This window comes from Hakea prostrata, chromosome 8 (genome assembly GCF_041222555.1).
Source record: "Hakea prostrata isolate BN-2017 chromosome 8, UWA_Hpros_2, whole genome shotgun sequence".
In the NCBI taxonomy this organism is placed as follows: Eukaryota; Viridiplantae; Streptophyta; class Magnoliopsida; order Proteales; family Proteaceae; genus Hakea; species Hakea prostrata.
Genome location: NC_142607.1, coordinates 32,676,225 through 32,748,313, shown reverse-complemented (window position 1 = coordinate 32,748,313; position 72,089 = coordinate 32,676,225). Strand labels below are relative to the sequence as shown.

Here is a 72,089-nt window from a genome sequence, read left to right as displayed (position 1 = left end):
TTCATAGTATAATAATTTATAAGATGAAATAGTAGATAGTTATCTTACTTGGATCCAACCCAATCAAACCACTCTTGGGATGCAAACATGGATCTGAGGCCTAACTTCTTCTCTTGCATGCTGCTCAAGGCGATGAAATTCGTTGCGAATCTTGTCGGACTAGGTCTCACCAACTCACCTCCACATGATCTCCTCATCATGGCCAAAGTAGTGTTATGATTGTAAATGAAGTTGGTTACCTGTCTTGCCCTTTCAACTGCGCTGTGGACAATGTTGATTTTTCCAATGTCCTTCAGCATTAAGTCAATATAATGAGCTGCACAAGGTGTCCAAAAAAGATGATAATCAGGTGAACCCATCACACTTCACCGGCCTTCTTGAAGTTGGAGCCATTGTCAGTGACAATTTGCACCACATTTGTCCTACTAACCTCATCTATCACATCCTATAGGAGACCCATGATATATCTATTGTCTTTTATAAGACCAGTAGCATCCGGTAATTTCAAGAAAATGGTTCTCCTATCACAGTATACCATAAAGTTGATGATGGACTTTCTCGTCTGACTGATCCATCCATCATACATGACGGTGCATTCATATGTATCCCAGAAGGGTTTCATACTGTCAATATACTGCTGCAACTCTTCCTTTTCCTCTTGAAGGAGGGTGGGCATCAACTCTGTAGGGTTGAGACCCTCATATCCAAGGCCTGCCTCTACAATAGTATCAATCATGTGAATGTAGTATGGACCTTGTGTTGTGTTTGCTGGGATGTGACTGTAATATATCCACTTTGATATTGCTTTTTTTACCTTCTTGCCCATACCTTTCCATGCACCAAAAATCTTGGCTACTTGGACCCCTTCTTCCTGAACATATCAGGATCCTGCTCCATGATCAGGTCCCCAGGGCGTGGATAATCAGATGGTGGCGCTGAACTTGATGTATGAGGGGGCCGCAGACTCTGTGATTTGCCAAACATGCCAAATACACCACCCCTCCCCCCAGATTCAGAAGGTCTAGCCCTAAAGGGACCGGCTCCTGAAGCTCTAGCTCTTGACATATCTTGCCTCTAATGGTGGAATCGTCTGCTCTCTGCCATGGCCTGCTGCATGTCCTTCTCTTCCTGATCTCTTGCTACATCAACAGGATCAACATCCCTATCATCATTTGAATCATCTACATATGATGACGGTCCTCGCACTGCATCATCTAATGCTTTGTTGACTCTCCTCCGATCATCTTTCCTCTTCCCCTTCGCTTTTTGTAAATCCCTAACTGCCTTCACTATATCTAGATGGGCCTCTATGCATGCCGTCACATCCTTTGAACTCCCAGTGATGTGACCCTTGAACTTGTTGATGCCACCTAAGTAGATTCTCTTCCCACAAAAATTACACTGTGTTTTATTTTTATCTCCATCAATAGCCACACAGTATTGCCATGCTGGGTTAGTCCTCCCTCCTACTGTTAGTCTATCAGGCTGTCCCTGTGTTTGTCCCCATCCCTATGACTATCCCCGTCCACCTTGGGAAGACCCAGTTCCCCTCTGACTCCCACTAGCAGACATGATGGTTGTTGCATTCAAGGCATAGTCGCATAAATCACTTAACAACACCAAAATAATTTTCTCAACACAAATAAACAATCATGTATGAATATTGCATGTATGATGTAAATATGTAATCATGCACTGATGTACCTAAGCATAACTGCATAAGTATATAATTATTAAGTATTAAATACTAACTATTAAGTATTAACTAGCAATTCTTCATCTTATTTTTAAATATAAAATGAATTTTTACAATTTTCTCGGCAAAAAAAATAGGCTGCCCATATCAAAACCGGTGATGAAGCCACATGGGCAACACAAACAACAGTTGAAAAATACTAACATAATTATTCCATAATTTTCAAAACATTTCCCCCCATTTTCCCCTTATTTTTTCCCATTTTTTCATAATTACTTATATTTTTATTAATATTTAATATTTTTTGAAAAATAAAATAATTATTTATTGGCTGAAAAAAATATACCAATTCTGTGAGTCAGTAGATCGGCTCACAAAGTTCCACATATGTTTTTTCTATCATCATTCAACATTTATATCACTTAAAAAGTAATCATTTTCAGTGTTCAAAATATAATTTTTTACTCAACAAAAATAAAAAAATAAATTACTTTGCGAAAAAAAATTTCAATCTACAAAGGTATTCAACATACTTTAATTTCATAATCATCCAACATCATTATAGTATGTGTTTTGTCAAAAATTAGTTGGAGAATAATGATTACCTGTTTGATGAAAAAAACTCCCAGATCTGTGCGAAACGCCTCCTGATCAACAGAAATAACGTGATATCCGGCAATAACGAAACAAGATGCACTCGTAGATGTTGAAGATCAGACCAAAATATGGTGAAAAGTGCAAAAAAAAAGAGAGAAGCTCTGGAGAAGTTGGACAGGAGAGAGAAATTTTTTAAAAAAATCAAAGGGAAATTGGGTCGAAAATTTGACCGACTTTCCCTCATATAACCGATTCTCAACGGTCGAAAAAATTCGATATAAATAATATTTTAATTTATCCCCTACACACAGTACCATGATTAGAAAGCTGTTTGGCCACATCCCTTACTACATTGCTAACCACTCTACTGTATAGGGCATGTGACCACAAGTAACTCTCAGGATCGAAAAGAGAACTCCCTAGTTAAACCAAACTTATGGTTGCGTATGGGTGGGTGAGAAATGATCATCCAGTTCCCAGATTGGATGTTGCCCGTGTGCGCTGTGTGTTCTATTTGATCTCCATTTTCTTTTATGAACCATGCAACCGAGTCGCATTCTCTCTCCCTAACTTTTAACTGCTTTTCAAATCGAAAGCATCTCCATACACTGTAAAGTATTACTCTCGGTTTTCTTTATGTACAAGTAAAATCCAAAAGATTATTAACCAAAAAAGAAAAATCCAAAGATCATTATGATCTTCTTTTTTTGGTAAGAAAAGGATCATTATGATCATATGCACGGTAAATAAATATTTAATCTTCAATACAAGATTTATTTGCCAAAAATAGTCCAGAGTATCTGCATGCAAAGTAAATTAATTCGTAAGTTATTTTGGTGCTTTCTTCCTGAAATTCTCGACGGGTAAATGTCAAAAGATATGGACGTGCTAGAAGGTTTCTTCTAAGACTTGAAAGACCCATGCTTACCTCATTTTAAGTATAAATACACGATATAAACATGAAGGGAAGGCAACATCCACAGAGACAGAGAGCGGTGAGAAAGAAGAGAGAGAGAGAGAGAGAGAGAGAGAGAGATGGCTTGGTGTTGGTCTAAGTTATGGGTTATAGGAATGGCTTTCGTTGCTATTACTGTGGGTTCCAATGCGTCCATGACCCAAGGTGGCGACTTTGAAGCTGCACATGCGACGTGCTACGGCGATATGTCCGGAAATGAAACTATGGGTAATTATCTCCCCAAGCTCCTGTTTATCTTTTCATGACTTTGTGATTGGTGTAATGAAATTATGGGATTCAGTTCCTCACTGTCTCTATCCATTTAAAAGTTTGGAGAAGAGACAGAGACAGACACAATCAGGTAGTCTGAGAAGTTCTTTCTTTCTTTGATTTTAGGGAAACAGATGTTAGCCACCCTAGCGCTGTAGCGCATACCGTGGCATGCAAAATGAACAGCAAGTCCCCAAGGCATTAGCCTTTCCATGGTGATGCTGTGAACATTTTACATGTTGCACGACTGCAGGATGCAGGGTAGCTAAGGTTCTCTTAATATTCTTCAAGAGTTAGGGGAAAGAGATTCTCAGCCACCCTTGCAACAGAGCTTGGCATGCAAAATTATTATCGACCCCCCACCAAAAAAAAAGAAAAAGGGAAAAAGATATAAGCTTTTACATGGTGATGACATGATGATTTTGCAGCATGCAGGTTCTAGTTTTCTAGGGTAGCAAGTTAACATTTACTCGATCCAGATCCTCTCAGTTCCAGGTTGCCCTTCATCTTGTCCATCTAACCATCGGATGGACAACATGTGGACTAGTTTAATTGTAACGATTGGACCAGAAGGAGAGGCTGAAACGGAATCAATCAGTTTCTAAAAAGTGTGATTCCTTATCCACCCGACGATTATAATTAAACTAGTCCACGTGTCACCTATCCGAAGGTTGGATAGACGGGACGAAAAGTAATGTGGGATGGAGAAGATTAGGATCCACATTCTCTTCCCCTTTGACAGTTCCTAGAAAGTAATTGATATGATATGATATGATATGATATATTCACTTTTGCTTTTGACAACAGGAGGAGCTTGTGGGTATGGCAATCTGTTTGATCAAGGATACGGCCTAGAGACAACGGCTCTAAGCACAGCGCTCTTTAACAATGGCTCCACTTGTGGTGCTTGTTTTGAAATCATGTGTGACAAGGCCTCATCACAATGGTGCATTGATGGCTCTGTACATGTAACTGCCACTAATTTCTGCCCTCCCAACTATAGCAAGCCTGATGGGAACTGGTGCAACCCTCCATTGAAGCATTTCGATCTCTCCATGCCCATGTTTGTCAAGATAGCTCAATACAAGGCTGGCATTGTTCCAGTTCTCTACCGACGTGTAGCTTGCATTAAACATGGAGGTATAAAGTTTGAAATGAATGCGAAGGGGAGTCAATACTGGATACTGGTATTGGTGTACAATGTTGGTGGCGTTGGCGATGTTTCAGATATGAAGATTAAAGGTTCCGATACAGATTGGATACAAATGACAAGAAATTGGGGTCAAAACTGGCAAACTTTTGTAAATTTGATAGGGCAACCCTTGTCATTCCAAGTGACTACTAGTGATGGTAAGATGGTGCAATCTGATGATGTCGCACCAAAAGACTGGCACTTTGGGCAAACCTTTTTGGTAAGCAGTTTGAAATGAAATAAGGGGCTTTTGAATTTGTGAAGCTAGAGCATAAAATTAATTCCTTTTCCTCTAAATCTTTTTGAACCTGAGAATCCAGTTTCAGTGACGAATAGATTGGATTTTGTTGGTTTTTTTTTTTTTTTGGGGGGGGGGGGGGGTGGAAAGAGAAATATATTAATTATACTTCACAAGTACATAAATCATGTATATTCACAATGGAGTATTGGACCACTCCTTCCTATCACTGCCATTGGATGAGATTATAGCCATATTAGGGAACCATTTCAAGAGAAAGAGACAGTTAAAAGCAAGAAAACCTAACATGAGTAGTTCCATTAGAGATATCCACCAAAAAACCAATTAAGCTAAAAGGCCAAGCATGATTCTTTAGTCTAGGTAGATCAAGGGTGGCTTTCACATTGCACCAAATCTCCTAGATCTGTCATTGAATAAGTTGTACATGATCTTATATGCAGTGAATCATAGCTTCCAAAAAATTATTAGACCCTATCCACCCCAAACTAGTTACTTGGAAGGAGTCTTCCTAAAAAGTCCACATCCACCTAGATCTTTTCAGTTGTGGATTAAGAAACCCTGCACACATTAAAATAGGATACGGAATAATATTTAAATCAGATGAAGAAGCATAAATACATTGTTCAAATGGTTTCGATCTAAGATTTGTTCGGTCCAAAGTGCATTTATCCACTGGTCTAATGCCTAATTTGGCAACCCATTTAGATACACTAATCAAAACTCTACTTGGGTGCTTAAGGAAAACTACAGTTTGCACAAAGAACAAATATAGTAGCAAGTAACGATGAAAACAGAATAAAGCCATCAAAAAGAAGTCCTACCCAAGAGTAATCATAGAGAAAAGATTTCCAGAGTTGAAGCATAGATTTCTAAGTGAGAAACTCAGTTATCAGTCCCAAAGGCCCCACCACCCAATTTTGCTTAGTCCATTCACAAGTAATAAAAACATGTCATATATTTTGTTTCATCAAAAGATAGAAAACAAAAATATGCCATATGGACTCTACACTATCGCTACACAATATACAAGTAAAGTCCACTAAGACAAAACAGCCTTAATTGGGAGTCCTGCATTCAAGGCATGTAAAAAAAAAAAATACTTAAATTTAGGGTGAATATGTAAAAGCCAAAAAAAAAAATTCTACCATGCTGAAAATTCATACTAAGAGTAGACAATCTTAATTTTGACAAAGCTTGGCCAGCCAGTTTGACAAAGAATTTGCCATTAACAGAAAGTTAAGAGATCCAAGAGTCACATGAATTAGAACTTACAGTTTATAAGAAAACTGGATTTTGAGTGAAAAGAGTAGATTATTGCTCTTGGTCAAGGTGTTGGTGGTTGTTCACCACCTGAACAACAGTCGCACATCTTGGGAAAAGGTCAACAATCAAAGAAGTATCAACCTAATTATTATTTTGCATTTGACCCATAGGTCAAACCAAAATGAGGTATCGACTTCATTGTCCACTTCTCTAAGGACCATCCCTACAAGAATGGGCAATATACTCTGCAAACTGTTCCAAGTCCAAGATCCACTCTTGGACAAGACTGTGGAGTCAAACATTGAATGAAGTATTTGGCTTTTGTATCTTACCCACAGGGACTCAAAATGGTCTAATAATCTCCACAGTAAAGCCATATTATAATCCTCAATCCATCCAAAACCAAGTCCTCCCAATTTTGATAGACGGCATGGATCCCAAGAGATAAGAGTTAATTTCTTATTACTCAAAGGGTTCCCAACCAAAACCTTTGACATAAGGAATCCAACTTATGGGGGCGGGGGGAATTTTGAGAAACAAAAAATATTGCATGTGGTACATGGGAAGTGATTGAAGAACAGACTATACCAATACTCTTTTGCTAGCAAAGGATAGGTCTGAGGCTTTCCAGGAAGCTGATTTGATCCCTTATTGTTTAGAAGAAATCGGAAACTTTTAGATTTTGCTTTTCAATGAAATAAATTGGTCCCCAGGTACACAACATCAATCTTCATCTCAGAAATACCAAGTAGAGATAAAAGATAAGACTTTCCCATACTAGACACATTTCTACGAAAGAAATCACCACTTTTTTCTAAATCAATTCTTGCCTAGTGATGCCAGAATATAAATCAAGAGTGGCTTTCATAGCCAGAATATCATCAAAATTAGCTCTAAAGAGGAAAAAAAATGTAACATTTACAAAGAGTAAATGTAAAATTTTATGGGCATCTCTGGAAATTTTAATACCATGGAATAGATCAAGAACTCTGTATTTATCAAGAAGCCTAGAGAGAAGTTCCATCACCCCAAAGCGATGATGGTTAGATTTCTTTTTTTTGTAAAACTATTATTGCATTAGGAATGAAACATTTTGTATTGGAATGGTGATGCCCAGATGTTATTTGCAAGAGATGATATTTGCTTCATAATTAATGCTTATGTTGTAGATAATGACTGCATAATACTCTTGTTTTTTTTTTTTTTTTGGTCCAAAGTGCATTTATCCACTGGTCTAATGCCTAATTTGACAACCCATTTAGATACACTGATTAAAACTCTACTTGGGTACTCAGAGGGCTGCGTAAGGAAAACTACAATTTGAAGCTTGATTCAATAAAGAGTGGTGAGACAGGGATGTTTTGGTCTTCAACACTTGGCAATGGTGGGACTGAAGAGGAACTAAACAATCGTGCGAGCTTCTGAACATGCCTAATTTCAATTTCAGTACCCTTGATGATAAAAAAATGTGAGCAAATTGTATTGGCACCCCAAAATGAAGGCCTTAACACCCCACTTTATATTTAAAAAGCACGACACCTCAAAATTGGATTTTCATTGGATATATTTGTCCAATTTTTCACTGAAAACAGTTAAATTACTGTTTATTTTTAAAATATCCATATAATAAATAGTGTCTGAAAGGTTTTCAGTGAAAAATTGGACAAATATATCCAATAAAAACTCAATTTTGGGGTCTCTATGCTTTTTAAACATAAAGTGGGGTGTCAGTGCTTTAAAGCAGGGAAAGAAAGTTCGGCGAATTTCGCCGAAATATAGGCGAAATTCGCCAGTTTCGCCCCCTGGCGAAACGATACCAGGGGGCGAAACGAGAATTACAAAATATCGCCGAGATTTCGCCGAAATCTCGGCGATTTCTCGGCGATATGGCGAGATATCGCCATATCGGCGATTAATACCGAGATTTCGCCGATTTCTCGGCGAAATTCGGCGATAAAATGCGGGTTCGCTGGGATTTTTTCATTAATTATCTGATGAATTTCGTTTGATTTTCTCTCTCCTCACCCACACCATCCAGAGCTTCTCTCTCCTAGTTCTAGGTGTTTTGGCCATATTTTCGTCCGATCTTCGACATAAAATCGCAGTACTCACTTCATTCTTGACGGATATAGCCTTATTCGCGACGATCAAGCGAGATTTCACACAAATCTGGGTGTTTTTCATCTGAGAGGTAAACTGTTCTTCACTAAACTATTTTTTTTGAAAATGCATGCCATAATATTGTTGGATGGGTATGAAATTAATATATGTTGAATACAATAGGCTGATCTACAAACTCACGGAGTCGAATTTTTTTTTCACTAAGTAATTTATTTATGGGTAAATATCACTTACCTCCCCTCTTAGCTGGACAAATAGCACTTACACCCCCTCTTAGCTGGATAATATCACTTACCTCCCCTCTTACCTAGCAAATATATCAAACACCTCCCCTCTGTTAACTTTCTCGGTTAAATTTAACTTTTACCGTTAAATATTTTTCTAAAACCCCAAACTACCCTTGGATTAAAAATATTTTTGTATTTTAAACCCTAAATTACGTAATCACTCTAGCAATTAAATACTAAATTACTCTCAATTAAAATAATTTTTAAAAATCAAAATACCATAGTTAAAACCCAAATTATCTTTAATTATTAAAAGCCCAATATATCAAAAAATTTATCAAACAATTTAAAAAAACCCAAAATAGTAGTAAGTGTTTTTAATTTTACTTGATAGTAATATGTGTTTAAAAAAAAAAAAAAGATATGTTGGGCTTTTAATAATTTAAGTTTTAATTATGGTATTTTGGTTTTTAATTGAGGAAATTTTAGTAGTTTAATTGTTAGCGTAATTAAGGTAATTTAGGGTTTAAAATAAAAAATATATGTATTTAGCCAAGGACAGTTTAGGATTTTAGAAAATTATTTAACGGTAAAAGTTAAATTTAACCGAGAAAGTTAACAAAGGGGAGGTGTTTGATATATTTGCTAGGTAAGAGGGGAGGTAAGTGATATTATCCAGCTAAGAGGGGGTATAAGTGCTATTTGTCCAGTTAAGAGGGGAGGTAATTGATATTTACCCTTTATTTATTTATTTTCGGGCGTCAAAAATTGTATTTTTATACATTTTAAATGCTTGCTTTTTGCATGATATATGTGTTGCATTGTGATTGAAAAAATATATGTGGATCCCCATGGGTCAATCTACAAACTCACGGAGTCGGAATAATTTTCGACCCAATAAATAATTTTTTGATTTTTTGAAATTTATTAAAATATGAATATAAAATATAAATAATTATGAAAAAAGAGAAACAATTAGGAATAAATAAGGAAAATGATTTTGAAAATTATAGAAAATTATAGAATACCTATATAATTATTTTTAAGTGCTTCTTGTATGGTTTCATTGTCAGTTTTGATATGGTAGCGTTTTCTTTTGTCGGAAAAAATTTATATATTGTTTAAAATATTATATTGGTATTGTTTAATTGTTTGTGAAATCATTTTTGTTGCAACAGACCAACAGTTATCATGTCTAGCAGTGGGAGAGGAGCAGGTTCACAGGGCCAGGGACAGGGACAGACACAGGGAGCGGCGTCTGCAGGGAAGGGGAGGGCTGATCCTGCATGGCAATACTGTGTTGCAATCGATGGAAATAAAAGTAAAACAAGATGCAACTTCTGTGGTAAGGAGTTGAATTCTGGTGGCATTAGTAGGTTTAAGGCTCACATTACTGGTAGTTCAAAAGATGTGGCCACCTGCACTGAGGTGAATGCGGATATCAGAAAGGCAGTTAGGGAGATGGAGAAAGACAAGGGGAAGAAGAAACAAGAGAGGAGAAGGGTAAATGAAGCATTGGATGAGGCGGTGCGGGCACCATCATCTTATAGAGTTGATTCAAATTCTGATCAGGAGGTTGATCCCGTTGATTTGAGAGAGCGGGAGGAGAGGGATGTTAGACGGGCGATGGCTGAGAGTAGGGCAATGCAGTACCAGGAGGAGGAGAGGGCCAGAGCTAGATTTACAGGAGCTGGTACCTCTAGGCCTGTAGGGGCTGGAGCATCTGGATCAGGGGCTGGAGCATCTGGATCTAGGGACAGGGGTGGTATACGTGGTATGTTCAGCAGATCACAGAGTCAGAGGGTCCCTTCTACGGCTGATGTACGGGGATCACGTCCACGTGACTATCCACAGAGGTCGGATCCTATCCTAGAGCAAGATCCTGATATTTTCAGAAATAAGGGGGCCAAGCAGCCCAAGATCACAGGTGCATGGAAAGGGATGGCGAAGAAAGTGAAGAAGGCAGTGTCGAAGTGGATGTACTACAATGCGGTTCTAGCACATACAGCACAGGGTCCTTATTATAGTAATATGGTTGACACTATTGCAAAGGCAGGTCCTGGACATCCTGGGTCCTACCCCTAAGGAGGTGTTGACCACTTTCCTGACTGAGGAGAAGGAGGAGCTGCAAGAGTACATCAGTAATTTGAGAATATTTTGGGAGACATATGGATGCACCATTATGTGTGATGGCTGGACCGGTCCGACAAGAAAATCCATCATCAACTTTATGGTGTATTGTGATCGAAAGACTGTCTTTCTAAAATCAGGGATGCTATCAAGTGCACAAAAGACCACAGTATATTCTTGGACTTTTGCAGATGTGATTGATGAAGTTGGGAAGGAGAATGTGGTGCAGATTGTCACCGACAATGGCGCCAACTTCAAGAAAGCCGGTGAGGTACCGATGAATACAACTGGATATAACCTATATTGGACACCTTGCGCAGCTCATTGTATCGACCTCATGTTAAAGGACATCGGCAAGATCAATATTATCCAGAGCACAGTGGAGAGGGCCAAGCAGGTAACAAATTTCATCTACAATCATACTGTTGCTCTGAATATGATGAGGCAGGCATGCAATGGTGAGCTAGTGCGACCCGGTCCTACGAGATTTGCCACGAATTTCATCGCCCTCAACAGTATTCAGGAACGGAAGTCGGGCTTGAGATCCATGTTTTCATCAGAGGAGTGGTTCTCATGGGTTGGATCAAAGTAAGTATTTTTATTTATTTTTTATCTATAGTCTCTACTATTTGATTTAACAAGTTGTTAACTTCTTATACATTTATACTATGAAATATGAATATCTAGTATGTAGTATTTAATTATTTATTACTAACTTAATGTGTTTGTGATAATTCAAGACTAGTAGTGGGCGCACCGCACGTACGACAATCTCGTCTCGATGACTTTTGGAGGAATGTGAAAATTGTGTTGGAGACCTTAGATCCTATAATAAAGGTCTTACGTATGGTTGATTCCTCCCTCGGGGGCCCACTATGCCGCACATATATGCAGCCCTGGAGAGAATGAAAACAACGAATCCAAAGAGCTAACCCCGCAGGTTTTGCTGCATACTTGAACATTGTTGATAGTAGATGGACCGCTCATCTGATGCATCCGATGCATAGGGCGGGTAAGTAGTTAGTCTGTGTTACTACTTATTATTATAATTTGTAACTTGTAGTAAATATTAATTCTTTGACTGTGAGTTTGTGAATTATGCAGCCTATTATCTCAATCCAAAATATCAAGCACACCGAAAATTTGGGATTGCGGTCGACCTACTCGGTGCCGTTATGGAGGTTATTGGGAAATTAGAGCCAAACGTAACGGTCCAATCAAATTGCCATATGGAGGTAAGAACTTAAAAACTTAGAACTTAGTACTTGCTTTTTATTTGTGAAAGAATTTAGCTAACCATCAATACAAATTATTGCAGATAAAATACTTTAGAGATGCACTGGGGGACCTTTGGTTCAGTTCTCGCTATTCAAAACCGACAAAATTATGATCCAAAGTTAGATGCATGATTACATTTACATTACATTTTACATATAAGTGATACAAGTAGGATTTTTGTTAAGAATTAAAGTATTAACTTGCATTATTTGTGATAATGTAGCTGAGTGGTGGATTCTATATGGGGGCGATGCAGAGAACCTCCGAAGAGTGGCAGTGCGGATCCTCTCCCAGACTTGCTCTGCCTCTGGGTGTGAGAGGAATTGGAGTACTTTTGGGATGATTCACTCGCAGAGGAGGAATAGGCCGGGAAGTCAACGCCTGAATGACCTTGTGTTTTGTCACTACAACATGAGGCTAAAATTAGAGAACACCCGTTTAAATACTAACAATGGGCAAGACAAGGACATCCAGCTCGATGATATCTTCGAGCTCACTGCAGATGACCAACATCCACTCACGGATTGGTTGTTGGATAGGGGCGAGCCAGTTGTTAGATCAGCCCGGAGGTAGGCCGACCCAATCATTGCTCAAGCTGCGGGAGTTAATATAAATGAGTACATGGCTTCTCAAGAGGGGCAGGTACATCAGGGGCGGCCGCCACCGCGGATGAGGATTGGATGGTGCTGCCTGGCACGCAAGATGATGATTCAGATGACACCCTTGCTCCCAGTCCCAGTCATACTCGGAGGGATGATGATGACGACGGTGGTGGTGGTGGTGGTGGTGGTAGTGGTGGTGGAGGAGTACAGGAACGATATCATGTTCCATTATCAGAGGCACAGGATCCCCCCCAGAGATACACTGGAGAGACTCAATACACACATGCCACCCAGGATGACGATCATGGTGGTGAGCTTCATCGAGGTCGTCCTACGAGTTACAATCGGCCAGGGAGGGGGGAGTTTCAGGGGGGGAGCAGCAACATATGCATGGCCACCATGGGTATGGGTCGTATGGCTATGGTTATAGTGATGATACTCGATCATATGGCTCATACGGCCATTTTGATCCGATGGACAAAGTTGTCAGGAGTGATGGGGTCCATGACCTTGGAGGAGTCTGTAGGCTCCACACCTGCTTATGGCTATGGTGTCCCTTCTGCTTATGGACACGATGATATGTCGTCTAGGAGTTCGCACTATGGATATAATGATGGATCTTCCATGAGCTTGGCATCGCAGGAAGGCAGTACATATGGTGGTTGGGGTAATGATGTTTGGGGTTATCAAGCATCGTGGTGTCCCGCTTATGCCTCCATTTGGCTCACAGAGAACTCGCTATGTTGGAGGCAACATACAGATATCCTTTCGATGCTACGATGTCAATTGAAGACCTCCGTTCACGTTACCCCCCTGAGGGGAGTAGTTTTACCGTCATGGATGATGAAAACTACAGAGGCCTGGTTTCCTTGTATGTCAACAACCATCAGCATGACATGTCTTGGAATGACTTCAAGAAAATAATGGAGCGGAAGTTTAATGTTGTAGCCTATGGGCCTTGTACCCAACTATCAACGGAGACAGAGCTGGAAGACATGGATCCACCAAGGCATAGTACTTGGTATTGAGTAGTTGTATTTGTATTATTATATACTTGTATTTTTCTTACTAATATAATAGTTTTGTGCTTATTTATGTTAGTTTAATTGTTTAAAATAAGGTTGTAAAATTACAGTTTTACCGGTATATACAATCGATTATATGCCGATCCATAACACCAATTTAAGTGAGTTTTTAAGCAAAACCAACCATTCCATTGTGTTTATTGGCATCAAATTAGGCTACCCACCAAATTTCAACTCATTTGGACCAAAAAAACCCCATCGAGGGGGGGAAAAAACGAACAGTGCGATTCCCCTTTTCCCCCCTTGCCCCCCCCCGGCGAAACTGGGCGAAACTTCCGAAAAATCGTTCCCTGCTTTAAAGCCTCTATTTTGGGGTGCTAGTGCAATTTGTTCAAAAAAATTTAAAATTAATTACATAATTAGCTACTATTAGGCTTCTTTTACAAAAGTAATCATTTCATGTTTCAATTAACAAACTAACTAAAACTCACTTTGAGCTTACAAGATTAACAAAATAGTGACTATACATGCCCTTTGGATATTTTTACCTTTAAAACTATCAGCCAGGAGCAATGAACTATTTCAAGCAAACTGAACCTCTCACTGGATCAACGTTATCACATCCACCGGTACCCCATCGGGCATACCCGGGTATGCGATCCACAGTCCCGAAGATCAAGTATCGAGCAACCATGCCTCCCACATACGCGAGAACACAATCATGAACAATAATAATCAAGGTAAAAGCATATAATAAAGATTCATGGATAAAATAAACAAATATTCAGAGTGCAGAATAAAATGAAACCAAAATATATATAATCCAAAAAGGAGAGAGAGAATGGGCGAAAAGTCACTCCCTCAATTGCAGCGGAAAGCAGATCATTCAAGTTAAGGTTACAAGTCCAAAATTTAAAGAGTAAATCCATGAAAGTTAATTACAAATCCAAGTCTTAAAAGAAGAATTTAAAAGATTGATAACTAAACAAAAGATTCCTCTGTCACATAAAGTATGTCCTCATAACTATAAATATCAAAAGTCTAGCACAACTGCTCCCACACCAATGTCGGGCTAGTCCTGATGTGAAGCAAAATTCTTTTCAGTACCCTCACAGTGATCTTCATAGTAGCCACTACCCTGAGGGTAGTATGGCTCATCATAGGGTGCTTCAAAGGACGTGCCATCGGTCTCTTCAAAACCTACAGGATAGTCTAACAAAACAATTGCACAAAAGGAATGAATTCAAAAGAACTTAGCAAGGCAGTTAATCCATAATACATAAACCATATGATTCAAGTCATAACATGATGCGAAATGATATGAGGCAAATGATGCAAACATGATTCTAACTCTACATATGCTAGTCTCTATGGTAGACATGCTTTAAGTCATAGCATCATACTTCTCTGGGTAGGTCTCAAATCACTCTTCTCTCAACCATCCAGGTATCTTGGGTTCTCCAGTGGGAATTAGGTCCTACATCCTTCAAGCCAATCCATGGCTGGGGTTTAGGTCACCGCTCTCTCACCTCACCATTGGTATAAGTATTGGCTCATGTCACGGTAAATCCTAACCCAATGTAAGTCATCTATTTAGTCATATCATGTCAGATCCAGATACGTCCATTCCTCGCCCCGTGCGATCCTTTCTGGTATCCTTCTAGAGTTACGAATATTACTTACTGGACTCATCAACCCCATTGGTCATCCACAAATAGTAGACAGGAAGCTCTCACGTCCTCTCACGGATATGACTCACCGATCTTCGAGCGCCTATGATCCCAAGTCTGACTATTTGCAACCCTACCAACAATGGCCCCTTTCAAATATCTGTAGTATGATCTATGTCCTCTCACGGGTTGGTTACCGATCTAGAGCGCCCATCAAACCATACCACTACCACGGGTCATTCGGTCTCAATACCCTTGCGATTCGGGTCTGATATGACAAGGACATCTTAGCCATACATCTAGACAAGTCCTATGTATGTCATCCAATAATCCGGGAAAGCGTCAATGGACACCTTCGGAGAACATCCCATACTATTCCCTCTGATGTCCAAGGACAGAAATGTCAGTAGGACATTCCTCAATCCCAAATTATACTTATCCAATCACATTCTCAGTTCATCATATCACAAATACATGATACATCATCATATTGAAAGACATATCATAACATTGCATGATTCAAGTGTATATGTAAATAACAATAATTAAATAGACATGATATACAAGAGTGATTAAGCATGTTACTACTGTTATAAGGCAACTACAATAGTCATATGAGGTCTAAATACAATTGATAAGCTAGGCCTACCAAGTTGTTAATCATCATTGTAATAAAGACATAGTCTACGTCATATGGGTATAACTGTCCTTACCTTAATCGAATTGGAAATAATAGCAAGTACCACTTAGAATAGTCCCCAACTTAGTGCTTGAACCCTAGACAACATATATGCAACATTAGAGAAGGAAACAATCAAATCGGAGATCAAACCGAGCGAAACGAGCAAGTATAGAGTTGCTGTCCTCATCTGGTCAATTGACTGGTCAACTGACTCAGTCGACCAAGGTTGACAGTAACAGGCTGAATAGTGAATTTAGCCCGAAACTGATCTTCCGAGGCTCGGATCGATCCGAGACTTGGAAGGATTGATCATAGCAGTATAAGAACACTATATAATGAATATTATTATGATCCAATGGTCCAATTAGGAATACCCAAATAGAAACCCTATGTTCTATATGCTAAACATCAAGATTGAAATGGAAATTGTTGCAATGGCAAGGAATGATGGGGAATCAGCTAAGGAAGTGATAACAACTATACTAGAATCATAAACCAATAGTAAATCAGACCTAGCATACATCTATACATCAGTTTAGATCAATAAGACAAGTTGAAATGACAAGAATCATAGAAATGCAATGCTAGTGATTGTAATGGAAGCATAGCATAGCATAGCAAGAATGGAAGGAAAAGAATGGAAATGAAAAAGGAAACACATGACCAAGTGTTTGCAAGGTTGCAACACTTTAGCCATGGTCTCAATAGCAAGAAAGAATAGAGGAATGAGTAGAATAGAGAATGAGAGAGAGAAATCATACCTTGAGGAAGCAATGGAGATGAGATGCAAGGAGGGAGGCAAGGAATCTTCACCAACTTCAAGGAATGACCTAGGGAAGCTCACTCCTTGTTCTCTAGAGTCCCAATAATTAGAATAGGGTTCTATTCACGAGGTCCCAATAAGTGGGCTTAAAATAATCAAGGAATTTGTGATTTTCGGATTTAGTAATCTGTTGGTCGACTGACTAGTCGACTGGGCCAGTTGACCAAGCCTGAACAACAACTTCAAATAGGGAATTGGAAGGCTAGACTAATCCAAATCGAGTTGGGTTTTCTCCTACAAGTCAATCAACAAGTCTAGATTAGAGAAATACCTTCAGAACGAGATCGGAAGTGCATCACATACTTCAACTAAGCTTCTGCCTTTCTAGGTGCAGTTTCTCACTAAACACTGATAGTGTATCCAAGTAAGGGGCATCACTGTCAATATCCATAGGCTCTGAGTCATACACCGAATCTTCAACTATGAGGGCCCACAAGTTTCTTCTACCACTACTCCGGGTCTTCGGACCTACAAACTGTAAAACCCAGCCCTAACCTTAACCCGGAAACCTTTTTATTTGTAGGTCCGATGACCCGAAGTAAAGTAAGAAGTCAGCTTTGGGCCATCCCAGTGGAGGACTTGGTGTCTGGCTTTGAATCCATGAGAGTTGATGATGAAGTTCTATTTATGGAAACTGAATCTTGATGAAAATCGGATTAGTTGATGGACTTGGAGTGCTCTCTATCTTGGTTTGAAGGCATTTCTACCTATTAGGTAAGTCACTTGACATGTGTGCAAAACCCCTTTAGGATTGGATTTGATCTGGGTCTTCAATTCCCTGTTTTGGAATTGTCATGTCGGCATGTGGTCGACTGATTGGTCGACTGGACCAGTCGACCAATCCACTCGACCAATGAGTGCTGTCTTTGGCAATTAGGTTTTTCTTGCTCTATTTAAGTCCAATCTTGAGTCTACTTCGTATTTGCTGCCTCCAAACTCTTTGGAACGAACCAAAGACCTCTGCAAGTCATCTCCCTTGCATCCTTGGTGAATTTCTTGACGGATCTTCGTCAAAACTCTTCCTTTTCATCAAAAGGTATGTCTACACTCTCTTCTTCTCCTCTATCTCTTATTTTCTTTCCTTTTTGAGTTGAGATAGTAGAGGAGATGCTGCATTCTCTGTTGCAAACATCTCTGGACTTGTCTCTAATGATCATCCTAAGGATTAAAGGCTAGAACAATGATCTTAACCATGATCATTGCAAGCTTTTAAAAGGAATCATGATCAAACCATTATCTAATCTTTGTTAAACTTCTGATTTGAATTCTGATCTCCTTGGATCTTCTATATTGATCATGTTAGTAGTTAATTGCTGTGTTTTCTTTTCATGATCCATGATCTATCAATCTCTAGTTGTTTTCTTCTACCATACTATGTGTTCTTCATGAATCATGATAGTTACATATATGGTAGGTTTTGTTTCCTTACTTAGATTTATGCTTTTAAGCCTATTTCCTTGAGGATCTAAGTATGCTTTTCATGATACCTTTACCTGAAGCAATGATCCATCCTCCTATTGTTCTTGTCTTTGATTTCTATTTTGAATTCATCAAGATCCATGGTTGATCTAATTATGGTAACTTTTTGTTTCCTAATTTGGATCTTGATGTCTTGTTTGGATTAATGTTTTGAGGTCCCCTATATGCTAGGATACTACTGATGTAGTTTACCCCTTGATTAGTACCCTTTTGAACCACCAAATTCGGATTTCATATCTTAAAACTCTGTTTTTTAGGCTACTGTCTGCATTGGTCGACTGGACCAGTCGACCAATCCACTCGACCAATGAGTACGGCAACTCCAGAATTGGTCTGTGTTGGATGTTTTGGTATCTTTTCTGTTAGGGATCTTTCCTAATATGTTGTATACACTTGTTTAGGACCTTCTTCTCAAGTTTGCCAAGATCTTACTTGATTCCTTAGGATTCCTTTGTGAGTTATAAAAGGTAAGGATGGTTATTTCCTTAATTACATAGATAGCATGAATCTAGTTTCTATATTTGAATATCATTGATATGTTTTCCTTAATTAGATTCTTACAATGATATACTACTGTTGCATAACCTTGATTACAGTAGCATTGCTTAGATTGATTCATGTATGATTTACTTACCAATTATATACAAAGTGATTGTAATTATTGATTTCTTTCCATATATGAAGTTACCATATATGTGGTGATATGAATTGATGCATGTGTATGCTTAAGTATGGTTTGGAAAGGAGAGGTGTCCTTTTGACACTTCTGTCCTTGGACTACTACGGGAATATTATGGGATGTTTCCGGAGATGCCCTCTGGACACCTTCCTAAACTGTTGGATGACATATCTAGGATTGTCTAGTAGTGTTTGGCTAGGATGTCCTGTTATGTCGGACCCTAATCGGAGGGGGTATTGAGACCGAACGACCCGTGGTAGCAATGGGGATTCATGGGCGCTCAAGACCGGTAACCAACCCGTGAGAGGACAGGAATCACATTGTGGGGGCCATTTATTGGTAGGGTTGCATATGGTTAGACTTGGGCTCACGGGCGCTTAAGACCGGTAACCAACCCGTGAGAGGACGTGAGAGCTTCCCGTTTACCATATGTGGATGATCAATAGGGTTGATGAGTCCGTAGTCAGGGACTATGAGGACTCTAGTGTGAAGGATACCGGAAAGGATCGTCAGGGACGAGGAATGGACGTATCTGGATATGACTTGATGTAACTAAGTAGAAGACTTGCATTTGGCTAGGTTTTACCCTGACATGCGCCGGTACTTAGACCAATGGTGATGTGAGAGAGTGGTGACTTAACCCCCAGCCATGGAATGTCCCGAGGGATGCCGGACCCATTACCAACTGATGATGAGTGATTGAGACCTTCCTAAAGAAGTACGGTGCTATGACTTAAAGCATGTCTGCCAATAGAGACCAGCATACATAGAGTTAGATTCATTCATTCATTGCTTGTCTCATATCATATTGCATTTATGTTTGTTCTGAAATCCAGCCATTTATGTTATTATGGATTTAACTGCCTTACTGAGTTTCTTTGAAACTCATTCCTTTATTGTACAATGTTTGTTAGACTATTCTGCAGTCTTGAATATTATGACGGTCCCTATGAAGAAGCGCAAGGCGAAGAGGCATATCTCCAGGAAGGTGATTGCGGTTACCACAATTACACTGAAGATCCCGCGAGTGGTTATGCTCCGTACGATGCTTAGTCCGACCATTGAGTGGAAGCGTCCTTGTGCCATTTATGAGATTTACACTTATAAGGATGTTGTCTATAAAGTGGAGAACAATTTAGTTACCCATTGTACTTGCTACTGGGATTAGATTTTGTCTAGTTTATTCTCTTTTAGAGCTACTTTTCCGCTAGTTGTAGAGTGGGATTTTTGCCTCACTTTACTTATCTGTTTTGACACTCTGATTATATCTGGTATTCTGATTTATTTATGATTCATTCTTTCCTTATTGGATCTATGGTTTATCTTCCGCACTTTTATTATGATTGTTCATGATTATGTTATTGTTTATGTGGGAGGTTGATTACTCGATACCTGATCTTTGGGCTGTGGATCACACTCTCGGGTATGCCGGATAGGGTACCGGCTGGGGAGGACGTGGATGATTGGTATCAGAGCCCAAGGTTCGAGGAGATCCTAACCACAAAAGACAATAACTGAACATTTCTAAGTCATTGATCTGAAATGACTCTTCTACTCTTAGAAGTGAATAATAGAACACTGAATTAGAAACTTAACCTTTGAGGCATAACAGAACATTTCCGAATAACATACCATAATTATACTTGAACAAATGTCACTAATGCAAGGAAAAGAAAGGTGCATAATATACAATAATTAAGTGAAACAAAATGAACTTTATTAATTTCAAAAGCTTTTACAATGATTACATCTGAAATGCATAAATGGAAATCCTAGGGTACAGTCTATCTAGGTGATCTTCTCTGATCTCTGTATGCTCGAACTCCTCCGCTAGCTGAGTCTCCCGATGCTCTATCCTATCCCGTCGTGACTCCATCCTCTCATACATATGCTCTGTCCGACCTCCATCCTCTCTAGCATGGAAGTCATCGATCTCATCTGTGCCCCAAGATCCGAAGTCTCTGGAACCGCATGTGAAGGGCCACCGCCTCGAAGTGTGATGAAGGAAACTCGTGATGCACGCTCGGCCTCGTGCATATCTGCATCATCTCCGGCCTGATCATCACTATCGGGACCGATATCCTCTCCTCCATCCTCCGACTCCCGATCCTCATCCTCCGATTCCTCATCATCCTCACCCTCCGGACCGGGAGATCTCTCCCGCTAGCTGCAGTCTCATCCGACGAATGGTCCGAGTCCCAATAGAGTATCCACGTGAACCGGTGTCCCTTGGTGTATCCTCGAAGCTCACCCCGAAATGCCTGAAGATCAAGGTCAATAGCCTCCCGTAGCAAAGGTTCTGCATGCTAGGCCGCAGAACTAAGTCCAGCATGACCTGCTGAATGATGTAGGAGAGATCGATCTCGAAGCCCATGCAGATGCGGTAGATGACTAAGGCCTCCATCACTGTGACCCGATGGTGATGTCCGGCTTTCGGCATAATGTTTCGGCCGACTATGCGACCGATAATCCGTGCGAATCCGTCATCCGTCCGCTGGTCCACGGAGTGAAGCATCGACGGCTATCCCATAGCGTAGAGCATATCTCGCGAAGCTCGTACGGCATCGGATGGCTGTCCGGATCTTCTCCTGCAGGTATCCACACACACTGCTGTGGATAGTAAGGAACCTGCAAGATCTCAGCCAGAGCTCGAGTGGAGAAGCGAATCTGAGTTCGGAAGACCCTGCTCCTGAGGACAAGTCTAAGTGGATGTCCTTGGCCTCGAGCCTCCTCTGTGTAGGTAAGGTTGCTGAAGAACAACCTCACTAGCTCCGGGTATACCGGCGGATCCTCGGTGAAGAGATGAGTCCACCGCAATGTGTCGAATCTCTGCCGAATCCTAAAGACTACGAGCTGGCGTAAGTGAAGTAGACGTCCCATCTCGATATTGCGATGGCTGAAGTAGGCCTCGTACAGGGAACTCGGCCCGAGGTGTGTCAAACATGTCTGGTCTCCTAACCTCCTGTCTAGGCTCTGAAGGAACCTGACCTCTGCCCCTAAGAGCACCTACAATGCAACCACGACCTCAACCTCGTCCTCGCCCTCCCCTCTGCATAGTGTGTATCTGTGAAAGAGACAAGAGACAATTCCAGTTAGTGCTACCTTAAGATTTGAGCCAAAAGGGTATTTTCGTAATTTTTTGGAAAATTTCAAATTTGGGGGAAATTTGATTTGAACATACTAGCATGTGCGCAATACTTAGAATTTCATGTCTATGAAGTTTGTTTGAAGAAAATCGATCGAAAACTTGAATTAAAGCGAAAAATTCAGCAAGAAGGAAATTTGGGGATTTTGCAATTTAGGTCAAAATTGGATTTTTGAAAAGTTGAAATTGGTTAAATCAAATTGTATGGACCTATCTACAATATCATCTTGAGCATGTAGCATTTGATCTCGTGCGAAAATTTCAAGCGGTTTGAGAGAAAACGAAATTTTTCTAAAGATAACGATTTCGGTATGAAAACGTTGCGAGATGAACATCAATATGTTCAAACTTGTTGTCTATGCATGGCATTGTGTTTAAAACCTAGGGAATATGTTTCTAAGCATTCCTAAGCATGATTTCTAGCATTGGATACAAGCAAAGCATGGTTTTGATTGAAATGCAAGCATGAGAAGATGAAAATGGAAGAAAGAATAAGAGATTTACCTTGTTTGTGATGATTGTGTGTTGTTGTGTTGTTGTTGAAGCACCTAAACACCTCAAGAACACTTGTGAGAACTTTTGGAGACTTTCCCTAGAGCTCTCTCACCTTTGGAAGAAGTTAGAATGAGGTTGGAATGTGGAAATGAGGCTTATAATGCGAATTTTCGCATTCTGTCTTGATTGGTCGACTCATTGGTCGGTTGGGTCGATCGACCAATCACTCGACCAATGGTCACGAGAGACCTCTTTTGCTGTTGAATTTTTGGAAAATGTGATTTTTGCCTTATGGATTATTGTTTGATGACTATATGGATATATTTAAGCATGATTTAAGTTTTCAAATCATTTGGACTTGTGGTTTATGTTGAAACTTCGAAATTCGGTATTTTGATGTTCTCGGTTTTGCAGAATGGTTACTCTGAGAAGTGGGCGTGGTGAATCCAGTGGTCAAGGAGGTGGTGAAATACCTCAAGGAGGTGGTGAAATACCTCATGGAAGTGGTGAGATACCTAACGTTGATCGGGGTACCCATGAGATACACAGTGCCCCGAATGTTGGAAGTTTCCGAGATATTGCCAATATTATGGGCAATATGATGCGGCGACAAGCGGCTCGGTTCAACCGGATGTTGGTGGGTTTCATGACTCTGCATAATGAGACTCAAGCTAGTGCTAATGTGAATCCTCATGCCGCGATCCTGAATGCGGGAGGTTTAGCTGGAACTCCTCATACTACTTTGATGGAGAGTTTTACGAAGATGCAAGTACCCACTTTCCTTTGGAGTTACCAAGGACCCCTTGTTTCCTAATAAGTGGCTTCGTGAGTTGGAGAAGGCTTTCCGAGCATCCGCAATGCTCGGAAGCTCGAGAAGATTCTGTTCTTTGAGCAGAAGTTGCAACAAGAAGGCGATGCATGGTGGATCTCCACTCGGCTTTGTTTTGGAAGGTTTGCATGCGGGAGTTGTAACTTGGGAGTTGTTCAAAGAGGCTTTTCGTATGAATTACTTTCCCAAGGCGGTAAAAGATGCGAAGGAAGCTGAGTTCATGATTCTTACACAAGGATCTCTGTCGTGTTGGAGTACCAACGAAGTTCGAGGAGCTTCATTTCTTTGCTCCAGATTCTCGAAGGATGACCTCGCCAAAGCAAAGAAGTTCTTCAAAGGACTGCGCCACTGCCATTAAAGCTTACCTCACGATCCCGGCCTATAGTGAGCTATGCTCAAGTGGTGCGAGAACTCGAAAAAGTTGGAAGAAACGAGAGAAGGAAAGTGCTCGTGTGCAAAAGCCACGGCGATCAAGGAATTCTGGTTTGGTGGATCGTAATGACCGTCGTTTTATGAGACCTACACCCTACCCCCACTCCTACCTTTCAGCCTAAGAGTGTAGGTCGGAACACGGGTTTTCAGCAGCCGGCCGGTTTAGGACGGTATGGCGGAAACCGACCACCAACAAGTGCAAGTGCAAGTGCAAGTGCAAGTGCAAGGCCTTTTGTTCGAAGCCCTCTGTTGCAGCCACCCCTGTTGGATCCGGTAATCCTGTTTGCTTCTCTTGCAAGCAAGTTGGTCATGTCGCTCGTGCTGTCCAGAAGCGGCACGCCCGACAGCTGCTCCGGTGGTGAAGAGTGCTCCTGCTCCTCCCTCTGGTAGAGTTTTCGGTATTTCCGGTGCTTAAGCGGGATCCAAGCCATGAAGTGATTACGGGTACATTGTTAGTTGCTTCTATTTCTGCATTTGTCTTATTTGATATGGGTGCATCTCATTCGTTCATGTCATCTGCATTCATCAAGAAGACTAACCTAATCCACGAGAAGTTGTCTAGTTGTTTATTGATTAGTACACCTCTTGGTCTGTTGTGAAACTAGATAAGGGGTTATCTAAATGTCCTGTGTTGATTGGTGAGAAGAACTTGGAAGCCAATTTTGTAATTCTTGACATGAAGGACTTCGATATTATTTTGGGAATCGATTGGTTAACAGCCCACAAAGCTGTGTTTCCTTTGTTCCTCAAAGAAGATTCGGTTCCATATTTGTGGAAGTCCGGTCTTGGAATTTCAAGGGGAAAAGAGAAGGGTTTGTAAGAAGGTGCTTGTCCGCATGATGCAAGTCTATGCCCTAGTGGATGATGCTTCATCTGAAGGCAAGGGTATAGTGGAGAAAAGAGTCGATGAAGTCGGGGTTGTCTGCGACTTTGTTGATGTCTTCCCTGATGATCTATCGGGAGTGCCTCCAGACAGGGATGTCGAGTTTTCTATTGATCTCGTCCCTGGTGCCGCTCCGGTATCTAAAGCTCCGTATAGGATGGCTCCTACTGAGTTGAAAGAGTTGCAAAATCAGTTGAATGAGCTCATTGATAGAGGTTTCGTACAGCCTAGTGTGTCACCTTGGGGAGCTCCGGTCTTGTTTGTCAAGAAGAAAGACGGTAGTATGCGCTTGTGCATCGACTACCGTGAGTTGAATAAGCTGACTATCAAGAATAGATACCCGCTGCCCAGAATTGATGATCTCTTCGATCAGTTGAAGGGTGCAGTTGTGTTCTCAAAGATTGACTTAAGGTCCGGATATCACCAATTGAAAGTGAAGTCTAGTGATATCTTCAAGACAGCTTTCCGAATGCGGTATGGTCACTACGAGTTTAGAGTCATGCCCTTCGGATTGACCAATGCTCATGCGGTGTTCATGGACCTCATGAACCGAGTATTTCACGATGTGCTTGATAAGTTTGTAATTGTTTTCATTGATGACATCTTGATCTATTCGAAGAGCGAAGAAGAGCATGCGAGTCATCTAAGTTTCACTTTGCAAAGGTTGCGAGAAAAGAAGTTGTTTGCTAAGTTTAGCAAGTGTGATTTCTGGCTTAAGAGAGTGGTATTCCTTGGTCATGTAGTTTCAGCCGAAGGTATTCGTGTCGATCCTGGAAAGGTTCAAGCTGTGGCTGATTGGGAAAGACCGAAGTCGATAACGGAAATAAGAAGTTTTCTTGGATTGGCGGGTTACTACGAAGGTTTATTGAGAACTTTTCTCGGTTGGCTGCTCCTATGACTAAGTTGACCAGGAAAGAAGAAAAGTTTGTTTGGTGCGGCGCTTGCGAGAAGAATTTCCAAGAGTTGAAAGATAGATTGACAAGTGCCCCGGTTTTGACTATACCGATAGTTCCGGTGGTATGACGGTTTATACCGATGTGTCAAAGATTGGATTGGGTTGCGTCTTGATGCAACATGGCAAGGTCGTAGCCTATGCTTCTCGGCAATTGAAAGATTATGAGCGGAATTACCCCACTCATGATCTAGAACTTGCCGCTGTTGTCTTCGCTTTGAAGATTTGGAGACATTACCTCTACGGTGAGAAGATTGCCATTTTCACGGATCATAAGAGTTTGAAATACTTCTTTACCCAAAAGGAGTTGAACATGAGACAAAGGAGATGGTTGGAACTAGTCTCCGATTATGATTGTGATATTCGGTATCACCACGGGAAAGCAAACGTTGTTCTTGATGCTCTTAGTAGGAAGAACCAGGAAGAAGACTTTGGATTTGAATGCTTTGAGTTTACCATTGTGGTCTTCTATTGAGAGTTTTGATTTGGAAATCGTCCACGAGAATTCTGATTTTATTCTTTACGCCATGACGGCAAGATCTGGTCTTAGAGATAAGATTGTTGCTCTGCCGGAGTTCGATCAAGAGCTTTTGATCAAAGTTGAGAAAATTTCTTCGAATCCTAAGTCGGACCCCGACTTTGGTATATCCATGGATGGTGCTTTGTTGTTTAGAGGAAGGCTGTGTGTGCACAAATGCACGAAGAAATTAAGAAAGAAATATTGAAGGAAGCACACCAGATCGGTCCTTACTATACACCGGGAAGCACCAAGATGTACAAGGACTTGAAGGAACATTTTTGGTGGATTGGTCTGAAGGCTGATGTTGATGATTTTGTTGCCAAGTGTGAGACTTGCCAACGTGTGAAAGCCGTTCGACAACCTCCATCTGGATTACTTCAACCTCTTCCTATTCCTAGTTGGAAGTGGGAGGATATCTCCATGGACTTTGTGACTAGCTTGCCTCGGACAAGTAAAGGCAATGACACTTTGTGTGGGTGATTGTTGATAGGTTGACCAAATCAGCCCACTTCATTCCTATGAAGATCACTCATACTCTGGATAAGCTAGCAAGGCTTTACGTGGATAATGTGGTTCGTCTGCATGGTGTGCCATTGAGTATTGTTTCGGATCGTGATCCTAGGTTCACCTCAAGGTTTTGGAATAGTTTGCGGAAGGCCTTGGGAACCCAATTGAACTTGAGTACAGCTCATCATCCACGGTCGATGGACAATGCGAGCGGACAATTCGGACATTGGAAGACATGCTCGGATCTTGTGTGGTGGATATGGGTGGTAATTGGGATGAACACCTAGCTTTGGTTGAGTTTGCCTATAGCAACGGTTATCAAGCAACAATAGGCATGGCTCCATTCAAGGCTTTGTATGGCAGTACTTGTAGGACACCTTTGTCTTGGGTGAGGCAATTGAAAGAAAAGTCTTAGGTCTGAAATGATTGAAGCTACGAGTGCTATGGTAGATATGATAAGAGAAAGGATTAAGTCTGCCCGAGTCAAGACAGAAATCTTATCTTGATAAGAGAAGGACCGATTTGGAATTTCAAGTTGGAGAGAATGTATTTTTGAAGGTTTCACCAATGAAGGGTGTGATGAGATTCAATGTTAAGGGAAAGCTTAGCCCTCGTTACATTGGACCCTTCGAGATTTTGGAAAAGGTTGGACTGTTGCGTATCGATTAGCATTACCTCCGCCTCTTCCTTGGTGTTCACAATGTGTTTCATATTTCGATGCTCCGAAAATACATAGAGAATCCGGAACACATTTTGCAGCAAGCACACGAAGGACTTAGTGCTGATTTGACCTACGATGAAGAACCGGCCGAAATCTTGGATAGGAAGGACAAGCAGCTGCGGAATCGCACCATCCCTTTGGTGAAGATTCGGTGGAAGAACCATACCCCTGAAGAAGCTTCTTGGGAGAAGGAAGAAGACATGAAGGAGAAGTTTCCTTACCTCTTTGGAAGCACGAGTACGCTTTCAATTTCGAGGACGAAATTTCTTTAAGGGGGGAGAATGTAAAACCCAGCCCTAACCTTGACCGGAAACCTTGTTATTTGTAGGTCCGATGACCCAAAGTAAAGTAAGAAGTCAGCTTTGGGCCATCCCGGTGGAGGACTTGGTGTCGGCTTTGAATCCATGAGAGTTGATGATGAAGTTCTATTTATGGAAACTGAATCTTGATGAAGATCGGATTAGTTGATGGACTTGGAGTGCTCTCTATCTTGGTTTGAAGGCATTTCTACCTATTAGGTAAGTCACTTGACATGTGTGCAAAACCCCTTTAGGATTGGATTTGATCTGGGTCTTCAATTCCCTGTTTTGGAATTGTTGTCAACATTGGTCGGCTGATTGGTCGGCTGGACCAGATCGACCAATCCACTCGACCAATGAGTCTTTGTCTTTGGCAATTAGGTTTTTCTTGCTCTATTTAAGTCCAATCTCGAGTCTACTTCGTATTTGCTGCCTCCAAACTCTTTGGAGCAGACCAAAGACCTCTGCAAGTCATCTCCCTTGCATCCTTGGTGATTTTCTTGACGGATCTTCGTCAAAACTCTTCCTTTTCATCAAAAGGTATGTCTACACTCTCTTCTTCTCCTCTATCTCTTATTTTCTTTCCTTTTTGAGTTGAGACAGTAGAGGAGATGCTGCATTCTCTGTTGCAAACATCTCTGGACTTGTCTCTCATGATCATCCTAAGGATTAAAGGCTAGAACAATGATCTTAACCATGATCATTGCAAGCTTTTGAAGGAATCATGATCAAACCATGATCTAATCTTTGTTAAACTTCTGATTTGAATTCTGATCTCCTTGGATCTTCTATATTGATCATGTTAGTAGTTAATTGCTGTGTTTTCTTTTCATGATCCATGATCTATCAATCTCTAGTTGTTTTCTTCTACCATACTATGTGTTCTTCATGAATCATGATAGTTACATATATGGTAGGTTTTGTTTCCTTACTTAGATTTATGCTTTTAAGCCTATTTCCTTGAGGATCTAAGTATGCTTTTCATGATACCTTTACCTGAAGCAATGATCCATCCTCCTATTGTTCTTGTCTTTGATTTCTATTTTGAATTCATCAAGATCCATGGTTGATCTAATTATGGTAACTTTTTGTTTCCTAATTTGGATCTTGATGTCTTGTTTGGATTAATGTTTTGAGGTCCCCTATATGCTAGGATACTACTGATGTAGTTTACCCCTTGATTAGTACCCTTTTGAACCACCAAATTCGGATTTCATATCTTAAAACTCTGTTTTTTTAGGCTCTCTATCTGCATTGGTCGATTGATTGGACCGGTCGACCAATCCACTCGACCAATGAGTACGGCAACTCCAGGGTGGTCCGTGTTGGATGTTTTGGTATCTTTTCTGTTAGGGATCTTTCCTAATATGTTGTATACACTTGTTTAGGACCTTCTTCTCAAGTTTGCCAAGATCTTACTTGATTCCTTAGGATTCCTTTGTGAGTTATAAAAGGTAAGGATGGTTATTTCCTTAATTACATAGATAGCATGAATCTAGTTTCTATATTTGAATATCATTGATATGTTTTCCTTAATTAGATTCTTACAATGATATACTACTATTGCATAACCTTGATTACAGTAGCATTGCTTAGATTGATTCATGTATGATTTACTTACCAATTATATACAAAGTGATTGTAATTATTGATTTCTTTCCATATATGAAGTTACCATATATGTGGTGATATGAATTGATGCATGTGTATGCTTAAGTATGGTTTGGAAAGGAGAGGTGTCCTTTTGACACTTCTGTCCTTGGACTACTACGGGAATATTATGGGATGTTTCCGGAGATGCCCTCTGGACACCTTCCTAAACTGTTGGATGACATATCTAGGATTGTCTAGTAGTATTTGGCTAGGATGTCCTGTTATGTCAGACCCTAATCGGAGGGGTATTGAGACCGAACGACCCGTGGTAGCAATGGGGATTCATGGGCGCTCAAGACCGGTAACCAACCCATGAGAGGACAGGAATCACATTGTGGGGGCCATTTATTGGTAGGGTTGCATATGGTTAGACTTGGGCTCACGGGCGCTTAAGACCGGTAACCAACCCGTGAGAGGACGTGAGAGCTTCCCGTTTACCATATGTGGATGATCAATAGGTTTGATGAGTCCGTAGTCAGGGACTATGAGGACTCTAGTGTGAAGGATACCGGAAAGGATCGTCAGGGACGAGGAATGGACGTATCTGGATCTGACTTGATGTAACTAAGTAGAAGACTTGCATTTGGCTAGGTTTTACCACTGACATGCGCCGGTACTTAGACCAATGGTGATGTGAGAGAGTGGTGACTTAACCCCCAGCCATGGAATGTCCCGAGGGATGCCGGACCCATTACCAACTGATGATGAGTGATTGAGACCTTCCTAAAGAAGTACGGTGCTATGACTTAAAGCATGTTTGCCAATAGAGACCAGCATACATAGAGTTAGATTCATTCATTCATTGCTTGTCTCATATCATATTGCATTTATGTTTGTTCTGAAATCCAGCCATTTATGTTATTATGGATTTAAGCGCCTTCTTGAGTTTCTTTGAAACTCATTCCTTTATTGTACAATGTTTGTTAGACTATTCTGCAGTGCTTGAATATTATGACGGTCCCTATGAAGAAGCGCAAGGCGAAGCGGCATATCTCCAGGAAGGTGATTGCGGTTACCACAATTACACTGAAGATCCCGCGAGTGGTTATGCTCCGTACGATGCTTAGTCCGACCATTGAGTGGAAGCGTCCTTGTGCCATTTATGAGATTTACACTTATAAGGATGTTGTCTATAAAGTGGAGAACAATTTAGTTACCCATTGTACTTGCTACTGGGATTAGATTTTGTCTAGTTTATTCTCTTTTAGAGCTACTTTTCCGCTGGTTGTAGAGTGGGATTTTTGCCTCACTTTACTTATCTCTGTTTTGACACTCTGATTATATCTGGTATTCTGATTTATTTATGATTCATTCTTTCCTTATTGGATCTATGGTTTATCTTCCGCACTTTTATTATGATTGTTCATGATTATGTTATTGTTTATGTGGGAGGTTGATTACTCGATACCTGATCTTCGGGCTGTGGATCACACTCTCGGGTATGCCAGATAGGGTACCGGCTGGGAGGACGTGACACAAACACCAAGGGATCCGAGTCAGGGTTAAGGTTAGGACAGGGCTAGATTTCACAAACGTACCCGGGTGGTTCGCCGGAAGCAAATGTAGTTCTGAACCAAGTATTGAGTAAACTTCAAAACTGGTTTATTTCCTTAACATCACTTCTCTATCACAACTGAGAAAGGATGGACATCCAAGCAGTTATAATGGCTTTAAGCGTATGGACTGTAATCACTGGTGTGTTGCTGGAGTTCCTGATACCTGGAACCAGCTTCTATATGTAACTCTCATCACTTAGTGGAGAAGAAACAATGATAGATTAATTCCCAAAGCCTTGGAATAAGGTTAGGGTTTTGCAAGATGTATAAGGTTGATAAAATTGACTTTTTGATGCCTTGTTCTTAAGAAGAAAAAAATTCTCTGTATTAGTAATTTATTTTGTATTTATGACCTGTAAGACAATTATATTGAGTAGAACAGATCAAGATTTAAAGTATTGGCTCGTATCGGTATCGCAGGCTTGCGATATGATACAGGCCGATATGTCTCTAATTTTTTATTTTTCCATATCATCTCTCGTGTCTCTCGTTGTATCGGCCAATGCGTGACCATATGATACTATATGAAGAGACGTTTAGGTATAAAAATTTATTTTAAAATAAGCGATACATAGCGTGCGATACATAGCGATACTAACCAATACATATCGATACTAACCGATACATATCAATACACTCAATGCATATCAAACCAATCTCATAAACAGAGTACCAAGTTTGTGGCTTCACGAGTTTTCTCAAAGTTCCAAAGTAGTGAGGTTCGAAGTAGCAGCAGAGAAGCTCAAGTGTCAATCCTACTGCCGGAGTTGCAATTTACAATCCCAAATTATATGAATTCCTTGTCTCTGATGCTACCAACTCTCTCATTTATGCTCTTGATGTTTGGACTAGAAGATGCCTCATAAAATAGGGAAGAAAGGGCGAAGGGTTCTGTGAGTCCGTGACGAGTTGCAGGGTTTCGAAATAAGGTTTTTGGGTTTTCTTGTTCGAGTCCATGGTGACTTTCATTTGTTCTCCTTTTCGATTCGTCTTCATTGTGCAGTGATTAGGTATGTTATGCTGATTTTGGTGTTCTTCTCTCTTTTTCATTAGACAATTAGAGTTACTCTTATCTTGAATGTGGTTCCTTGCTCCTCTAAGCTTTTGTTATCAATTCAGTGTTATGGAATATGAGATGTTCCTTGGTTTGAACTTTGAAGTATCTCTCTTTCCTTTTAGATTCTCATGAATTACAAATGGGTTGATTAATTAGTTGGATATTTGAGTTTCTTTGGATGAAATTATTTGAGCTATATTGGTAGAGATAATTTTCAATTGTAATCGTTCACATGCATCCACTGGTTTCTACTTTCACATTCTCTTCCATTGTTTTTCTGCTTTGAAATTTGGCATCTGTGTTTTAAAACTGCAGACATACGGTTAAATGTTTCCATTGCTCCATAAGAGTGAACATGACCACAACTTTGTAGATATAATTATTCATACATATTTCTTTTTAAAGTTGAATGTGTGAGATTTGAAAAAAGATCAATATAGGAGCCAAACTAAACTTGTCAATCTGCTTCTAAAATGGGCAACATGTGTTTCGGACCCTGAAGCACCTTGAATCTCTCTTTGGGGGTTGTGTTGTGAAGTTTATAAGGATATTTTTCATATAAGCCCACTTCACACTGAACCTATCCATGTGATTAGTTATTCACCCCCTTTTCCCCTTTATTCTTGTTGGGTTCTTTGGTTTGTCGGATGTTTTTGTTTTGTTAAACATCGGTTACTTCCTACTCTTCACCATTTGGATCATGCAAAATGAAGTAATTTAAGATTGAACAATTTTGAGCTAATTTTTATTGATGCATTTAATGCCCACTATGCAATATGAAGTTACTAATGTATTCCAAATAGAGCACTTTGAAGATGCATAGTGCTGGAGTTGAACCTACCAAGGCGACACTTATCTCTGTGCTCTCATCTGCAGCCCACCTTGGTGCTCTTGAGGAATGGCAGTGGGTGCATGGTTATATTGACTACATGGGATTTATTTGATCACAAGTCTTGGCACTGCACTCCTTAACATGTATGTCAAACGCGGTTCTATTGATGATGCAATGAAATTTTTTGCGGCAATGGCTTTTCAGGATAATCTTGCTTGGACTACAATGATATCTTCACTTGCCACGCATGGACAAGGAGAGAAAGCACTTGGTCTCTTTCATGAAATGCTCCCCCTAAGATTACAACCCGACAGCATCACTTTCGTAGGGGTTCTTAGTGCATGTAGTCATGCTGGGTTGATTGTAGAGGGTCTTTATCATTTTAAGCATATGAAGAAAGTGTTCAGGATTTCCCCACAGCTGGAGCACTATGGATGCATGGTAGACATTCTTGCGCGAGGTGGGCACATCGAGGAGGCATGGCATTTAGTTCAAACCATGCCCATGGAGCCTGACAACTTGGTTCTCAAAAGTCTTCTTAGTGCTTGTGCTAGCTGTTTGCAAAATAAAATAACCGCAAGCGCACAGTATCTTGTAGCTAACGGGTCGATCTCAAGGAGATATGCCACCTAGAATTCAACTTCTTAATGGTAATGCAAGAGTGGAATGATTAAGTTTTTGTTAACTAATTAACTTAACTAAACGATCCTAATCCATACATCTAATGCAATCGAATTAAGACGAAAAATAAAACAAACATAACCAACGCATAAATAAAAGACAGGAAAAAAAATGCGAACAATAAAAATAAAAGGGAAGTGATCCGAGTGTCAGCTCTGGATCGAGGGAAGGGGAGTATAATAATAATGACTTTGACTGTGGACCCTTTGCCATAGCTTACAATCCACCGATCGGGGGAAAGGATATTAAAGAAAAAGAAATTGCAGAAAGGAAATAACAGAAAGTAAATAACAAAGCAATAAACGCAAAAGGGAAACCTTAACCAAAGAGAGGCACGACTGTAGGCATCTTTGATCAAGGACCCAAGGGAAGTGAGAACAATAAGTAGATGCTGAAAGTAAATCCTAAATTAAGAATATGGAGGGGTAGATAGAAGCGGGAATGGAGGGGGGAGAGAAGATTATTGAAGAATCTTACTTGCATCTTCCAAACAAAACTTGAATAAATGATTTGAATCTCAACCAACCCTAACAACCAGATCTAGATTATCAATTGCTAGACCCAGAGAGAAAGCGAATCCTCAAACTTGAAACTTGAACTTGAACTTGAAATTGCATTGATAAAAATAAAAGAAATACACTTGCATCAAATAAATTACACAACTTCAATCTTCCTTGCAAAACTTAAAACCTAAACATTCAATCTAGTATTAGAACCCACAAAGTAATCAAAGAACTAGATAAAACCTAGAGCAAGTTAAAGAGAATAAAAAGGTCAAGACTAAAATAAACTAAAGAGAAAATTAAAAAAAAAAAGTGTTTAAACCTAAGAGGGAGGTAATATGTATAGAAGAAGGAGAATAATTTACAAACAAAGAAATATAATAATAATAATAATAATAATAATAATAATAATAATAATAATAATAATAATAATAATAATAATAATAATAATAATAATAATAATAATAATAATAATAATAATAATAATAATAATAATAATAATAATAATAATAATAATAATAATAATAATAATAGTAATAATAATAATAATAATAATAATAATAATAATAATAATAATAATAATAATAATAAAAAAAAAAAATAATAATAATAATAAATATTAAAATAAAAAAAAAAAAAAAAAAAAAAAAAAAAAAAATAAAAAAAAAAAAAAAAAAGAGGGAGGGGGGGGGGGGGGGGGGGGGGGAGGGGGGGGGGAAAAAAAAATAAAAAAAAAAAAAGGAAAAAAAGGGAAGAAAAAAATAAAAAAAATGGGGTTTTTTTTTTTCGGGCCCCTTGAGGTTTGGTCTATGTCATTTTTAGTCCAAAATAATTGAGACTTTGCATCTACCTCCCCTATACTTTAGAAAAAATCAATTTAAGGACAAATTATCATTTTATGAACAATTTGCCCCTTTTTTTTAATTTAAATTTTTTACCTAAATAATCTCCATGGCCATGTTTATTTTCTTCTTTTTTCTGCGTTCTACCGTCACTAACGTTTATTACGGGAAAACACACAATTTGTAAACGCTGAAAATTCTTGATCTTTCCCTCCGTGTAGCGACCGGCGTTTGCAAGCCAAAGACAAGTTTTGCAGTTGCGATTGGTTAGAAAAATTCATGGTTTCCCCTTATTCTGCATCTCTGATTCTCTTCTTCTCCATCGATGGCGAAGAAGCGAAAGGTTCTATAGCAAATTGCCCAAGAAGCTTTTGGAATCGTTCAACAAAGAACAACTAATCGACAAGGGCATAAAGTATTAGCCAACACAACACATAAACCCCAGAAGCCATTAACCTGCTCAAATAATTGTCCATTGATTACAAAAGAGCGTCAGAAAATCTTCAAACTGTAAGAAATAGGAAGTTTTTTTTGGTTTCTCTTTCCTGTTTCTAATTAGTTTGCTTCCAGATTTGCTCAGTTAGAACTCAAATGGGGAATATGCTGTTTTTTCAGGTCCATACAAGAAGATGCATTTGAAGCTTGGAATTTCCACTGAGAATGAGTTTGAATCCTCAAGCACGATTACTGTTGAAGAAATTTTAAAAAAAGGGATTTCTTCGATCTGGATCCTTGAATTTTATCGAAATGCAAATTTGGATCCCCAAGTTTTTAAAATATATAAAAAAATTCAAATAAAAAAAAAGGGGCAAATTGGTCATAAAAGTGATAGTATGTCCTTATATTGACTTTTTCTATAGCATAGGAAAGGCAGATGCAAAGTCTCAATTTTTTTTAACTAAAAAAGACAGACCAAACTCAGGGGATCCATATGAAAATTACCCATAAATAAAAAACTTAACCTTATTTACACTTTTTTTTTTTTTTTTGGTAGACTTAACCTTACTTACACGTAGAGGATGTGGAGAAGAAAGAGAAAGAGTGGAAGAAGGAAAGAAGGAAGAAAAATGCATATTTTTAGAAAAAACGATTTTGGGTTAATTAAGTGGAAAAAATAAAATAGTGAAAATAATAGGGAGCAGGAAGAGAGAGAAAAAAACTAATTAGAGAAATAAATAAAATATAACAAAATAAAATCTTCTAAAAAAAATAGAAAATCCTAGTTTTTTTTATTTTTTTTCGCCATACATAAATTTAATTAAAAAAAAAAAAAAAAAAAAAAAAAATAAAATTAAATTTAATTTTCTTTTTTTTTTAAATTAAAAGAAAAAAAATTACATCCCTTTTATTTTTTTATTATCTCTTTCCCCTCCTTTTTCTCCAAAAATTTTAAAAATCTCTCCTCTCGTTTTCTTTTTCGATTAAGTTTAACTTTTACCGTTAAATATTTTTCTAAAATCCCAAACTAACCTTGACTAAAACTAATTTTTTTATTTTAAACCCTAAATTATCGTAATCACCCTAATAGTTAAGATATTAAATTATCCTCAATTAAAATAATTATTAAAAACCAAAATACCATAGTTAAAACCTAAATTATCTTTGATTATTAAAGCCCAACATACCCTTTTTAAAAAAAAAAATTATCAAACAATTAAAAAAACATGTACTACTATCAAGTAAAATTAAAAATGCAATAAAAAAAAAAAAAGGTATGTTGATAAAATTAAACACGAACTACTATTTTGGGTTTTTTTAATTGTTTGATAATTTTTATTTTAAAAAAAAAAGGTATGTTGGGCTTCTAATAATTAAAGATAATTTGGGTTTTAATTTTGGTGTTTTGGTTTTTAACAATTATTTTAATTGAGGGTAATTTAGTATTTTAACTGTTAGGGTGATTACGGTAATTTAGGATTTAAAATTAAAAAAATATATGCTTTTAGCCAAGGATAGTTTGGGGTTTTAAAAAAAAATTAATAGTAAAAGTTAATTAACCAAGAAAGTTAACAGAGGGGATGTGTTTGATATATTTGCTAGGTAAGAGGGGAGGTAAGTGATATTCACCCAAACAAAAAAGGAAAAGAAAGTTATAAGCCCACAAGGAGGGGGAGATAAATAATAAATAAAATAAAAATAAAAATTATATTTTATTTTTTTTTTTTTCGTTATTATTATTTTTTCTTGCCCCATCCGCCCCCCCCCCGGCCCCCTTTCGCACTTCAGAATTTGAACGGACCTCTTGACATATAAAATCGCATGTTTAATACCCAAAACTCCAGATATTCGCTCAAGTCCTAAAAACTCATAAAATCTGCAAAAACAACATAAAACTCAAGGTAGCTCCACTCTAAGTGTGTAAAATGCATGCTTTATGTCCTAAGATTTCACACATAAATGTGCTCATCACTAGCTATGGTTGGGTTGAGCAAGCAAAATGGGCTGCTAAGAAGCTTATCAAGTTAGACCCAAGTAGTGCTTCTCCTTATGTGCGGTTAGCAAATGCCTACTCAAACATTGGTATATGGGTTGATGCTGGAAGAGTGCAAAAGATGATGAGAGGAAAAGGCATCACAATGACTCCAAGGTTTAGTTTGATTGAGATAGATGGAGTTGTTCATGAGTTTGTGGCTGGAGAAAACAAAGAACACCCAGGAATTAGGGAGATCAATCTGTTGCATTGGATGAGCAAACTTTTGAGCTTAAGTGTTGGTGTTTCAACTTTAAATGCATAACAAGTTGCACGGGAACTTTCTTTTTGCAAATACCTTAGCAACCAGGTTGTTGTATCAGACATTAGTAGGATATTTAGCATTTTTTGGAAGTCCCATTGTACACCAGGTTTGGTTGTTGGCTGTACAGGTCTTCAAAAAGATTTTAAGTTTGCTTTGAGTGAGATACTAGTGTTATTTAGTATTGTAGGGCAATTCAGTTCTTCAACAGACTAGTAAAAATCCAAATCATTTTGATTGTCAAAGAACTCATTTTGCAATACGCCATGTAAAATTTGAAATTAAAGCTCGATTCATCTACATCTGATATAAAGGGTTCCTCTTTAAGTAATCACTAATCATCAAAGCTAACTTAGGGAATTGCATAATTGGAGAATTTGGAAAACACAGAAATTGAGTTACAAGACAAACATTATATCAAAATTTGAAATTTGGAAAACCCAACAGAAACACATACTTGCAGGAGTCTTCCTAACCAAAACCAACTGTATGGACATGGAGACTAAAATAATATTATGGAAGCCTACCCATTGCTTGAATTATGAATTTTAGTCATTTCTATTTAATATTGAACCTATCGATGCGTATTTGAGAAACGATACGATACGAAGCGAAACATATCTTAAAATCACCCAACTGATACACTACCGATACGCGATACTTTAAACCTTGAAACAGATTACATGAAATGCCTACCCTATGTTTTAGTTGCACTAGAGAGAGGAGGATTGGAAATTAGGCCAATAGAGGAGTCGATTTCTGATAAAGGAATCTTCGACAATGTTTCCCAGTCCTCAAAATAACGAGAAAATTACATACATCTAAGTGTTTTCAGTTGACTATTTAGACACTCAATGAGCTTGACAAAGCACCACGGACGTAAAACCAAATGTTTGAATCATACGTAGAACCATTTACATCCACCAAGTTGAAAGATTCCAGATCTAGGTTGTATCTTTGTTTTAGTTACATGGATCAAGTCAAAAAAATTATAAACGCACAATGTTTTCCTGCATTCTTACCAAGTAAAATTAGACAAGGAGACACCCAATATACGAAGCTCCCACCATTGTGGGATTTGACAGTCCAACTGTGTAGTCTTTCTCAACTAAAATCTACTTCCACGAAGGTCACAACAGAGCAACCTTACCATTGCACCATATGCCTTTTGTATTCTTAAGAGCTTTTTTTTTTTGGTAGTAAATAAAAACTTAATATTTCGTAGAATAGCAAGCACAAAGAGTTATGGGATCTAATACATTTAATGTCTTATTATAGTCTATGAAGGATCTAAAAGCTAGATGGTTAAAACAGTGGTGGAGTATGTTCTCTCCAAAGAGTTTAAGGTTAGTATCCTTAGTTATACTAACAATGTCAATCAAAATTGGAACATGAGTTATTGGCCACTTCTTGTGGTTTGGTGGTTGAAGTAACTCGAGCACTTCCTTTTCACTATAGCATATGTCCTTAATTTGAATGGTGATGATTTGTGCTTGTGCTATTCCATCATTTAATCCAACCAAAGTGCTTCATTGATGCTTCCATTCCCTATTCCTCCTGTGCTTAGATATTTTAACTGGCCTTCCCATATTAATCCCACACTCCATCCTGAGTTGTTTAGTTCTGGATTATATATATACCCTTGTACACAACGAAGTTGAACACAAATTTAAGTTAATAATACTTTTAAAAAAACAAGTATCCGGTCTAGATACCTCAACATGTGTTATATGATTTGCCCTTTCAGCCATGTCATATGGTTGAAGATTTAGATCATTGATCCAGAGTGAGATGTTTTTCAAAACTGTCATTGGGTTTGGATTTGTTTTTTCAAACAGCTTGCCATTCCGCTCTTTCCAAACACAATAGCAAGTTATAATATATATGGACATCATCCATTTTTTATTTTTTTTTATGATTTCTCTAATCCTGAATCAAGGACAAATGAATTGCAGAGGTCACAGATTGATGTATGTGAAAGTCTTTCCGTTCTAAGTCCCAAAGGACCTACTGCCCAAATTCTTTTTGTTCAATCGCATGAAAGAAAAACATGCCATGGAGTTTCCACACAGTTCGCATTTTGGTGATATAGATACCCATTGGGAGAGTGTTGCCTTAACTGCTAATCTTGCATTTAAAAAACACCAAAAATACATTTTAAATTTAGAATGAATGGGTAATTTCCAGAAAAACTTCCACGATGTGCTAAGAATGTTGGAGTGGGATGTCAAACTTATTTGTGAGAGGAATTTCCCTGCCAGCTTGACAGTGAAATCCCCATTACCTGAAATAAGAGACATCTATGCATCACATTCATTAGTGAGGGTTATGTTGGAATGCATGAAATCAACAAATTTTGAGTTAAACGTGACTCCCTGTTGTCAAAATTGATTGAGTTTGTCGCTTGAGCCATTGTTGTGTTTCTTCCCCACATCTGGGTATCAATTTGTAGATTTAACCGATCTTCTGGTTTTTTAATCCATGGGTCAAACCACAACGAAGTGCTCCTTCCATTTCCAACCCTCCTCCATACCATGATTTCTAGTTTTGTTAGGATTCCACAGATATTGTTCCATGTCCATGATTCCCTTTTTTTTTTTTACCTTTGTATCAAAAGGTGTTGTGCTTGGGAAGTATTTTGCCTTCAGAGTTTTTACCCATAATGACTCTGGGTGTTTCAGCATTCTCCATCCTTGCTTAAGTAGCAGTATTGACGTCCTCCATTTTCTTTTGGTTGGCAGCATTTGTCCCAAGAAATAAGTGTAAGCTGTCTTTCCTTTATCGGATTCCCTAGCCAAAATTTTTTATAGAGAAAATCGATTCTTTTACATAGCATTCTTGGGAATCTAAAACATTGCATTTGGTACAATGATTGTGGTTGGAGAACGGATTTCAGCAAAACTCCTCGCCCTGCAAATGATAGTGTTGAAGCTTTCTAGTTGGACATTTTTTTCTGCATTTTATTAATTACACACTTTAGCTCCTTTGTTTTTGATCAGCCTTGAAGCAGCTTGGTGCCTAAATAAATAGAGTCTCTCTCCATCTCATTGATTCCCAAATTTGATAGAATCACATTCTTATCTACTGAGTAGGCAAGAGCTAATAAGAAGAAAACGACCATTACATTAAAAGGAGTAGGTGACGTCTATATAGAATAACCTGACCAATGTGAGCCGTCGAATAATCCAGCTGACGTGATTTTCCTCCCTAGTAGACGCATGGGTTCCTTCCTGCATATGTATTGGTCCGAGCATTTTGGCCCTAAGAATTGTATTGCGAATTACTCAGTGCGTGTGATATTCATCCACAACAGATATGGTGCTGGATCTGTGAATCGGTTAACAGTACTAGATCTTCCCAAGCTTATCAACATTCTATGCTTCATCTACATGTGCATGTACCGGGGTGACACAAGTAAGGTTTAAAGTGTCTCACGATACCTTATGATACTAGTCGATACGTATCCATATTTGACCCAACCGATACGATACATCTCGATACGTCTCTTCATTGAATTACACTAAAATACATTAGTCAAATGATACAATATTCGATATAGGATAATACATCTCTTAAAATCACCTTAGCGATACAATACTCGATACCGATACTTTAAACCTTGGACACACAAATGTAGGTTCTCTCAAGGGATTCTTGATCATCATTCAGGTACAGCCTTATCATGAAAGGTCTAGGTCAAGCCCCCAACACATGTGCTCTGTTCTCTTTTCTGGTCAACTTCAAAGTTTGTAACTCGGATTCAAGGGCAACACCCTATTGCATCTTGAATATTAAAGGTTTGGGAATAGCCTGACCCATGCACCAGTGTGGGGCAGAGCTCTGGTTCTTGTGCGAGTTGGCACAACATTAACTAGAACGGTGAACACTGGTGTTGAAGGCCTCCCCACCACCAGCCTTACCCCCAATAATCTTTGCTGAGAGGCTGAAGGAATTTATATTTATTATCTAATTTGAAAAAATAGTTTGTGATAATAAATTATGAAAAGATCATTTGATGCTATTTGTAACCATACATATTGTCTAATACAAATACAACCCATTCAGTATTGAGACATTGATCCAAGTTACTGAACAATCCTAAAAAAAGTCATAGATCCCAATAGTTGAAGCAGGTTAATGATCGGATAGGATTTAAGATAGTTAAATTTCAACCTTCTGGTTTCAAACTCCCTTATTCAAAAGGCAAAAACAAATAATGTGGAGAAAAAGAATAGCTTCCTCTTTGCACATCCCCTACACAAGTCTTGGTTTGAGCAAATAGTACGAGCCAGGTTTATAACATCGTAGGAAGAAACTATCAGATGAAATATAAATCAATTAAAAGTTAGAAAACATAGTTTGGTATGCAGAAGTTTCATTTCACACCTTCCAGCAGTATCAATTCAAGGGTGATGATTCCATGGTGCTACACAGTGATAGCATTAGATTATCTTCCCAAAACCCCAAATAAGGTATGTTGCACAAATGTTACTGTCTGAAGTTAAATATTAAGCCCAACAAAATTCCAGCAGGTTAATGAGTAGAAAGATACAGAGTTCTTTGAAGGTATTAACACTACAAAATGCCAATGTGAGATTACATTAGTTGAAAACCACTTATCTTTGTCATTGGGTGGTTACACTCTTTGCAAGATTGCGAGGCTGGTCAACGTTGTATCCCCGTAAAACAGTGAGATGGTATGCCAACAACTGCCATGAAAAGAGTTTAGTCAAGAAAACTTTGAAACTTGCCAAAATGATGACAAGGAACAAAGGGGACATGTAAAATTATACTTCACATAGAATAGTGTACAGAAAATAAAATTGGTTTGAAAGAATGCCAAGCGCATTTTTTGTATGAACTAACTAAAAAGGTATATGATGATATAGTATTATACCTTCAGACGTTTTCTGGGCCTGAAGTTTGAGTTTTAAATTAGTCTAGTAGAAATATTCTAGGGTTTCCAGGGAAAAGCAGCCAAACACGAGATCTATCAGTGACTGGCAAGATCTGCTTGATTTATCAATTTAAGAAGGTGAAGTAATGGAAAACAAGATAAGAAAATCCAGATATTAGATCAGGTGCAGACAAATACAATTTGACATACTAATGTCGCTCAACAGCATTCCTGAAAAAGGAAGGAACACTAATAGTATGGGCAAAAAGAAAACAGATTTTCTTCCTGAATGAGGTTCTTCATGAATGACCTCAACGGCACTGCCAAATCTTAACGTGGCACCTAGCCATAGGAAATCACTGGAGTGGCCATATCATTCTTGAAACAAGCTGACGAACTCCAATCACCTCATAAAAAGCTTAAAATCTAGCAGCTAGATAGATCTGGTCAAGTCTGTTATTTCAACAATCTGTTTTCATCCTTGGCCTTGAGGAATAGTAAACTCACGATATTCTAGGAGTGGGTGGGTTTTTTAGTGGGTGGGCTTTTTAACTTTTCGATAACCACCAAGTCATTGTCCAATGCAAGTAGTCTTGGCTTTGGTTCTACACCTAAAATGTACCACGGTCCTTTCATATTCATTACACTTATGATATCTATTTTCTCCCTCAGTTTCAAAAATGTTTTGTGCAAGAAGCCATAAACTGCTGAACAATAGAATTTTCAAGTCCAAACATCAATAAGCTTTGGGCCACATGTGAACAGAAGCTTCCTGGTGGAGTGCCACTTAGAGAAACAGAAGATATCGAAGAAGGATCTCAGAGTTGGAGGGGAAAAGCGAGCCATGCCACACTCAACTTGAGCAAAGCCCATTATCCACATTCTATTTTCAAACTTGTCTCTTTTGTTGAGTACATGCAATTATGTCAAGACAGAAAAATAGACTCCCAATCATATCCTAATACTGAAATAAAATGGAAGTCTAACACTGTAGATGCATTCCAAAAGTAAAGCATGATGACATAAAGACATAAAACCTAACTAAACTACTAAGAGCCCTTGTTAGATAAAATACCAACCCCCACCCCCCCTGGCAGTGCAACCAAAATCAAGTGCTACCATTTGTCTATCTTTGGAGGTCACCCCACCAACAAAACCCCAAGTTCCAACAGTCTTTCTTCAGACAGATCTTACAAGAGCCCATCCCCAATAACCTATATCTACATCAATCCATCCTTCTCCAACATTATGCATCATCTTCATTCACCTCCCTCCAGGTTCATTCCAAGTTTCATAGCAATACAACCATTGGAACCCTGGATCTTGACAGCAAGAAATTAATACCATAACCCCAAAACCATAAAAACCTGTGACAAACTGACAATTCAAGAATTAATATATCAGGCCACCGGGATTCTATGAAACTTAAAACAATCCTTTGTACACCCTACCATCTTGTTCAGAACTTTCATCACCAAGACCCTTTCTTCTTGACCTCATGGTACACCATGTTACCTTAAAACTGATTTTTCAACTAACCCATAGTTTTCCTAAAGTTTTTTGGTCCTTGTACAGATCTTGGCTATTCGCACTCAATCCTATCGAGGCTACACCAACAGTAACTACTAATATCTGCATGCATGTATTAAGTCAAAGTGTAAACTAAAAACCTCAAAAGAAATACCTGCAATGGGACTATGTTGATTACAGGTTGAAGACAATCCTCAACCTGAGGTACTTCAATTACACGACAAGATCCACTGGGAAATGCCAATGACGCCTCTCCTTTTGAACACATCACTATTAGACGTCCTTTGCGAGCATGAAGCTGCTGGATAACTGACTGCTGCTTGCTGTCAGAATTACCAAGATGTCTTAATTAAACAACAGAGAAAATCTCAAGTAAAAAATATGTTAATAATTAATACAGCACACCTGAAGCAAGCATCATGAGTTGCAATAACAACAATGGGGAGATTTTCGTCCACCAAAGCTAATGGACCATGTTTCATTTCACCAGCAATTATGCCTTCACTATGCATCAGTGCGACCTCTTTCACTTTTAGTGCACCTTCTAGAGCTGTTGCATAGTTGTAACCTCTTCCAAACACAAGAAGGGACTGCTCAGCCATTAACAAATTTGCCAGATCCTTTATTTCCTCATCTAGCTTTAGAACCTCTCTGACTTTATCTGCATACCAAAAATCATTATATGGAAAGACTTGAGAAGTACTATGTTTTCTTGTCACAAATAGGAAGTTCCAGGTTTATCCTGTAAAAAATACAATAAAAATGAGTCAACAGAAACGTACTTGGCAGATCAACCAGACCATCTATGATAGCTTCTCTTCTAGATTGATTAGAGATTGTATCACCTCCAATTGCTAGAGCCAACATGGCCATCACTACAATCTGACTAGTGTATGCCTGAGTAAAAGCAAGGAAGGAAAAAGCAAGCAAAACAAAAGCACAATATAAATTGAAAACTTCAGAATATCAACCAAACTAATGATCAAAGAGAAAGAAAGTTTTACCTTGGTACTAGCCACACCAATTTCACATCCAGCATTTATATGAACCCCACAATGTGTATTCCTGGAAATTGCACTACCAACAGTATTTGTTATTCCAACACATAATGCTCCATTTTCTTGAGCATAATGTAAAGCATGTAATGTGTCTGCAGTTTCACCAGATTGACTAACAAATACAGCAGTATCTTCTCTGTATATGGGACCTTGTCTGTCCAGCAAATCACTTGCAACTTCCAAGGTTACAGGGATACCTTTGATTTCCAGAAAAAGCGTTGATGGTTAAGCAATATTAGAAGCATCCTCAATTAAATTTATATTTCTTGTTGCAATAACTATTTGAGCTCACCAGAAAGCTCTTCCAAAATTGGTCTTGCAGCTAAGGCAGCATTATAGCTCGTACCGCAACCAATAAAAACAATTCGCCTGCTCCTCCTAATTGTCTTAAGGTGATCCTTCAGTCCACCCAAAAGGACGCTCTTGGCTATGCAGGAACCTTCACGTATAAGCCGTCCCCTCATTGTGGTTCTTAAAGACTCTGGTTGTTCATGAATTTCTTTCTGCATGTAATGCTCATAATTTCCTTTGTTTATTTGCTCAACCTCCATGTCAAGAACAGATAATGCACGTTGTACAGATGCTGGTCTAGTAACGCTGCCACTATGTTTATCTTTTCCATGATTAGACCTCAATATTGTCACAACTCCATCCTGGAATCATCAATACGAGAAATGGATGGGATTTTATCCATTGTATCTAGACAATCTTGTTTCTCTAATATGAAGAAGTAAGAAGCTATTGCAATTGCTGGAAATACTAGGCAAAGGCACAAACATAGAGGGTAAATTGATTGTTGCCATAGAATGATACCTTGATTAAATTATTTAATATTTTTTCCTATTATTATTATAAAAATTGTAAACAGAAGGCAGTTCTAACTTTTATGCTCTCATATTCTGAATAATATTAGCATACAAAAGTAACTAGCTGAGAGATGTGACATAAGAATAAAAGTCTTCACCAAGTGAAAGGGATGGGGGGGTATTGATGACAATCTCTTGCATGAGGAAACCGGATGAGGTGTACTAGATACAACGGTAGGCAGGATGGTTCAAGATCAACATAGGAAGCTCAATCGGTGAGCCTTGCAAGAGATCCTAGCTTAGGGTGTTGATTAAAAACTCTAACGCTAAGGTGATATAGGTGTTCAAGGTGTTCCCAGGGGTGAAGATCAACTTCGAAGCAGAATTTGAGGCATTTATTCGAGGTATTGAAAAAGTCAAAGGAGCTGGGATTGGGAAGGGCTTTGGATAGAATGCGACTCGGAAGCACTTGTCGTTCTGGTACACAGAAGAATTAACTGTCATGCTTTACTATGAAGAGATGTTTAGAGCTCAAAAGAGATACAATGGAAAGTTCTGCATTGCTTTCTTGAAGCGAATCCAATAGCAGATTACTTAGCTTCAAAGGCAGCAAAGGATCAATTGTACTCTCTAGTGGAAACTTGGCCCAGGTCAATAAAGCTGGAGCTAGAAAGGGATGCACCAGAGACTCCTCATTCGCATTCTGGAATTGTAGGGTGGCCTCAATTTGGAGGCTACTCGATTTGCAGCAAAATGGTTTTGCCGAGTTAAATCTGAAGCACAAGATGTAATGTAACTGTAGTTTTTTCCTTTTTAAAAGGGGGGGGTGGGGGAAATACAGTGCATGGGTACAGTAATTGTAGTTGGATATGTGTCTAATTCTGTTTTTGCAACATATGGTTTTTCTCTTCCTATTTCATGTATGCCAGTACCAACCAGAAGGTCAGAGATCGGTAGAATGGAAAAGTTGATTGTGATACAAGTAGCCTATGGGCTCTTTCAAAGCTTTTTTACCCCCTCTCCCTTTTTCTTCTTATGCATCTCTCCCATCAACAGTAATTTCCTTTAAGCTTCACTCTTCTCCTTAGTGGCCCTCCACCAAAAACTCCGACTGGAAAGGTACTACTACAGAACATCCTTGCAATATATTCTCAACATCATGAAGAAGATGACGTCCAATTGAATGGCTTCCTAAGAGGGCAGGGGGGAGAAGTTTGACAAGCACAAGGCTCTTGCCACTGCAGGGTATAGGGAAGGTCACAATGTATGCAGCCTTAACCCTGCTCTTGCAGAGAGGCTGTTTCGATACTGAAACCCAAGACCACTTGATCATAATGCATCAACTATTAGCGTTGCACCAAGGCCAAAGTTCGACAATGAATGTGACTAAAACATAACTGCAGTGTATCAATTTCAGAAGTAATAATCTACCAGGCCACTGAGAAAAGAAAATGAAACCAAGAAAAGAAAAACCATTGCAAAGATTCCAGAACAAGGGCACCTTGATATGCACAACTTCACCATCCTCAATCACCAAAACTTTTTTTGTGTGCTCAACAACAGCATTGGCGTCACTAGAAAAGAAGAATTCCTTTGGCTCATCATTATTTGGAAGGAACTTAGGATCATAAAGTGGTTCACTGTTTGACTTCTCATTTAGTTCCTGGAAAACAATATACAAGAGCTGAAGTTACTTGGACGAAATGACAATAAATTATGGACACAACACCAAAAATTTTCAGATATCATTGCATAAGCAATCAATCTGCATAAATAAACGTCTTATACATGCCGATGATAAACCCATTTTTATACACCACTATCATTTGCCACATGGACACAATAATTTGGCATTTTGACAAATGGATGGAAGAAACCCTCTGATAGGCCACAAGCAAAATTTGGTTGCCCAGCTCAACCAATAATACACTACATATGCAATTTTCCCCTTCTTATTAAAACAGTCCACAAAGAAAACTTAGCACACAATTTGAAAACCACCATAATATGAGGGTGGGTTGAGAGAGAAGCCTATGGAGTAAAGGCAGAGTCCCTTGAGATTGAATAGAACAGTGCTGGATTATAGATCATACGTGCACCGGTTAATGGGAAATGAGCCTCACTGTAATTGCAACAGCAGGGAACAAAATTATTGTCATTCGATCCAATCAAAAGCTACAGAAGTAAATATACAAAGAAAGAGAAGGAGAAATAAGTAGATGACTTAATGAAGGTGACTTCAAATTAATATTTTCCAACTAAGGAAGAAAGTATAAACTACAAGTGAGGTTAGACAGGTTTTGTAGGTCTCGTTATAATCAAGCCGAGAACTTCCCATCCAGAGTTGATGCTTGGAAATGTTTCCATCCCACTCAACAATCAATGGGGCCAACTATGCTAACTTCAAATTAACAGGATTCGAGTTTGCTGATGCACAGGCCAAGTTGAAGGTATAACACAGAGGAATTGTCTAATATTTGAGAATTATAAAGGACAATATGTATATATACCTAGATATAGTAGAAAAAACTAAAGTAAGACCTAACAACTAACGAAACTAAAATCTCACCTGAATTTCTGATTTGGATTGCCTTTTATCCTTGTATAATTAGTAGGCAATGACAACAGTGAGAAGATAGAACGGGGAAAAGTAGAAGATAATAAAAGATAGGTGGATGTGACAGAATTTAGGAGTTCTCAACTAGAAGAGAAGAAAAAGGGAGGGAAAGAAACAAGAATGGATCAACAGGAAAGGAATAAAATTTATCAAAAAGAAAAACTTTAGGATGAAAGAACTGAAGAAGGGGCAGGTTCACACATAACTCTGAATTAAAAATAAAATAAAATCCACCAAATCGACTTTATAACATAGGGATTTGCATACAACCTAGACACCGCAAAATAGTAGAATAGACATAGGATTCATAATTACTAATACTCAATTGACTCCACGTAAAACTTCTACTTAACTACTTAGTCCGAGTCCTTACAAGTCACAACACAGTAGAGGCCTCACTAGGAGCTACCAGTGATGGCAGCTCCTAGTGAGAAAACCCCTGTTTGAGATCTTATACTGGCCGAAAACTGAACCCAAAGTGTTGTTCTACGGACTCGATCTTGAGTTAAATATTTTTGGGCCCATTTTTCCATACCCAGTCATATTTATCCAGCCAATCTAAAAGCTGCTGCGTCTATAATTCAGTTAACAGTTCTCTCCAGAAGTATTGGTTGAGTAGAATCTATAGTAAAGAAGGTTCTTCCTGTCATGGTTGTTAGTGAAAATCATAAATCTCATAAGCATAAAGAACTTATTATAGGAATGGCTCCAAGAAAGCTCAGACTGGCTGCAGTCTTCCAATCCACAAATGCAGGGGCAACCAGTCAACCAGATGAGCCCCAGGATCAATTAATTAAAAATAAAATTAAATAAAATAAGCATGAAATTAATTATTAATTAAGGTGGAAAAGCATAAAGCTTCAAAAAAAAAGCATGCACAAATATTCAGCATGATTTGAAGTTTGAGAAGGCCTGGATAAATTGACTGTCACAAGCCAAAATCAATACATGGCCCGTGAAAATATAATCTGGCATGATGCCTTGAACTATGTCATTTCAGCTTATGACTCATGATATCATTAAATGAAGACAGAAGAGTGGTCAAAGAAGCTTAATATTTGCCAGATCAAGATAATTAGAATGCAGACATAACTTACTCTGACACCAAGGATTAATGGACTGCCACGTTTGCAAGCAATTAACTCATTTGGATAATGCCGACTTTTAAATATAAGTGCATATGCTCCTTCCAAATGCCTCATGACTTCAAGGACAACTTGACTAAATGTTACACTCTCATCATCTGCAGTATGACCACTTGAAAGGTAAAACAGAGGTAGACATATATCCAATATACCTACAAAGCTCACTGTGTTTTTATAAGCATAGATATAATATTTGGTCAATGACGTACAAAACAACCTATTTACGGCAGTGATATCTGCCATAATTTTCTAGATCAGCAAAGCTGAGTAGTTCCATATTATCAGTTAAGTTACAGCTCTAAACATGAAGAAAGTGTGTTCAATTAAAAAGTGAGTCATGAGTTACAAAAATCACAGAAATGCCATGAATGTTCCATTACAGCTAAATGGCACATCCACAACATTATAAAACTACGAACCGGCTCTTTGCAATCTCTAGTATGGATTACAATATGAAATTTGACGAGACAAAAAGTTGTGAGTTCCTCCATTGAAGTTTGTCCCACATCTATAAAACATGAACCTTGGAGACAAGAAGATCAACTGCCATTAACAAGCCATTACACTTTTCCAGTGACATTTTCTATTTCATGCATTGGAAAGGGGGGGGGGGGGGATGCAACAACTTCAGTCGACATTCTTAAAAGGATTCATAATCTCAAAAATCTGAATAAAAACATAGAGGGCATTGTTCTCCCAGTACCTCCTGCTTCATTTGCCTTGTCAAAAACAAATTTTGCAAGTTTGGGAATGACTTGTGTGTCTGTTTCAGAGTCGAATGTAAAGCCATGCCGAAGTAGTGTTTCTTTTAAAACCTGATATTTACAATAAGCAAACACTAACTTTAGTTGATGCATCAAAATTACTTTGTTTTCAAGGTTGTCATAAGAGGAACTAAAAACAAAAATATCCATTTGTGTGTTTATAAAATTGTTTCATGCTCTGTGACTGACGGATTTTAAATTGAAGAAATGAAGTTGGATGACTGTTAGCAAACAAAAACATATACCATGTAATATAGATTATAGACTATACAAGCATGAGTCGACCCACAACTGCTCTAGATACTGTTCTAGAAAAATTTGGCAGTTATTTAGATAAATGGTAGTAGAGAGAAATCAGCAATAACCTGTCCAGATTCCACCCCTGCCCCCCACCCTCTCCCTCTCTTCCCCCCTAAATCAAGCCAGCATACTTGGGCGACTCTGATGCAGAGCTGTGGGCATACCGAACGGAGAAGAAGAAAGCTGCAGACCAGCACAATTATGACTCAGTTGTTTTTGTCTTTGCTTTGAGTCTTCTAATGAACCGTTCACCATAATCAACAGCTAAATAGATTAACCCATTTACCATATCCAATGGTTCAACAAATGGATCAACCCATTTAACTATCAATATCCTTAATAAATGGATTATGCAAATTATAGAACTAAATCAAGCCACATCACATCATAATCAACCAACCGATGATTCTTTTTTTTTTAACTTATTTTCCTTCCAAAATCAACAATTGGTGCAGTGAGCGTGGAACGAAGACGTGACCTTCAGATAAATAAGAAAAAGCCACCACAAAAATTAGTAAAACAACCCTGTTGAACAAGATCCTACTTTGTGGCTTTAGAAAAAGCTGGTTCAGAAGCTGAATAGCTTAGGATTCTTATATCAGGTATACCTTTATGGCCAAGACTATTGCCTTCTATTTATTTGTATTATGACAATCAAGCGGCAATTGCAAAGGCAAAAAATGAGGAATGTCCTGGTAAAAAGAGACATACCTCTAATGCATAACCTAATAAAACAATACATAAATGATGGTACCATTGCTTTTGACTATGTTAAGTCAAAGGAGAATGTGGCTGATACGCCTACAAAGTTACAAGTATCAAGGTTACTCAAGCAACATCTAAAGAAATAGGCTTAAGGTCCGTGATTCATGAGTCTAGGTGATGGACACCCAACCTATGTGTAGGAAGTTCCTAGAATTAGATTCAATGGGTAACAGCGAAAACATTGATTGACTTGTTAGCTACTAGTGTTGCCTATTCTAGTTAGATTAAAATATAATAATAATAATTAGTACTTACCACAATGAAAGGAGGGTGAGTTGTAAGACTCTTAGTTACCCAAGAAGTTCATTTAATATGAGGTTATGTTACTGCGGTACATACTGGATGGCTAGCCAAAGTGAATGTAGAGAGGTGAGGCAACCTATAAAGATAATTTCAAGGGCAATTTTTCTGGGACGTGGCCTAAATGAATGTCCAAATTGAAATTAAAAGGATAAGTCAGAGAGGTCGAATGGAAGAATACTAATCGGTAAGGCAGTCGACCACACAAGTGAGGAAAGGTTCAAGAGGTTTGACTTCCCGTACTCTGTGGTGTGATTTACTAAACCTAGGGTATGTTCAAGCCCAAAAGACATATATGATGAGTATTCTATTAGTCTAAAGTGCTCGATTTGTTTGTTTTACTGGTTTTATCTTTCCTCAATTGTATTTTATCGTTATTGTGTTCTATTGGTTTACCGTTATGTTTTTTGAAACTTGTGGAGGAATTTTGGGTTTTGGAAGGAAAATAAGCTTCAAAAAACCTCATTGGTCAGTTGATTATGATAATGGCATGGCTTGATTCGAGTCTATAATTTGTGTATCCATTTATTATGGATATGGATAGTTAAATGGGTTAATCCATTTAGGATCTTGTATATCCATTGGATATGGTAAGCGGGTTGATCCATTTAGCTGTTGGACTATAGTGAATGGGTTGATTCATTTAGGATCCATATCCATTAGGTTCCAACCCAAGATAGGCGTCTCTTTGAGACTAATAAATGCATATGGCATTTCTTCAACCCAAGAAGTGTCTCTTGGGGAAGACATGTCTCTTCCACCAAGAGGTGTAACCTTCCACCAAGACGTTTCATTCTTCTATAAATAGAGGATCAATCCAAGAGGTTTTATTCCTTTACAAATAGAGGATCACTCCAAGGTATCATTACACCTCCACCAAGAGGTTTCATTCCTCTATAAATAGAGGATCACTCCAAGGTTTCATTCCTCTCTCTCATTTTAACTTAAATAACCACAAATATGATGTCCTTTCACAATTTGAGCACTGCCTTGAAGAACTCTAATGAGCTATTAGTAGACGAAGTGCTCGTCTACTATAGGAAGCAACTACAGCCGCTGTATCTTGGAGGCCAATTCACATTCAACCCGGAAGCACTACTAGGGGCGCCTGTGGTCTTAAGAAAGTGTCCATCGTCGCACCTCAGCCTAACCATCTTGTTAGTTTCTTATACACTTCCATAATACAATTGCTAAACAAGTAAGTCTTGGCCATTTCTCTCTTTTATTCACAACACTATCTAATATCGACTATCCTAATCAAACTCATACTGAATTCAACTACTAATTTCGTAACAAGCATCAACCCCCCCCCCCAAAAAAAAAAAAAAAAAAAAAAAAAACCCTTCATGGGCTTATAAATTAAGTTCATTACAACAATAAACCCAAAAACAGAAAGAAGCCTAATATCTGTAGAACCCACCAATGGGTTAATTCCTAGCTCAATGAGCAATCACGTCAATATTTATAGCCACACTGTCTAACTGCATCAATACTTGTCTCCCTTTTACTTATGTCATTGCACATGTTGCTGACCAGAGGTTTAACCTTTTCTTCCTTAACTCAATTTATTTCCCATTCTTTTTATAGTACGATTTTATTTGCATGACAACTGTAGGATCATTTCACTATCTATTGGCTGTTCTCTATTGTTAGCTGAAAATTTTAGGAACTAGGACAGCATAATTTCTTTTTTTTTAATGAATACATAAATTCATTACCAAAGGAAAGGAAGAAGAAGAGAGAGAATACAAGGCCGAACCGTGCCTCAAACAAGAGCAAACAAGAGCAATGAAGCAGCACCAAGCATTGCAGCAAGCTAAAGAGAGTGAGCTAAGGAAAATGAAGCAGATAGACACTAGTGAATAGACCAAAACAAGGCCAAACAGCCTAGCTAGACTGGCCAAAACTTAGTAATTTGGTCTGTTCTTTTTTCTTCTTCCTTGGAGACTTCAAATTTGTGATAAAGTCCCCATCCACTTGGGAACACGCCTTGGTGATTCAGTTACTTCTCCTACATCCTTCACGATCATTGGCACCATCCAGATCCACAGCATATGGAGGGGTAGGGTCTTCAATCTCGGGAATATTCTCAGAGGTATCTACAGCATTTATTATTTTCAGAACCTTTAATAGATTTTCATTTGATTACATGTTAAGTTGTCGTAGATTCCCTCCCCCATGTTTCCCTATTAAATTTTTGTATACTCTCTCATATTAGCTTAGGATATTATTTTGATCATTGTTTATTATCATCTATAATGCATATTTACTCATTATATGCTGCCGCTCCACCCTTGTTTAGTGTTTTCCTTTAGGACATCTCCCCCAGCTAGAAAACACCTAACCAACCCTTGTAGAACCCCTGGTCCTCACCTTTCCCTCTAAACCAGAGACCACTGAAACACCATAATTCCCTAGGGTTTATTTTTTGACTTTCGTTTGCCAACCTAAACTTCGAGTTGGTTCCATTTAAGAACTTGGCATTGGCCCTTAATCAAATTGCGGCTACATACTGCTAGGAAAACACATGCATTAATATGATACTTCACCACAAATTGACTCAGCCACAGACAACATAAATTGCTACCAGATTGGACAAGGGAATGTGTCTTTGCCAAAATATGGTGCTCACCAGTCAACAACTCAACTTTATCCTAACTAAAAGCGTTCAGCTACATGAATCCATTAAAAAGTAGGGAAATGAAAAAATGAGACAAGGAAAGAGAGATGGAAAATAAAGAAAAATCATAGGAAGAGGAAATATGATAGCTCAGATCTCAGCTACATGATGTCGGCAATCCCCCAATAAATTCGATTGAGATCATAAATGGTACAAGACCACGGATTTGCATGTCATTCTTTTACCTATCATTTTCCAAGAAATGATAGCTCAGGTAATCAGGAAGAACTCAGCTACATGACGTCAGCAGTGCCGCCAATAGGTTCAATTTGAGATCATAAATGGTACAAGACCTAGGGTTCGCATGTCATTCTTTAAACTTATCTATCATCTTCCAAGAAATGATAGCTCAGGTAATCAGCAAGATCTCAGCTACTTGATGCCGTAATGTTGATCACTGCCCTTCAATAGGTTCTATTTGAGATTATAAATTGTGCAGGAGTAACAGGACCCAGGGTTTGCACGTCATTCTTTTGACTTATCTATCATCTTCCAATAGATAGTCCCTCTTAGTGATGCATAATCACTGGAGGTACATTAAACCTGTTAGTGCATATTCCCAAGTGATACCTTTCTGAAGAAAAATTACATAAGAACATTGAAGGTAAATTAGAACTCATCCATATAAGTTACACACAGCCAGTCATTCCATATAACCAAATTACAGTTTCCAACCCACAATCACCTTCTGAGTACTTATGCTCTACCAGCCAAATGATACCAACATAGATATCATATTTGACTATTGGACACAGTTATCTAGGTTGACAGGTTTAAAAGAAGAAGCTCAACAAAGAAATAAAGGTTAAATGAGGACAACTATAACATGTGAGGCATGAGTTACTCCAACTTAGATTATTTGGTCATAAAACCAATGATTAAGCTAGTAAATTTAGACGCATTCTCTAACCACTGATATTTGTTTTTAAAATGGAAAATCTAACAAAGAATACAAGTAACTAGAGGATGAGCGACAGTGCATTTTCTACAAGGCAAACCAGGAAGAAGAAGAAGAAGAAGAAGAAGAAGGGGAACAACAGAAGGTCGCAGTCTACCTCATAATTGGTAACAATGCCATTATGAACAACCAAGAATTCGTTTCCAGAACCAGAAGACTGAGGATGACTATTTCTGGGCGCTGGCTCGCCATGAGTTGCCCAACGGGTGTGTGCAATTCCAGCATGAACACGAAAAGACTCCTCCAAATTCAAATCCGTAGCAGCAACCTCTGTAAGCATAAACATTTAGTTCATCTTCAGCAGCATTATCATTATCCTAAACTCTACCGCTGAACTCAAAGTCAATTCAAAAACATCAAAGAAAATTATGCAAAGACATCTGAGATTAAACTAAGTAAACCCCAAGAATCCCAAAAATTTCTGCGTACCCCAGAAACGAAAAGCTTTACACATATCAGAATAATCAAAACCTGGAAGTTATTTTTTTAAAACCAACAGTAAAAACTAAAATCTAATGACAAAATTCTCCCAGAAACAACTAAAGACATAGAAACCAAATTCTAATGAACAAATCGAAAGACCAAATATGAAAATCAAAGGTGGTTAGTTACCTTCGTAAACAGATTTAACGAGATTCTCGATTTTGCCTTCCTGGCGGAAAACAAGAGGACAAAGGGAGTTAGAAACTGAAGCTAGATCGGAGGAATCGATTGAAATCCCAGAAGAATCGTAGCCTCTGTACTCCAAACGCCTTAACCCATTGAAAAGAACTTCGAGAATGTATCTTCTCTCTCTGTGGACATTGTAATTCAAATATGCAAAGATTCCACACATTCTGTCTGATCCTGATCTTTAACTCTATATGCTTAACTTTGTCAGTTGTGAGAAGAGCAGAAGGAGCGATCAGAAAGATGGTAGAAGTGGGGGGAGGAGAGTGGAGGGAAGCGGTCGGTTTCCTTCTCACTTTTAGAGACAAAGATCCCAAGTTAACCGTTAACGTCAACGCCAACTTAAAAATTTAGTATAACGCAAATTATATCTTTCAGAGTTTTACAAACTATGTACAAGCCCTGTGCACTATACTAGGCCTTCGGTGGGGTTCCGCTAACGGGGCCTGCGCTGGTAGTGCAAAGGGCGAATGCTTGCGTAGGTCACACTCGATAAAAATTCGAACATTGTGTAGCAGGGGAACCCTAGGTTGCCGCTTCGCATCCTCTCTTTTTCTTTACCAAAAAAAAAGTCTTGCACAAACTCTGGCAAGGAGAGCCCCATCGTTGATTGGGTCTATCAAGCCACACATTTCGGGCAATTGATTGGAATTTCAGTCAAAATTTTGATTTCGACCATCGAAATTCAACGGTCGAGATCAAAATCTCGACCAAAATTTTGGATCTGACCGCTGAAATTTCAGCTTGACAGTAATGTGCATGACCCAAGCTTTCTCCATCATTGAGCGACTCAAGCCTTCTGTCAGGAGCAGTATGTGTTCCATGACTCTTTTTCACCACAAATTTTATTGGGGCTTACATTCTAATAATAATAAATAATAGAGCAAATTGCACTGGCACCCCAAAATGGAGGCCTTAAAGCACTGACATCCCACTTTATGTTTAAAAAGTGTAGAGACCTCAAAATTGGATTTTAATTGGATATATTTTGTCAAATTTATCACTGAAAATAGTTAAATAATTGTTTATTTTCAAAAATATCCCAACAATAAATAGTGTCTGAAAGGTTTTCAGTGACAAATTGGATAAATATATCCAATGAAAATCTAGTTTTGGGGTCTCTGTACTTTTTAAACATAAAGTGGGGGTGTCCATGCTGTCACGCCCTCCCAGCCGGTACCCTATCTAGCATACCCGAGAGTGTGATCCACAGCCCGAAGATCAGGTATCGAGTGATCAACCTCCCACATAAACAATAACATAATCATGAACAACCATAACAAGAGTGCGGAAGATAAGTCATTGATTCAATAAAGAAAGAATGAATCATAAACGAAACGGAATAATAGATATAATCAGAGTGTCAAACAGATAAGTAAAGTGAAGCAAAAATCCCACTTTACATCCAGATGAAAAGTAGCTCGAAAGAATAAACTAGATAAAAGCTAATCCCAAGAGGCAAGTACATTGGGTAACTAAATTATTCTCCACTTTGTAGACGACATCCTTGTAGGTGTAGATCTCATAGATAGCACAAGGACGCTTCCACTCAATGGTCGGACTAAGCATCGTACGGAGCATAACCACCCGTGGAATCTTCGTAGTAATTGTGGTAACCGCAATCACCTTCCCCGGAGATATGCCTCTTCGCCTTGCGCTTCTTCATAGGGACCGTCATAGTATTCCGTACTCGCAGGATAGTCTAACAACATTGTACAATAAAGGAATGAGTTTCAAAGAAACTCAAGAAGGCGCTTAAAATCCATAATAACATAAATGGCGTAATTCCGTAACAAACATAAATGCAATATGATATGAGACAAACAATGAATGAATGATTCTAACTCTATGTATGCTGGTCTCTATTGGCAGACATGCTTTAAGTCATAGCACCGTACTTCTTTAGGAAAGTCCACTCACATCCTCAACCATTTAAGATATCTTGGATTCCCTCCAACCATTTAAGATATCTCGGGCGACCGATTGGTAATGGGTCCTTCATCCCTCAGACAAACCTTGGCAGGGGGTTAAGTCAACACACTCTCTCACAACCATTTGGTATAAGTACTCGGCGCATGTCGTGGTAATACCTAGCCAAATGCAAGTCTTCTACTTGGTTACATCAAGTCGATCCAGATACTTCCATTCCTCGTCCCCCGACGATCCTTTCCGGTATCCTTCACACTAGAGTCCTCATAGTCCCCGACTACGGACTCACCAACCCTATTGATCATCCACATATGGTAAACGGGAAGCTCTCACGTCCTCTCACGGGTTGGTTACCGGTCTTAAGCGCCCGTGAGCCCAAGTCTAACCATATGCAACCCTACCAATAAATGGCCCCCACAATGTGATTCCCGTCCTCTCACGGGTTGGTTACCGGTCTTGAGCGCCCATGAATCCCCATTGCTACCACGGGTCGTTCGGTCTCAATACCCCTCCGATTAGGGTCCGACATAACAGACATCCTAGCCAAACACTACTAGACAATCCTATATATGTCATCCAACAGTTTAGGAAGGTGTCCAGAGGGCATCTCCGGAAACATCCCATAATATTCCCGTAGTAGTCCAAGGACAGAAATGTCAAAAGGACACCTCTCCTTTCCAAACCATACGTAAGCATACACATGCATCAATTCATATCATCACATATATGGTAACTCCATATATGGAAAGAAATCAATATTTACAATCATTTGTATAACATTGGTAAGTAAATCATACATGAATCAATTCAATATGAATAAGTAATGCTACCGTAATCAAAGTTATGCAACAAGAGAATATCATTGTAAGAATCTAATTTAGGAAACATATTAATGATATTCAAATATAGAAACTAGATTCATGCTATCTATGTAATTAAGGAAATAACCATCCTTACCTTTTATAACTCGCAAAGAATCCTAAGAAATCAAGTAAGATCTTGGCAAACTTGAGAAGAAGGTCCTAAACAAGTATATACAACATATTAGGAAAGATCCCTAACAGAAAATATAGCAAAGCATCCGAAACAGACCAATTCTGGAGTTGCTGTACTCATTGGTCGAGTGGATTGGTCGAGTGGTCCAACGACCAATCAACGACCAATGCAAGATAGAGAGTTTAGAAAATCAGAGTTTTGAGATATGAAATCCGAATTTGGTGGTTCAAAAGGGTACTAATCAAGGGGTAGACTACATCAGTAGTATTCTAGCATATAGGGGACCTCAAAACACTAATCAAATCAAGGTATCAAGATCCAAATTAGGAAACAAAAAGTTACCATAAATAAATCAAACATGGATCTTGATGAATTTTGAAATAGAAAACAAGGACAAGAACAATAGGAGGATGGATCATTGCTTTCGGTAATGAAAACATGAAAACATGCATAGGTCTTCATAGAATAAGGCTTAGAAGCATAAATCTAAATAAGGAAATAAAACCTACCATATATGTACTATCATGCATCATGAAGAACACATAGTAAGGTAGAAGAGAACAACTAGAATTCTATAGATTATGGATCATAGAAAGAAAACACAACCATTAACCACTAACATGATCAATGAAAGAAGATCCAAAGAGATCAGAATTCAGATTAGGAAATTAATAGAGATTAAATCATGGTTTGATCATGAATCCTTCAAAAGCTTGCAATGATCATGGTTAAGATCATTGTTCTAGCCTTAAATCCTTAGGATGATCATGAGAACATGTTCAGAGATGTTTGCAACAGAGGATGCAGCATCTCTTCTACTGTCTCAACTCAAAAAGGAAAGAAAAACAAAGATGTAGGAGAAGAAGAGAGAGTAGACATACCTTTTGATGCAAAAAGAAGAGTTCCGACGAAGATCCGCCAAGAAAACTCCAAGGATGCAAGAGAGATGACTTGCAAGAGGTCTTTGGTCCGCTCCAGAGGGTTTGGAGGCAGCAAATACGAAGTGGACTCGAGGTTAGACTTAAATAGAGCAAGAATCAACCTAATTGCCCAAGACAAGACCCATTGGTCGAGTGGATTGGTCGATCGGCCCAATCGACCAATCGATCGACCAATCCAGATACAAAGAAGGCCAAAACGAGGGAATTGAAGGCCCAGATCAAATCCAAACCTAAAGGGGTTTTGCACACAAGTCAAGTGACTTACCTAGTAGGTAGAAATGCCTTCAAACCAAGATAGAGAGCACTCCAAGTCCATCAACTAATTAGATCTTCATCAGGATTCTGTTTCCATAAATAGAACCTCATCATCAACCTTCATGGATTCAAAGCCAGACACCAAGTCCTCTACTGGGATGGCCCAAAGCTGACTTCTTACTTTACTTCGGGTCATCGGACCTACAAATAACAAGGTTTCCGGGTCAAGGTTAGGGCTGGGTTTCACACATGCTTTAAGGCCTCCATTTTAAGGTGCTAGTGTAATTTGCTCTAAATAATAAAATAACTTAAAGGTAAAACCTATTGTGGGTCTTATATGGATTCCACTCAAATTTGTGGTGAAAGAAGCATTGGGGAGCACATACTGCTCCTCGCTCCCTTGACAACAAGGTGCTCCCGACTACTTACCGTTAATGAGTGCCACAATTTGGCCCCAATCCATTCCCCAGATTCTAGATCAGGCTAGCTGGGTTTTTACACTCATTTTAGTTAATGAAATATGTTTTCTACTGAAAAAAATGAAACAAACAAAATTATTTTTAGAAAAAATTACAAATTACAAGCTTTAGTAAGGCTTAACCTCTTGTTGCACGCTTGAGTGCCCTAAATTATAAATTGTACACTTTAGTAATTACAAATTGCACAATCCTAGGGCGATTTTCTGAGGAACCCTAACATTTTCTCGTTCTGAAGCTTCTGCCGCCGCATCGTCTTGTGGTGGAGAGACTCCTCCTCTTTCACCTAATCTCTCATCCCCTCCCGGCCTCCTCTCCCTCTCTCCGCCTCTCTGTTTTTTTTCTGATTTTTTTCCTTTTTTCCCCTGCTGCTCCCCTTCCTCTCTCCGTCTCTCCTTTCTCTGGTTTTTTTGTTCTTTCCGACCCTTGATTTTGCCTTCTCCATCTCCCTCTCTTCGATTCTTGGTTTCGTTTTTTTTACTAGTTTTTATCCATTACCTCCCTTCTCATCTACCATCTCATCTTTCTCAGGTTTTTCGATTTTCATTTTATTCTTCTCTGGTTTTATCTATCGCCCATATTTCTCACTCTCTGTATTCGTTTTCTGTTTTTTTTTTGGTTTTATCCATCACCCCTGCTCTCTCCATTTCTTAGCAATCTTCTCTTCACTCCTCTATTTCAAAGCTTCCGGAAAAAAAAGGCACGACAGTAGTCAGGATGGTTGATGCAAGTGTTGGGCGATTTTTCTGGGATTTTGGAGTTTGTTTTGTTACTTTTTGTTTGTTTTCTGCTGATGGTGATATCCTGGGTAGCGGCTTCAAAATGGGAGTTCAGAAACATGTGTCTTTTGCCTCAACAACTGAGTTGGCGTCTTTGTGGCGTGTTCTGTCTTCGCGTTTGTGGCGTGCTCATTTGTCGCCCTTGTGGCGTGTGGTTTGTAAGCCCTTGGGGCGTGTGTTTTGTCCGCCCTTGTGGCGTGTTCAGTCTTTGCCTATGAGGCATGTGGTATGTAAGCCCTTGGGGCGTATGGTTTGTTAGCCCTTGTGGCGTGCTTGGTTTTCGCCTTTGAGGCATAGTTATGTCTGTGTCGGTGTCCGCCTGTATGGTGTGTCTCCGCAGGTAGTGGTGGTGGTTATGTTTTCATACCCATTAGGTTTTTCTGGCTTTGTGGTTGTCACAACCAGATTCCTGAGGGTTTATTGGGTTCAGTCCATCCCTTAGTCTTTGTTTTTCCTTTTTGTTCGGTGTTTGTGTCTGTTTTATATTTCAATTATGAATGAAATGTTTGAACTTTTGACCCAAAAAAACAAATTGCACAATATTAACATTTCATCTATGATTTCGTTAAGTCATGAGCAGAATGACCATATTACCCTCATAAAGTCAAATAAAGTAAATACCATTTTAAAACCCTCTCATACCTAACTCTTAAGGAACCCCTTCACCCATCTTCTACATACACCCCTTCTCACACCCCACCCCCCCCAACACCCCCCCCCCCCCACACACACCCCCCCCCCCCCCCGCCCCGCGCGCCAAAACCAAACGCGCCCCCCCCCCCCCCCCCCCCCCCCCCCCCCCCCCCCCCCAAACAAAAAAGTTTTTTTTTTTTTTGGTAGGAAATAAAAACTTTATATATGTAACTGAAATCCCCGCGGGATCTTACACATTAGAGAGTCAAAAAGTAAAATCCAAGATAAGAAAGGGGGGTGGGAGAAGTGGTACAAGAAACGGTCCTGTGAGATAGCCGTTGATTTAGCAAGTGCATCAGCTGCAAAATTGGCTTCGCGTGGGATGTAGGTGAAGGAACAGTCTGGAAAGGAAGCTACAAGCCTGAGGATATTGGTGATGAGGTGTGAGATTTTCCAGCTACCGCATGATGAAGGCTGCAAAAGAGTGAGAATCAGCGATTGGTTGTCACTCTCCACTTGGATATGGGAGATCCGAAGGTCGAGGGCAAGATGAAGACCATGACGAATGGCAAGTGCCTCGGCAATGAAGGAGTCCTAACAGCCCGTGCCCTGGCCAAAAGCAAACACAACCTGATTAGAAAAGTCGCGTGCGAGACCACCAATGCCCGAGCGTTTTGGATTGATAAAAGATGAGTCGTCCACGTTTAGTTTGATCCTGCCTAGAGGTGGAGGTTCCCATCTGAACAGTGGGGAAGTGTTCCTAGGTGAATGAGAGGCGGAGGGAGGGGTGAATTCATGGATCGCATGATATAAACGTGTCATTACATCCTGAAGCTTGGGAGGTTCAGAAGAGTGTATAACCGTGGTGTAATAGCCCCAAAGAGCCCACAGAGCGAGAAGGGAATGAACAAACTGCAGTCGGTTAGGAGAAGGGCAAACAGAATGGATGACAAGGTCTCGAAGTTGGAGATCAAAAGGATGTGAGTGATCCCATTGATGAAGGTTAAGGGTATGCCAGAGATGGGATGTGAATGGGCACAGGATAAAGAGATGATGTGCTGAGAAAGGATGATACCCACAGAGTCCACAGTGGAGCGGAACGTTACAGCCTCTCGCATGGAGCAAATCCGTCATGGGTAATTTGCCTAGAAGAGATTTCCAGAGGAAAAGGAGGATTCTAGGGGGAAGGGGGAGATGCCAGAACTGAAGCCAATTAAGGCGGGGTATTGAGGAGGAGGGGGAGAAAGATGAAGTTGCCAATTGGTATGCTGAATTGACAGTGAAATTGCCTGAGGAAGTGGGTTTCCAGATGTAGCGATCCGCTTGAGAGAAGAGCGGGATAGGGATGCTGAGAATATTGGCCGCGATATCATCAGGCCACCAAGCCAACACCTTATCCCTATTCCAGGAAGCTGTTGTGAAATTGATGAAGTCAGAAACTTTAAGAGGAAGGGAGGCTGCTGGAAAGCATTTCAGATCGGGGGGTTGATTTGAGACCCAATTGAGATTCCAAGGGCTTGCTTGGGAACCGTCCCCAATCTGAAGGAAAAGTCCTTGACGTAAAAGTTCCCTCGCCTTAATCAGCGATTTCTAACCCCACGAAGCCGATGGGGGGGAGGGCGCTTCGAGAAAGGTACTATCCTTAAAGTACTTGTGCTTCATCAAACGGCCCCATAGTGATTGGGAGGGGTTAAGTAATTCCCATGCCTTCCGAGACAGAAGAGTGAGGTTAAAGGCTGCAAGGGATAATGCCTTCCGATACCACCCTCTCTAGTCGAACGACAAATGTGATCCCAAGGGATAGTGTGAGCATGCCTTTGCTTGCCACTTGACTAGAAGAAGTCCTGAGAGAGCTTGTCAAGGGTATTTGTGATGGAGACAGGAAGCTGAAAACACGACATGAAGTGACTGGGCATAGCAGCCAGAGTGGATTGGATAAGGACCTTTTTCCCCGCGTAGGAGAGGAGGTTAGCTCTCCAATGTTGAAGTCTGCTATTGACCCGAGTAAGCAAAGAGGCACAATGCTTCTTCTTGATCTTCCCCGAAATTAGTGGAATCCCGAGATAGATGTCCAGCTCCGTTGAGGGGGTAATGTGGAAGTGGGAGGAGAGTGTACGCTTCATACTTGTTGATGTACTCGGACTATAGTGTGCACGTGTTTTTTGGATATTGAGTTGTTGACCTGAATAAAGACAATATTCCTCCAGAAGCTGATGGAAGCAACGAGCCTCAACAGAGGTAGCATGTCCAAACAAAATTAAGTCATCAGCAAAGGCCAGGTGCGAAAGACGCTCACCTCCACGCGAGAGCTGAATTCCATGGAGCCTTTTGCGTTGTAGGGCCAATTCCAGATGGGACGTCAGAACTTCTGCACACAGGACAAAAAGATAGGAGGATAATGGATCTCCTTGGCGAAGGCCCTGTGATGGGGTAATTGGCGGCAAGGGGGAACCATTAACCAGGACCGAGAGTTGTGTGGTAGTAATACACTTCATGACCCATTCTATCCACTGTGGAGGGAATCCAAAATGGCGCAAAGTAGAAGCGACAAAACTCCACTCTAAACGATCATATGCCTTGCTCATGTCGAGCTTGACTGCCATGAGGCCTTTCTTCCGTTTCTTATGAGTCTGGATTTTATGCATGAGCTCGTGGGCAATAAGAATATTGTCCTGAATGTGTCGGCCCTTGACAAATCCATTCTGCTGGAAGGAAATGAGATGTGGCATGATCTGTTTTAACCTGTTCACCAATATTTTGGAGATGATTTTATAGGTCGTGTTACACAGGCTGATAGGCCGGTAATCTCCCACAGTATCAGGGGTATCAACCTTCGGAATCAAGGCAATGAAAGTGTGGTTGACCTCGGCTTGGAGATGTGTGGAATTGAAGAAATCCTGCACCATGTTGCCTATGTCACTAGCAGGATGCTCCCAAGAGTGTTGAAAGAAAATACCTGGGAAACCATCCGGGCCGGGGGACTTGAGGCCATTGGAACCGAATACCGCCTCTTTAATCTCCGTAGCTGAAACAGGTTGAAGAAGAAAAGAGCAATCCTCACTTGTGACCCGACCCTGAACTGGTGAGAAATAACTATCAGGACAATCCATGTGTTGTGTGGAGAAAATTTGCTGGTAATGTTGATGGAAGGCTTGAGAGATGAGCTGAGGATCAGTGAGGTGGAGACCCTGATGCGTAAGAGAACATATACGATTCCGCGAGCGGCGTTTCAGAGTCGACAAGTGGAAGAAACGAGTATTTCGATCACCGCATGTGTGCCATTGGATACGCGACTTTTGTTCCCATTTAAGCTGAATTTGGTGAAGAATTTTCCTGTGTGAATCCAGAAGTATCAATTCAGTGGTGTACCATGCCATAGGTCGTGATGAGACAGGGATACTAAAATGGCGTTGTAAGTCCTGTCGAAGCTGTTGTTCCTGAAGTTCCAAGTTTTTCACCACTCTTCTGTTCCAGGAAATTAGAACAGATCGTAAAGTATTGAGATTATCAATAACCGGCGAAACCGAAGTGGCCGGCTGCAGATTGTCCCAATGTGCTCCTACAAGTCCTTGATATGAGGGTTCATGAATCCAAAAGTGCTCAAATCGAAAAGGTTTTGCCCCACGGGTGCCATGTGGCTCAGTATGTAGAATCAGTAACGCATGATCAGAATGGGAAAAAGGAAGCTGTTGAACATATGCGTCAGGAAAAAGTGTCAACCAAGCATCATCATAGATAAATCGATCCAAAATCCCTTCCACACGGTGAAGTCCAGATTGTTTATTTGTCCATGTGAAATGAAGACCGTGAGTTGAGGCCATGTGGAGATTGAAGGCTGACATGAATGTCGAGAATGGTTCGATATCTTCCCAAGAAAGTGGATTGCCTCCATGTTTGTCATTGAATGACACATATCGGTTCCAATCACCAGTGAGAATCCAAGGTAAATTTACAAATGCTCCCAACTGATGTAGAGTTTCCCATTGTTGACGCTGCTTAGAGTGAGAAGACTGTAAATAGACAAAAGTCTGTTGCCAAGTCTTTGAAGCGTAAGACAATACAACATGCATACACCAAGAGGACTGCCACACTATATCAACAGTAAACGAGGAGTCCCAAAACAAAAGCAAACCACCAGCACGACCTTGGGGGGGGGGGGATAAGAAACTGGAAAAGCCCCATTTTTTGCACAAAAGGTGGGGACGTACACTGGATGACTTAACTTCACACAGAAATAACAAAGCTGGTCTGCGGAGTTTAAAGATTAGACCTTGAAGCTCAGAACGTGTTGAGGGTTGATCAAGCCCTCGACAGTTGAGACTTAATTGGTTCATGGCGCCTGGGATGGCTGAAACCGGCCAGCCATCTCAGCCTCAGCAGGAGTGTCCTCTGCTCCTGTAGTAGTGGTTTTCATCTTTTTGAAAGCAATAGTCTCCAATGATTCCGTGCACCGCAAATCAATATGATCCAACTCAGTGAGTATCACTGCCTTTTTACAGGGAAGGAGTTTGGGGAGTGATGATAGCATAGATGGTGGTGGAAGGGGTCCCTGTGCCGGATCAACAGTACATGTGAGTTGAATGGGGAAAGATGAATACAGCAGCTCCCTGGAACTGTCAGTAGCGTGTGTGCCCGTGGGGGCCTGAAGATCTGAAGTGGAGTGTTTGCCGGAGTCTGGTTGAATGTGGCCCAAATCATGTGGCGATTCCGAACCTTCCATCCCCACCACACTGTGATTCTCAATAGGTGCCGCCTCCCCCATACTTGAGCTTCGAAAATGCCAAATACCATCATGAGGAAGATAGCGGTCCTCCAAGTCACGAGGTATATCGAGATGAAAGACGTGAGACAGCATGTAGAAACTACAAATGAGAGCCAAGTCCCTGTGCTGCGAAAAAGTGGAGGAGGATGCAATATGGTGGGGAGTGAGACCCCTGAAGAAAACATATTTATACAAACGAGCCACTTCATTTATGGCACCCTGCCGTTTGAGAGGAGTTGCAAGCCTGGGAAGATAGGTGGGATTAGTTGCTTCACGAGAAGCCATCGTCGCGAGCACTTGCGAAAAGTGAGGGTATTCATGTAACGGACAATTCAATCCCCTATGGCCTATGCGAAAGCAATACGGGCAGACTAACGCCGGACGATACTCATATGCAAAATGAAGAAGCACTGAGGGGTTGGGTGCAGCTTTAATCTGAGTGGAAGTTGGGAGGTCCAGGCGAAGATCAATAACTACACGAGCAGCCGGGGAGTACCCAGTCAAAGAACCCGAAGGGCATTCAATCTCAATCTCCTGTCCAACTTGTGATAAAATAGACTGCAGAATTTCCAAATCGAAATAAAGCCAGTTCATGTTCAGTATTTGAACCCATAAAATGCCATGATGAAAAGGAACCGATGCTGCAGGAACTGAAGGATCCCATGGTTGCAAAAACATTAAGAATTGACCCTTATATAACCAGGGCTGTGAGAAAATTAAACAATGGACATCTCGAGCCAAATTGAGCTTAAGGATGAAACGATCAGAGGCTCCTTCAACAACATAATAGTCTGCTACTTTGATGGCTGCTGATTTCCAAGCTTTGTGTGCAATCAATTGCAAGATCGAAGTGTTGATATGTGTGACGTCCGGTACCCATCCGATCACAGAGAAGCGGAAACCATGATGAATATCAGCCAGCTTGCTAGGAGTAATAGAAATAGTAGAAGGTGATCGTACAGGAAGTTTGAGCTTCTGTGCAAAATCGGTGGAGAGCATATCAGCATTCGGAGCCGAATTTGCACTGCCAGAGGAACCCTGTTTGGTAGCCATACTGTGTATCTCACTGAACCACCAGAGGAAGACTATGGAACAGAACACTCTAGTAACAGACAGAGCTCCACTCTCAAAATCCACTGCAGACGATGAAAAAACCACAACTGCCAGGAGACAGGATATAAAGGATTGAAGACATACGAGCAGCACCCAAGGCCGACACTCGAGAAGAACACCGACATCATACACCAGAAGTTTAGGAGGATGTGAAATGGAACCCGTAAAAGTGCAGAGCTGACTAACCAAGGCTATAAGGCTATGAACATAGGTGCTAAGACCTATGAGCCGCGGAACCAATAACCGCATAGCAAATAGTTCGGCAGATAACACATCTAGTAACCAGCGAGCAACGTGTTGCAACATGGACAGAACACCGCCAAGAACAGGGAGGCGGTGCGAAGACGGCGCAGTAAACCTACGTCGGTGGTCAAGAAGAACTCTGGAGAACGCAGAAACCCAACTCGGGAAGTTGATTTGGTAGTGGATCCATGTATTCGATAACGCAATGGTTCGTCTTGTGGGATGCAGAAGCAAAACCAGAAGAAAAAGAAACTCACGAAGAAAGAGGAAGAGAGAGCTTACCTTAAGCGTTAAATAAGGGAAGAAAAAGGAAAAAGGCATGCGACGTGTCGAAGCCTAAGCAACACTTTTCATCCTAACGCATCATCAATAAAGGATACTCTCAAGTCTCAACCCTAACCGTGCTATTATTTATTATATATATATATATATATATATATATATATATATATATATATATATATATATATATATATATATATATATATATATATATATATATATATATATATATATATATATATATATATATATATATATCTCACCCTATGTGCCCTCCAACCCCAAGTAGTTGTCACACGCCCACGCCCACGTCCACGCCTACCCCCTCCAATCCAACCTTCCTTCGAGCCCATGGGATATATGGGACCATCAGGGTCCATCACCCGAAACCCACTTACATCTTTTGCTGATTTTCTCACCTCCGAGCTACCGGCCCTTCTGTCCGTTTACCCTTACAACCCATCAAACTTCCGCTATTCTTGGCTTTTTATTTCCATATTATTTTCAGGACAATATTGCCTAAATTTGTTGTTTTGCAAATTTTATTTTATATCTTATATTAAAATTTTAATAATTTTCAAAAAATAAAATAATTATGTATTAGGTGGAAAAATATTCCGACTCCGTGAGTCTGTAGATCAACCCATGGAGATCAACATATGTTTTTTCGATCACAATACAACACATATATCATGCAAAAAGTAAGCATTTTCAGTGTAGAAAAATAAAAATTTTTATGCCCAAAAATAAATAAATAAATTACTAAGCAAAAATTTTATTTATTTATTTATTTTTTGTAAAAGGGAGCTGTGTATTAGAAAGAAAAGAAAAAGTTACAATATGAAATAAGTCTTCCCTTCAGCGTCATCTTTTATAATACGAGACAATGCTTCAGGTAAAGAATGAGGAGAGAAAGAAATTTCATGTACAGATGGGTAAAGCCCAGCCAAAAAATCTGCTCCAGCATTAAGCTCACGGACAACATGATGAAGCCCATATTGGCATAACCGTCTCAATGAGTCTCGGATATCACAGACATCCTCTGTTGCATACCATGGTATGGTAAACCGACCTAAAATCATCGGTTGTTTCCAGACATCTACCAGCAGCAGCGAAGATAACTTCAACCATCTCATTTCTCGCAAGAATCCCATATCCTCCTTGATTCCCCATGACAGAGCCGTCACAATTGAGAGAAACCCATTCTGCAGGTGGTTTATTCCAAGTTAGAGCATGTGGTTAAGCAAAAAAATTCTGACATCTTGAGTTTGTAGATCAGCCTATGGTGTTTAACATACATTATGGCATGCATTTTGAGAAAAAGGAAAAAAAAAAAAAAAGTTTGGAAAATGAATGTTATCTCTCAGATGAAAAAAAAAAAACTCTATAGAACTTCCATATCTGTGTGAAATCCCACTTGATCGTCGTAAATAATGCTATACTTGTCAAGAATGAAGTGAGACCAGTAGCTATATGTCGAGGATCGAACGAATATATGGCAAGAATGCAAGAAGTAGGAAAGAGAAAGTATAGGGGAACTCTAGAGAAGAGAGAGAAAATCATGATAAATCAATGGATAATTCGTGGAATATACGGATTACGCCAAAAATATTGCAATTTTCGGTGATATCATGCGAAAAATAGGCAATATATCACAATCCTCGATTTCGCCCACGGTTTTGGTTTGCCAACCACCGAAACGGTCGAAATTCGCTGAATTTCGACAATATGTTGCACATTGAAGAAAAGTAAATTTGTGCGTTTTCTCTGTTTTACCTTTAGTTGAAAATAAAATATACTCAAAAAGTGTTAGAATTAGAAGATCAGAGGCACAATATAGACAGACTAATAACAGAATCAATGAGAAACAAATATATAAAATATACCTTATGTCAGAATCACTTACCCGAATGTAGTAGAATAAGTGAAAGGAAACCAGCACGAACTCGAATAGGGTGAGTTGAGGTGTTCGAACAGTACTTTTCCTTAAGGTATTTGAACGCCCCTTTTATGCCGCTGGGTTTGACATTGACGTTCTCACCTCCAAGATACAACAACTCCTAGATTTGAAAGCAGCACTCCAACAGAGTCTACTTGAAAAGGAGATCCGAAGGTAATACACAGCACAAAAATGAAGAAAACAAAAATGGAATTTTTCTAAACACTAGATTTTCAAATTTCTGTTTTTTACCAAAAACCAAGTGATTCTTTGTTCAGAGCTTAACCTCTATTTATAGGCTCGTATGGACACCTTCAGAGACCTACATATGTACGTAAGGTCACCTGCAGAGAGTTGTGTCTGTATGATCAGTCACCTCCCTACTGCAAAACCCAAAACCGGGTTTTCTAAATCCACGACCCACGTCCCTAAGTCCCAAGTCCCATCATAGACACTTAATATTATTTATATAATATTATAGTGTCCCATGGCTTGGTTAGACTAGGGTCTACAGACCATTACTGCAACCACGCCCAACTCGATCCAGTTCGTTGCATGCGGTGATCCACACATAACTCTCTACCAGCATACACCCCACTTAGGAGCTATCCGATGTGAGACTAAACACATATGGTAATCTAAATCACCTAACATACATCTAGTAGAGTCCTATAGAGGAAGAATAAACAAGAGTCTTAAAACAAAACTAGGGAGATAGAGTTTTAATGATTTTGAAACTTATCTAAACAATATATTATATTATAGGGATAATTACTGTTGCCCCCTGTAGTTTGATTTAATTACTAATAAAACCCTATTCCTTACGAAATTACTGTTGCCCCATTCCTTATAACGGTGTTAAGTTGCCGTTAAGTTTGAATATGTAATGTCTAATTTGCCCTTCATTAAAATTAAGAAATCACTAAACTTCATTTATTTTGAAATTTTTTTAGGTGATATTTAGTTTCCAATTTGAGTTGATTTCGATTTTCCTTCCTCTTCCATTTCTTTTTTTTTTTTTTTTTTTGTTTGTGCCAACCCCGGTTTTATAAACTGGTGGTTCGACCCGGGTCGCACACCTGGCTATGGTGGGTGAGTCTCCCAGCGGGAATTTTTTGCATCCACAAGGATTCGATACCGGAACCTTGCTTAAGCGAACCAAGCTGCTTACCACTTGGACCAACCCCCGTTTCTATTTGAGATTTATTCAATCATCCTTTTTTTTTTAGAATAAATCGGATTATAGTTTTTGTTTTTGTCCATAGTTAATTAAGGGTACTACTCTAACTTGACAAAAGGGTAAATAAGTAAAGAGATAAGTATAAGGGTATTTTGGGGTTTTTGAGAAAATATAAAGATGTCACATCATCAGTTAACTAACGGAACTTAACAGTATAGGGGCAATAGTAATTATAGACAAAGTTGAAGGTTGGATTAGTAATTTTGAAAAGTACAGGAGATACAGTAGTAATAAAATCAAAGTACAGGGGACCAATAGTAATTATCCCTATATTATAATATTATTTTCTTTTAAAACAAAATCCAACAAAAAGTGTTGGGAAAAAATACTATCTGATTTATTTTTGATGGATTTGGAAAAAATCGAATATAGGTAATTTAAGTATATAGATTCTCCTAACCTCAACTTAAATAAAAATTTCAACT

At 39.3% G+C, this 72,089-nt stretch overlaps 2 protein-coding genes and 1 pseudogene across 2 annotated transcripts; 2 read left to right on the top strand and 1 right to left on the bottom strand.

The window, feature by feature from the left end:
• Positions 1-3,328: 3,328 nt before the first annotated feature.
• On the top strand, positions 3,329-4,948 carry LOC149007589 (expansin-A23-like). Its single transcript, XM_089165290.1, has 2 exons — positions 3,329-3,476; positions 4,326-4,948. Exons 1-2 carry the CDS (start codon positions 3,329-3,331, stop codon positions 4,946-4,948), a joined length of 771 nt encoding a protein of 256 aa, XP_089021416.1.
• A 28,073-nt stretch (positions 4,949-33,021) lies between these two features.
• Positions 33,022-37,590, top strand: LOC149007588 (pentatricopeptide repeat-containing protein At2g20540 pseudogene; annotated as a pseudogene).
• Positions 37,591-41,506: 3,916 nt separating this feature from the next.
• On the bottom strand, positions 41,507-56,400 carry LOC149007587 (glutamine--fructose-6-phosphate aminotransferase [isomerizing] 1-like). The gene is made up of 11 exons (XM_089165849.1): positions 56,020-56,400; positions 55,505-55,677; positions 50,344-50,455; positions 49,593-49,738; positions 47,380-47,541; positions 45,365-45,725; positions 45,019-45,269; positions 44,797-44,911; positions 44,420-44,675; positions 44,169-44,337; positions 41,507-42,296 (listed from the first exon to the last, which is right to left on the bottom strand). Exons 1-11 carry the CDS (start codon positions 56,240-56,242, stop codon positions 42,213-42,215), a joined length of 2,052 nt encoding a protein of 683 aa, XP_089021975.1. The 5' UTR covers positions 56,243-56,400; the 3' UTR covers positions 41,507-42,212.
• Positions 56,401-72,089: the final 15,689 nt, after the last annotated feature.

Bases quoted from the DNA above. Each gene is read 5' to 3' on its own strand.
- LOC149007589 (XM_089165290.1), top strand. From the start codon at position 3,329: ATGGCTTGGTGTTGGTCTAAGTTATGGGTTATAGGAATGGCTTTCGTT. The intron at 3,477-4,325 runs GTAATTATCTCC...TTTTGACAACAG, and splicing joins GTCCGGAAATGAAACTATGG to GAGGAGCTTGTGGGTATGGC.
- LOC149007587 (XM_089165849.1), bottom strand. From the start codon at position 56,242: ATGTGTGGAATCTTTGCATATTTGAATTACAATGTCCACAGAGAGAGA. The intron at 50,456-55,504 runs GTAGACTGCGAC...TGTAAATATCAG, and splicing joins GCATTGTTACCAATTATGAG to GTTTTAAAAGAAACACTACT. The intron at 44,338-44,419 runs GTGTGCTGTATT...TAATTCTGACAG, and splicing joins ACTCATGATGCTTGCTTCAG to CAAGCAGCAGTCAGTTATCC.